This window comes from Xenopus laevis, chromosome 7L (genome assembly GCF_017654675.1).
Source record: "Xenopus laevis strain J_2021 chromosome 7L, Xenopus_laevis_v10.1, whole genome shotgun sequence".
NCBI lineage: Eukaryota > Metazoa > Chordata > Amphibia > Anura > Pipidae > Xenopus > Xenopus laevis.
The window spans coordinates 133,919,369-133,991,457 of NC_054383.1; the positions used below are offsets into that span (position 1 = coordinate 133,919,369).

The 72,089-nt window shown below is 39.3% G+C and overlaps 2 protein-coding genes across 5 annotated transcripts in view; both read right to left on the minus strand.

Moving 5' to 3' along the window:
• Positions 1-14,003: 14,003 nt before the first annotated feature.
• On the minus strand, positions 14,004-49,824 carry LOC108696906. 3 transcript variants are annotated; one of them, XM_041569809.1, is made up of 17 exons: positions 49,433-49,754; positions 47,481-47,546; positions 44,634-44,699; positions 43,510-43,575; positions 41,443-41,499; positions 40,279-40,395; positions 37,969-38,034; positions 35,040-35,105; positions 34,475-34,540; positions 31,891-31,953; positions 31,736-31,780; positions 27,680-27,745; positions 27,276-27,341; positions 25,103-25,201; positions 24,422-24,481; positions 22,746-22,811; positions 14,004-15,019 (listed from the first exon to the last, which is right to left on the minus strand). In XM_041569809.1, exons 2-16 carry the CDS (start codon positions 47,527-47,529, stop codon positions 22,777-22,779), a joined length of 987 nt encoding a protein of 328 aa, XP_041425743.1. In that variant the 5' UTR covers positions 47,530-47,546; positions 49,433-49,754; the 3' UTR covers positions 14,004-15,019; positions 22,746-22,776. The 3 variants fall into 3 exon arrangements, with proteins under 3 accessions (XP_041425743.1, XP_041425742.1, XP_041425744.1); XM_041569808.1 differs by having other exon boundaries at positions 31,736-31,783; positions 49,433-49,750; XM_041569810.1 differs by lacking the exons at positions 14,004-15,019; positions 22,746-22,811; positions 24,422-24,481 and having other exon boundaries at positions 25,109-25,201; positions 27,337-27,341; positions 31,736-31,783; positions 49,433-49,824.
• Positions 49,825-65,407: 15,583 nt separating this feature from the next.
• LOC108696892 overlaps positions 65,408-72,089 on the minus strand; it is a 14,440-nt gene continuing 7,758 nt past the window's right edge. For both annotated transcript variants that reach the window (XM_018226587.2, XM_018226586.2), the window contains 6 exons: positions 71,703-72,089; positions 71,407-71,457; positions 69,848-70,120; positions 67,893-68,088; positions 67,742-67,798; positions 65,408-66,797 (listed from right to left, as the gene is read on the minus strand). The exon at positions 71,703-72,089 is cut by the window's right edge and continues 1,076 nt beyond it. In XM_018226587.2, coding sequence (XP_018082076.1) covers positions 66,605-66,797; positions 67,742-67,798; positions 67,893-68,088; positions 69,848-70,120; positions 71,407-71,457; positions 71,703-72,089 — 1,157 coding nt within the window. In that variant the 3' untranslated portion in view covers positions 65,408-66,604. The remainder of the gene's footprint in view (positions 66,798-67,741; positions 67,799-67,892; positions 68,089-69,847; positions 70,121-71,406; positions 71,458-71,702) is intronic.

Here is a 72,089-nt window from a genome sequence, read left to right on the forward strand (position 1 = left end):
CCCAGCACAAGGGCATTAAGTTTGGGGAAACGCTAAATCCTAGAGAGTAAGCAACTGACCCAATAATGGTCCCCATTGTTGCCAGGGATATTTAAAAGTCTTCTGGATCCAGACAACATTTCTAATGTTGGGCAGGAAAGCTCTCCTCCAGCTGCTGATTAGGGGGCCAAGAAAGGCTCAGGAGAAAATGGATGTTTCAGGGGGTGACGCTACTCACACCTGGAAGAGTTGAAATTGCCAATCCGTGCCTGCGTGGTTTTCCCTGGGTACCCAGGTTCCCCCCCACAATCCAAATACATACAGGCAGGTGAAAGAATATGACAGGTGAAGTTCCCCTTTATTATATTCCCACTTCAAGTTTTTTTTGACGTGCTTCAAATTTAAATTCAAATTTACCATTTGAACTTTAGTAAATCTGTCCCTAAATGATTAAAAAAACGATGAAAAAGAAAATTGAGACCAATGGGAAGGTTCCACAGAAAAGGCCAGACTATGCGGCAGATTTATTAAGGCTCAATTTGTTTTTCCCATAAAAATTCAAGTTGTATTTTTTAATCAAAACTCACATTTTCGGGTTACAAAAAAGAATCTATTGAGTTTTCTTTAAAAAAAAAAAACTTGAATATTTTGAGATTTATTATACCCCGACCCTGGAAATAGCTCGAATTTGAAAATACACCACCTAAAACCTGTCGAGGTTCTCTAGAAGTCAATGACAGACATCCCTGGAACCACATGAAGAGGTTAACAGCCTGATTGATGTTTGTCATTTTTTCGGAGGGTTTTGGCCAAAAACTGAAATCAAGAACTTGATTTGATCAATTTTAGGTTAAGACACAAAAAATAAAACTCCGACATGCAAAAGTTTGCAAGGTCATGTAATAGTTAATGGGAGCTGTTCAAACCAAAATGTAAACTATTCTTTTGACTCAAGTTTTTTGAGGTTTTTTTTGAGCTTGTGATAAATATATTTCTCATGATTAATAGCATACATGAGTTGAACAACTTCCTGTTGAGCCCACGTAGTATTTCTCACATGAATATATCAGGTTAGATTTCGACAAACCATCAAATGTTTAGGTTTTTTAATATACCAACATGTACCTATTTCTGGGAAAAAAAAGAATCTATTGAGTTTTCTTTAAAAAAAACTTGAATATTTTGAGATTTATTATACAGCTCCAATTTGACAATACACCACCTAAAACCTGTCGAGGTTCTCTAGAAGTCAATGACAGAAGTCTCTGGAATCCGTGTCAGCTTTATTTCTACTCTTATTCCATTAAGGTAATTTAAGGAGTTTATTTATTGAGGTTCAAGTTGTGTTTTCCACAAAAATTCAAGTTTTTGAGAAGTTTCAAAATTTACTCGAACAAACAAGTTTTTCCCAAGATTTTTCTGTAATAAGAAATCATTCAAGATCATTAGAGTTTATTCAAAATTAGTGATGGGCGAATTTATTCACCAGGTGCGAATTCGCGGAGAATTCCTGCGATTCCCGCTGGCGAATAAATTTGCGTTTTTTTGGACGCCGGCGCAATTTGGCCATAAATGGACGCCGGCATCCAAAAAATGGATGCTAGCATCCATTTTTTTGGATGCCGGCATCCGTTTTTTTTTTGGACGCAAAAAAACTGATGCTGGCATCGAAAAAGAGACACCGGCGCCATTTCGCAAATTTTTCGGCAAAGCAAAACGCCCCAAAAATCGCCCATCACTATTCAAAGTATATAAAACTCTAACATTCAACCTTTAATAAATAATCCCCTACGTATCTGTATTATTACTACATGTAAAAATGAATTATGAATTTCTGGCAATTTTCCTACATTTACAGAAAAGGTCTTAAAACTTACAACACAAATTTGTTTTCTGGTTAAAACTGGGGATAAAAACGGGAGAGATCCATTGTTCGTTATATAGATGATACTGTATGTAAATTAGACCTTATATAAATAAAAGACCAATAAAACAAAGATTCCTGTATATGAGTTTATTCTGAAAACATATAAAATGCCCCTCCCCACACACACACTTTAAAATAATATTGCGCATTTAATGGAGAAAAATTATATTACTTCAAATTTCCATGGAGAAGTCTGAGCAGTTAGTCAGTTTACACATACTCTGCAAACATTTGGGGATTAAGTTATCAAATATCCTAAGGATTCTATTGCCCTTTTCTTTACTCTTTACCCAGAATAACTATATTTTTGGGGAGTTGGTTGTGGGTCAGTTGCCATTGGAAACCCGAGGCTATGCATTATTATTATTATTATTATTATTTCAATATGATGAAGAGCATGATATTCTGAGACAATTTGCAATTGGTTTTCATTTATTATTATTTGTGATTTTTGAGTTATTTAGCATTTTATTCAGCAACTCTCCAGTTCAGCTATCTGGTTGCTAGGGTCCAAATTCCCCTAGCAACCATGTATTGATTTGAATAAGAGACTGGAATATGAATAGGCCTGAATAGAAAGATGAGGAATAAAAAGTAGCAATAAGAAAGTAATTCACTAAGAAGTTATGAGGCTTCAGATGCATAAAAAGTCATTAAAATAGAAGCTTTAACTCCACGGAGCTCATCAGTTCCAAAACACTGCCAATTATTCAGACATAACTCCTCGCTTCTAATTCCTCATCATAAAGAGAAATGTATTTCCTGACCTCAGAATCTCAGCCAGATGTCCTCCTGTGTCAGTGACCATTGATTGTATAATTAATCTGAATTTTATATGCCCTGAATTCCAGAAAGACTCTGCTGATAGAAGAAGTGCAGGAGAAAGTCAGTATAAAGTGTTTCAGTTACACTATTCCGGTTGACACTGGGCACATTTGCCCCAAGGTAGTTACCCATAGCAACCATATTTAATTTCCTTTATTACCCTACTACAGGGGACCGCTGAGAGTATATATCTGATTGCTGATTGGTTGCTATAACTACACTGAGGGTAAGTATCACACTGTTATTGACCCTAAAGGAAACATTGACCTTAATAAATGGGATCATCAGTTTAAGCAAAATGTAATACTTACATAATGTTCTGCCGACTAGAAGTGGTTTCTGAAGCTTTTCACTTAAAACTACTGCAAGAACAGGGTCGGACTGGCCTGCCAGGACCCCGGGAAAAAACCTGATGGGCCCCAGCCTTGGTGGGCCCCTAGGCCCTCCCTCTTATTAATTTGCCACCATCATGATAATAATAAATGTTCGGAACCGGGGGAGCCAGGGGGGCCTTGGTCACCCGATTCACTTTACTGAGCTCTTCCTGCTTTGCAACGTTAGTCGCATAGTTGTGATTGGTCAGTTTCGGGAGCAACATGAAGTACAGGTCTCTGAATAGACGGCACATTTACAATGTTATGGGGGGTTATCAGTGAGTTAACTCTGTGCATTCTGGGGGTATTTATACATGAAATTGGCTATGTGCCATGATGCTATTCTGGGGGTATTTATAAATTTATAAATTAAGTTGTCATTATGCCATTATGCTATGAATTCTGGGGGATTTATAAATTAAGTTGCCATTCCGCTATGAGGGGTCTAGGGGTCTTTATTCATACAATTTCATCCTGCTTTCTGGGGGGGGGGGATACAGAAAATACAGTTTTAAAGATCTTAGTACAAAGTTAATCCAGAAAATCTATAATCACACTTGTATTTGACTGCAATTTTATATTCATGTGTATGTAGATGGTAAGTCTTCCTATTATGTTTTCAGTGGGGATCACCTGCTACCCCCAGTATGGGTAGTTGATAGTGATGGGCGAATTTGCGCCGTTTCGCCAAAAAATTCGCAAATATCCAGCAAAACGGCCCAAAAATTCGCGGCTATGCCATAATTTGGAGCTTTCTGGATAATGGGTTTACTTATACAGGCATGGGAACCATTATCCAGAAACCTGTTATCCAGAAAGCTCTGAATTATGGAAAGACTATCTCCCATAGACTCCATTATATCCGCATTTTTAAAAATGATTTCCTTTTTCTGTGTAATAATAAAACAGTAGCTTGTACTTGATCCCAACTAAGATATAATTAATCCTTATTGGAAGCAAAACCAGCCTATTGGGTTTATTTCATGTTTATATGATTTTCTGGTAGACTTAAGGTCTATTTAAGATTCAAATCATGGAAAGATCCATTATCCAGAAAGCTCCAGGTCTGGGGCATTCTGAATAACAGGTCCCATACCTGTACCTGTATATAAATTACTGTAATGAAAGGCAGTGCACCTCACGGGGAAACCAGTTTCTAAATGCTTTGCTAACAGTAACAATAAAATGTGTCTCCTACCTCTGCAGGAACGTTCTAATACCAGTGAGGAGGCTCCGTGATGTCTCTCACTCCTACTCAGAACCGGGCAGAGCGTCTTAACGGCTTTGAGGTGGATCAGAATCTGAAATCAGGGTTCTAAGCAGCACCTGCAGTGTAAATGAATTCTTTTGCTTTCGTTTTACTCTCATGTGGGACATTATGATGAAAGGATGTCCTACATAATGTTTATTATCTGCGAACAATTCACTTTCCTTTTCCTTTAAATGGGCTGTTCACCTTTGAGTTAACTGTTAGTATAATGTAGAGAGGGATATTATGAGACAATATGCAATTGGTTTTCATTTTTTATTATTTGTAGTTTTATAGAAGGAATTTTTATGCACCTTCCTCACACCTGGCAAAGAGTCTACACTATGTGCCAATTTCAGGTCAATGTAAAATTACTTGTGAAAGCTCCAGCCAAGGGACTGTGAATGTTCTTCCCTGTCTAATGAAATACAATCATATTAGGGAGATGTAAGGGCCCTATAACATCTCATTCTTTTTCTAATGTGCTAACTTAGTCCACTGTGGAAAGTAATAGAGACCTTTGGTCTACACCATAGTTTTATCTAAACATTTGCACAATAGTCTGACCCCAGCACAAGGGCATTAAGTTTGGGGAAACGCTAAATCCTATACATTAAGCAACTGACCCAATAATGGTCCCTATTGTTGCCAGGGATATTAAAAAGAGTCTTCCGGATCCAGACAACTTTTCTAATGTTGGGCAGGAAAGCTCTCCTCCAACTGCTGATTAGGGGGCCAAGAAAGGCTCAGGAGAAAATGGATGTTTCAGGGGGTGACGCTACTCACACCTGGAAGAGTTGAAATTGCCAATCCGTGCCTGCGTGGGTTTCCCTGGGTACCCAAGTTTCCCCCCACAATCCAAATACATACAGGCAGGTGAAAGAATACGGTCAAGTTCCCCTTTAATATATTCGCGCTTCAAATTTTTTTTGAAGTGCGTCAAATTTAAATGAATATGAAAGAATACGGTCAAGTTCCCCTTTAATATATTCGCGCTTCAATTTTTTTTTGACGTGCTTCAAATTTAAATTCAAATTTACCATTTGAACTTTAGTAAATCTGTCCCTAAATGATTAAAAAAACGATGAAAAAGAAAATTGAGACCAATGGGAAGGTTCCACAGAAAAGGCTACACTATGCAGCAGATTTATTAAGGCTCAATTTGTTTTTCCCATAAAAATTCAAGTTGTATTTTTTAATCAAAACTCACATTTTCGGGTTACAAAAAAGAATCTATTGAGTTTTCTTTAAAAAAAAAAACTTGAATATTTTGAGATTTATTATACCCCGACCCTGGAAACAGCTCCAATTTGACAATACACCACCTAAAACCTGTCGAGGTTCTCTAGAAGTCAATGACAGACATCCCTGGAACCACATGAAGAGGTTAACAGCCTGCTTGATGTTTGTGTTTTTTTCGGAGGGTTTTGGCCAAAAACTGAAATCAAGAACTTGATTTGATCAATTTGAGGTTTTTTTCCACTGAAAAATCAATCCATTTTAGTTTTCGGGTTGCGGGACTCGAACTCGCACATTTGGGTTTTTGCCATTCAAGTTTTTTACCATTCGAATTTTGAGGTCATTTGAGTTCATTCAAGGTAAAAAAAAAAAAAAAACTCTAACACTCGACCTTTGATAAATAACCCCCTATAACATACTAACTCAGAGGTAAACTACCCCTTGCAATTATCAATATTCCAAATCTTATGAATTTTCAATATTTATTAAGCAAAAAAAGACACAAAAAATAAAACTTCGACATGCAAAAGTTTGCAAGGTCATGTAATAGTTAATGGGAGCTGTTCAAACCAAAATGTAAACTATTCTTTTGACTCAAGTTTTTTGAGGTTTTTTTTGAGCTTGTGATAAATATATTTCTCATGATTAATAGCATACATGAGTTGAACAACTTCCTGTTGAGCCCACGTAGTATTTCTCACATGAATATATCAGGTTAGATTTCGACAAACCATCAAATGTTTAGGTTTTTTAATATATCAACATGTACCTATTTCTGGGAATCCGTGTCAGCTTTATTTCTACTCTTATTCCATTAAGGTAATTTAAGGAGGTTATTTATTGAGGTTCAAGTTGTGTTTTCCACAAAAATTCAAGTTTTTGAGAAGTTTCAAAATTTACTTGAACAAACAAGTTTTTCCCAAGATTTTTCTGAAATAAGAAATCATTCAAGATCATTAGAGTTTATTCAAAATTAGTGATGGGCGAATTTATTCACCAGGTGCGAATTCGCGAAGATTTCCTGCGATTCCCGCTGGCGAATAAATTTGCGTTTTTTTGGACGCCGGCGCAATTTGGCCATAAATGGACGCCGGCATCCAAAAAAACGAATGCCAGCATCCGTTTTTTTGGACGCCGGCATCCGTTTTTTTTTTTGGACGCAAAAAAACGGATGCCGGCTTCAAAAACGGATGCTGGCGTCGAAAAAGAGACACCGGCACCATTTTGCAAATTTTTCGGCAAAGCAAAACGCCCCAAAAATCGACCATCACTATTCAAAGTATATAAAACTCTAAAATTCGACCTTTGATAAATAATCCCCTACGTATCTGTATTATTACTACATGTAAAAATGAATTATGAATTTCTGGCAATTTTCCTACATTTACAGAAAAGGTCTTACATTAGCAACACAACTTTGTTTGGTTAAAACTGGGAATAAAAACGGGAGAGATCCATTGTTCGTTATATAGATGATACTGTATGTAAATTAGACCTTATATAAATAAAAGACCAATAAAACAAAGATTCCTGTATATGAGTTTATTCTGAAAACATATAAAATGCCCCTCCCCACACACACACTTTAAAATAATATTGCGCATTTAATGGAGAAAAATTATATTACTTCAAATTTCCATGGAGATGTCTGAGCAGTTAGTCAGTTTACACATACTCTGCAAACATTTGGGGATTAAGTTATCAAATATCCTAAGGATTCTATTGCCCTTTTCTTTACTCTTTACCCAGAATAACTTTATTTTTGGGGAGTTACATATTGGTCTGGTTGGTTGTGGGTCAGTTGCCATTGGAAACCCGAGCCTATGCATTATTATTATTATTATTATTATTTCAATATGATGAAGAGCATGATATTCTGAGACAATTTGCAATTGGTTTTCATTTATTATTATTTGTGATTTTTGAGTTATTTAGCTTTTTATTCAGCAACTCTCCAATTTGCAAGTTCAGCTATCTGGTTGCTAGGGTCCAAATTACCCTATCAACCATGTATTGATTTGAATAAGAGACTGGAATATGAATAGGCCTGAATAGAAAGATGAGTAATAAAAAGTAGCAATAACAAAGTCATTCACTAAGAAGTTATGAGGCTCCAGATTCATAAAAAGTCATTAAAATAGAAGCTTTAACTCCACGGAGCTCATCAGTTCCAAAACACTGCCAATTATTCAGACATAACTCCTGGCTTCTAATTCCTCATCATAAAGAGAAATGTATTTCCTGACCTCAGAATCTCAGCCAGATGCCCTCCTGTGTCAGTGACCATTGATTGTATAATTAATCTGAATTATATATGCCTTGAATTCCAGAAAGACTCTGCTGATAGAAGAAGTGCAGGAGAAAGTCAGTATAAAGTGTTTCAGTTACACTATTCCGGTTGACACTGGGCACATTTGCCCCAAGGTAGTTACCCATAGCAACCATATTTAATTTCCTTTATTACCCTACTACAGGGGACCGCTGAGAGTAAATATCTGATTGCTGATTGGTTGCTATAACTACACTGAGGGTAAGTATCACACTGTTATTGACCCTAAAGGAAACATTGACCTTAATAAATGGGATTATCAGTTTTAGCGAAATGCAATACTTACATAATGTTCTGCCGACTAGAAGTGGTTTCTGAAGCTTTTCACTTAAAACTACTGCAAGAACAGGGTCGGACTGGCCTGCCAGGACCCCGGGAAAAAACCTGATGGGCCCCAGCCTTGGTGGGCCCCTAGGCCCTCGCTCTAATTAATTTGCCACCATCTTGATAATAATAAATGTTCGGAACCGGGGGGGCCAGGGGGGCCTTGGTCACCCGATTCACTTTACTGAGCTCTTCCTGCTTTGCAACGTTAGTCGCATAGTTGTGATTGGTCAGTTTCGGGAGCAACATGAAGTAAGTAAGGGTCTCTGAATGCATGATCGGCACATTTACAATGGTATGGGGGGTTATCAGTGAGTTAACTCTGTGCATTCTGGGGGTATTTATACATGAAATTGGCTATGTGCCATGATGCTATTCTGGGGGTATTTATAAATTTATAAATTAAGTTGTCATTATGCCATTATGCTACGAATTCTGGGGGATTTATAAATTAAGTTGCCATTCCGCTATGAGTTCTAGGGGTCTTTATTCATAGAATTTCATCCTGCTTTCTGGGGGGGATACAGAAAATACAGTTTTAAAGATCTTAGTACAAAGTTAATCCAGAAAATGCACAATCACACTTGTATTTGACTGCAATTTTATATTTATGTGTATGTAGATGGTAAGTCTTCCTATTATGTTTTCAGTGGGGATCACCTGCTACCCCCAGTATGGGTAGTTGATAGTGATGGGCGAATTTGCGCCATTGCACCAAAAAATGTGTGAATGTCCCGCGAAACGGCCCAAAAATTTGGGAAGCGGCGAAAAAAACGCGAAATGTGTCCATTTCTTTCATGCCGGACACTTCTTGCCAGCAAATTTTCACAGCAATTTTGCGAATTTATTAGCCGGTGGCAAATTGCGCAAATTTGCCACAAATTCGCGCCTGGCAAATAAATTCGCCCATCACTAGTAATTGAAGGAAGAGACATCTGGATGGTTGTTTGTGAGACCCTGGATTTAAAGAGATACTCACACCAGTAATTAAACCTTTTTGTTCATATCCATCATAATATTGTCTTCGCATACTATCTATAATTTTGTCATAAAAGTATTTACAGATGCTTTAACATTACCCATCTAATCCCCCATGTTTTTCTATGAGGGAGCTGCCATATTGGAGCTTCAGCAGTTTGTTACCATTAGAAACTCTAACTGACATGTTGGGGAAAGCCCGATCACCCGCACATCACTACTGTACTGCTAGAAATTTGAGCTCTTGCCTGCTAATGTTTGGGGCTGTGGGTAGGAGATCTTATTGTTGCTGGCTATGGTGGATTTACGTTACCAGGGGCAAGGTTAGGACTTTAGCAGTCATTTATTAAGAGATTAGGGCAAGAAAAAAAAATGGAAAGCTTTGCCAAAAGATTCAGACAGGACCTTCATTCTGAAGAGAAAGGGGTGCCAATTGGTACCTACAGTATTACTGCCTACTGGGTATCATGTATGGGGACTTACTGCAGTCATTTCTGGCATGTCTGGCATTATTGCTGATCATCTAGTTTCTATGGTGATTATTGGCATTTCTGGGGTTAATTACTTATCCATTTCTATAGTGACTGCTAGCATTTGATTTTATTATTTTTAATTTGATTTAATTAGATTTGTTGCCCAAATATGTGTTCATACCAAATTGTACCCTGAAATTCAAACTCAGGTGTATTTAGGAAAACATTCTCCCCAAATTTCACCTAAATGAGTCTGTGACCTGAGCCCCCACCACTGATTTAGCCCCCTCAGTTTTTTGTACTGTCTTACACGTATATACCTTTAAACAGGCTCTGAAGCCATAGGACTACAGCGTTATGATGTAGTTACATAGTAAATATTAGTAAAGACAGAAGTACATTGAGTTGAATCCATCCAAACCATTAGCCAAAGGGCATTTCAGTGATGCTTTCTGTGGAGAAACGCTGGGTGAATTTGCGGAATGAAGTTAACCTGCAAAAAGCAAGTAGCTTTTGATCAGATTCATGTAGATTAATCAAACCCTCATAAGAATTGGGTGTGATAACAACAGTGTGAGCAGCTTGGAGGGATTTTATTTTAGGTCTAATTCGGAGGACTGGGCATGTGCTCAAGCCTGATGGACTTTATGGTTTACGGTAAATCGAATGGTAATAATTCAAAGCATTTATTCTTGGATTTTTGGTCCAATTGCCAATGACAATTTTAATCTAAATTAAGAAAGACCTACTTTATCATTTATTCTATACTTTTGACAATTATTAGTTGTAGGGATGACCCAAGTTTACTTAGAGAAGACACATCCTTAAAAGGGTGGTTCACCTTTATTTTAACTTTTAGTATGTTATAGAGTAGTCAATTCTTAGTAAATGTTCAACTACGTGTAGTCTTCATTTTTTCTATTTAATAGTTTTTTAATGATTTACCTTCTTCCTTTAACTCTTTCCAACTTTCAAATGGAGGTCACTGACCCCATCTAAAACCAAATGCTCTGTAAGGTTACAAATGTATTGTTATTGCTTCTTTTTATTACACTCATCTTTCTATTCAGGCCTCTCCTATTCATATTCCAGTCTCTTATTAAAATCAATCCATGGTTGCTAGGGGAATTTGGATTTAGCAACTAGATTTCTAAAAAAAAAGTGCAAACTGGAGAGCTGCTGAATAAAAAACTAAATAACTCAAAAACCACAAATAATAAAAAATGAAAACCAACTGCAAATTGTCTCAGAATATCCCTCTCTACATCATACTAACAGTTAATTTAAAGGCGAACAAGTATGAAAGCAACGGGAAGCTAACACTCATTTCTATAATTAAATGCATATTTATACATTTTTATTGAGATTTATTTTTGTCTTATTGTTCATAGTATTGTACTTCTAATGAAATAGCATACTTTTACTTCATTTAATGTATGGGATCTGTTATCCGGAAACCTTAATATAGAAAACTCCAAATTAAGGAAAGGCCTTCTCCCATAGATTCCTTGAATGTGAGTGTTAGTAATTTGAATTTGATTGTAGAGGAGATTAGCAGCCAATGAAGGGACATATATATGGGAACAGCTGATGTTGAGCGGTGAGACAGAGTCTAGCAGCCACATTAAGAACAGATTGGAGTTGTGAAAGGCGACTTGTTGGAATATCTGCAAGGAGTAGGTTGCAGTAATCAAGGTGGGAGATGATGAGAGACCGAATAAGTGTTTTGGTTGATTCTGAACTGAGATAGGGTCGTATTCGGGCAATGTTGCACAGTTGAATACAACAAGAGTTTGAATGTTTGAATGTGTGGTGAAAAAGACAGATGTGAGTCTAGTATAACTCCTGTGTGCTTGTGTGGTGGAATGAAAGGTGGTGTTGTTTACAGTGAGTAATATCTGATGGACAGGGGAAGATCTTGGAGGAAATATAATGAGTTCTGTTTTAGAAAGGTTCAGTTTCAGGTGGCGCTGTGACATCCAGGAGGAGACAGCAGAGAGACAGTCTGTGACTTGGGAAAGGACAGAATTAGAAAGATCAGGAGTAGACAAGTAGAGTTGGGTGTCATCAGCATAAAGGTGATACTGAAGTCCAAACGACTGAATACGTTTTCCTAGTGAAGTTGTATAGAGCGAGAACAGCAGGGGGCCTTGAGGAACTCGGACAGAGAGAGGGAACGTAGTAGAAGTAGAGTCAGAGAAGGCAACATTAAAGGAACGGTCAGACAGATAAGATGTAAACCATGAAAGAGCAGTGTCCCGAATGCCAGATGAGTGTAGAATGTCAAGGAGGAGTGTGTGGTCAACTGTGTCCAAGGCTGCAGAGAGATCTATAAGGATGAGTATGGAGTAGTGACCTTTAGACTTTTTTAGACCTTTAGACTTTGCCAGTAGAAGATCATTGGTTACTTTGGTGAGTGCAGTTTCAGTCGAGTGTGTTGGGTGGAAGCCAGATTGCAAGGGGTCGAGAAGAGAGTTGTGAGTGAGATGCTGGATCAGACGTTTGTAAATAAGCCTTTCTAGTAATTTGGATGTGAACGGAAGAAGGGAAACTGGACGATAGTTAGCGGGAGAGCTGGGAACAAGGGATGTTTTTTTGAGGATAGGAGTGATTAATACTTGTTTGTATAAGGATGAAAACGTACCAGTAGTGAGTGAAAGGTTAAATAGGTGGGTAAGTGCAGGAGAGAGTGTATCAGAGATTGGATAGAGGAGGCGAGAGGGTATGGGGTCAAGGGAGCAGGTTGTGGGTTTTGAGCTGGCTAGAAGTTTGCTAACTTCATCTAGTGTTGTGGGAGTGAAGAAGTGCTAACTAGATGTGAGTGGACTGTACGTTAGTCTGAGATTGTTGTCAGATGATATGCTCAGCCTAGTGAGATAGATTTTTTCATTAAAGAAATGAGCAAGATCTTGGCCAGTTACATTAATGGGTGCAGGGGGTGGAGGGGGGCATAGGAGTGAGTTAAATGTGACAAACAGTCGCTGTGGTTTAGATGACAGAGTGGAGATTAAAGAAGAGAAGTTCTGTTCTTTAGCTATTGATAGAGCTTGATTGTAGCAGGAGAGCATGAATTTGAAGTGGATGAAGTCAGGATCAGTTTGTCGCTCAGCTGATCGACTACATCTGAGATACCGAGTTACACTAATGTACCAGGGTTGGGGTTTAGCTGGTCGGCTGTGATGGGTGGTAGAAGGTGCAAGGGAGTCAAGATACTATATGCGATTATTGTTAATATTTTGCAGGTGCAGTAAAATACTTATGAATACCTGTGTGTGTACAGTATGCACTTTCTATAGGAAATGTAATACTTACATAATGCTCTGCAGACTAGAAGTGGTTTTTGAAGCTTTCCACTCAAAACGACTGCAAGAACAAAGAGATGCTATATATCACAATTAAACATGATATAATGCGACTTTAGCAGCAGTTGTTAAACTTTTTTGGTTCCAGACCCTCCTTAGAGGTTTTGAGTGAATTATTTATTATACATGTTCTGGCACTTTAAACACATGGGGCAAATTCACTAAGATGCGAAGTTGCGCACAGGGGTAGGGTAAGGTTGCGAAGTTGCGCTAGCGTTGATTCGCTATATAAAGCGAAGTTACGCTAGCGAAGGCTAATTTGCATACGGCGCGAAATTCAAATTTCAATGGAGGAACACGTATCTGCACTACAAATGCCTAGAAAACCTTCAAATCTGCAAATAAAAATGTTATTTTGCCCTACACATGTTCCCACTGTCTAGGTAAGTTGCCATGAGTCAGGAAATGTAGGGGGGAGGAAGGGGAGCCCCAAAAAAAATTCGATCTTTTTCAGCCTATCAGCCATCATGTAGAAAACACGCCAGCGTTTTTTGGGACTTAGAAAAAAAAAAGACTTTTTTTGAAACAATCAGATCATGATTCAGAACAGCACAAAGCTCAAACACCACGAGGTAACAAAACCTATAACGGGCAGTGTGTAAAAAGTAAAAGTAAGTAAAAATGTGCCTTTAAATACTTTTAAATTTCGCGCCATTGCACGCTGGCGTTATCACGCCAGTGCGCCTTTAAATTACAAGGAGGCGCGCCGCGTGCACCCTAAGAACCAGCGCCTGCGGCGTAAGAAGAACCGGCACACTAATATGCCCATATTTTACAGCAGGGGGTACATTTTACTTTATATATCATAATAGATAAAGTCATGAGTCATGTAACAGAAATGACACCAATAAGCACCAATTATAGCTGATTACATCACTAATTTACAGAATAGTCTGTCTGTATTATAAACAATATTTACATCTTGTCAAAACATTTATCACAGGTTTATCTCATAATTGGCAAGTTTATTCAGCAAAGCTCAAAATGATCAAAGATAATGTAGCACTATGTAAATGGGGGGGGACAGATTTACTGAAGAAAAAATATAAAAAAACATAAAGTTCTCTTCAATTTTAGATGCACATTTATTCAGAAAAACATTTCTCACTATTTACCATGTGAAAACTTTATTGAAGTCTATGGGTAAAAAACTGGAACTGAATAAGGAGAAAATTTTTCTCCTCCAACTGAATCTCATTCATGAGTTTTCACGTGATAAACCATGAGATAACTTTTTCTCAATTAATTGCATCTGACCAAAAACTGTATTAAAATTTTTGGGGGGAAAATTGGAACTGAATTGGGAGAAACATTTTTTTTCTACACGAATTGAATCTCATCCATGAGTATAAAACGTGAAAGTTTTTCTCACTGAAAAGAATCTGGCCTTTCATGTGATAAACTTTGAGATAAGTTTCTCCGAATTAAATTGCAGCTCAAATTGAATGTCCGCCATGAATTTTCACGTAAACCTCAATGAATTGAATCTGAAAAACGTATCTCACTTTTTACCACGTAAAAACTCTACTGAAGTCTATCGGAATAAAACTGGAACTGAAGTTTTTCCTCTCTAATTGAATCTTGGCCGTGCATTTTCCTGTGATAAACCATGATGAGATAACTTTTTCTCAATGAATTGAATCTGGCGAAAGACTGTATTAAAATCAATGGGGAAAGAATTGGAACTGAATTAGGAGAAACATTTTTTTTCTACACAAATTGAATCTCATTGAATTTCACGTGAAAGTTTTTCTCACTGAACTGAATCTGGCCCTTTGCATGCAGCCTTGTGTTTGCCCCTATTCATTTCTATAGTATTATTGTTGTTATAAAATATAAAAAGTGATAAAATTACACAAATTACGCATTCCCTCAATAATGTTCTGAATGAAAATCAACTACATATACGGTATTTTTTGTATGATCCTTGTATTCCATCAGGATAGAAGCAGCACATCTCCTAAAAATATAACAAAGGCATTAGAACAAGTTTCAGCATTTAAGAGATAATAATATTTTTTAAATATTATTCTAGTCACATATTCCATAACCCTTTGAGGAAGATTTATCTTTTTCTCATATATAAGAGACCCTATAGTCCTAATCCCATCAGCAGCTCTTGATTTTTATGCTTATTATCAATGCATTTCACCAAGGTTTTTTTTATATATAAAAACATATCCATGAGACTTACACAGTATTTAAGCTTCAATTTTGCTACATTTTTGTGCAATGTTAAAAATTCCTTTTTCTAAAAAGGGTTTTAATAAGAATTTATCTCAATATGTCGAGCAGTACCACACAGTTGAATTGAATGGGTGGTGAAACTCCCAGAGGCCATTTATTAAAGGTCGAAATTTCAAATTCATGTGAATTTTTTTAAATTCAAATATACGCGAAATTCGAGGTTATTTGAGGTTATATGAGGTTATTTAATAAAAAATAGAATATGTAAAACTCGAAAGAATATTACTAACCTGAAAACTCGAATCGAATTCAAATCAATTTGACTTAAATTTTGACACTGACTGATACATGAACTCGGCAGGTTTTAGGTGGCGAATAGTCAAATTCGAATTATTCCCAGGGTAAATGTTTAATAAACCTTGAAATTCAAATTGAGTTAGAAAATTTCCCAATTCAAATTAGTGCGTTTTGAACAAAAAAAATCAAAAGTTCAAAATTCATATTCGAACCTTGATAAATCTGCCCCATAAAGTTTAGTTACTTAACTCTACTAGATACTCTATACTGGATCTACTCATCTCTAATGATCCAGAACATATACTAAGGGGCAAATTCACCAAGGGTCGAATATCGAGGGTTAATTAACCCTCGATATTCGACTGGGAATTAAAATCCTTCGAATATCGAAGTCGAAGGATTTTAGCGCAAATAGCTCAATCGAACGATCGAAGCAATAATCGTTCGATCTGAACGATTCGAAGGATTTTAATCCAACGATCGAAGGATTATCCTTCGACCAAAAAAATTTAGGCAAGCCTATGGGGACCTTCCCCATAGGCCAACATTGGGTTCGGTAGCTTTAAGGTGGCGAACTAGGGGGTCAAAGTTTTTTCTTAAAGAGACAGTACTTCGACTATCGAATGGTCAAATAGTCAAACGATTTCAAGTTCGAATCCTTCGATTCTAAGTCGTAGTCGAAGGTCGAAGTAGCCCATTCGATGGTCGAAGTAGCCCAAAAAACACTTCTAAAATCGAAGTTTTTTTACTTCGAATCCTTCACTCGAGCTTGGTGAATTGGCCCCTAAATGTGTAAGTAATTGAACCCCTGGGTAATAGTGACCATAATGTGATCTCATTTAGGTGGTTATTTATCAAAGGTTGAATTTCTAATCGAGTTTTCAGGCAAAACCCTCCAAAAAAAACTGGAACATCATGAAGGCTATTAACATCTTCAAATGGTTCAAGGGGCCTCTGCCATTGACTTCTACAAGACCTCAACAGGTTTTAGATGGTGAATTTTTGTAATCAAGCCATTTCCAGGGTCGGGGTATAATAAATCTCAAAAAATTCCAGGTTTTTTGAAAACTCGAGCTTTCATGGAAAACAAAACTCGAACCTTAATAAATCTGCCCATTAATGTTTTGAGCATAAAAAAAATATAGACTGGGGCAACAAAAACCCTGAATTTTAATAAGCAAATTTTGTCTCTATAAAGACTGCCATGCAGAACATAGATTGGGGCATTATGTTTTCAATTAAAAACATAGAACAGAAATGGTTCACATGATGATATTAAATGATATTAAATCATCACTGTTCTCAATTTATTACCCTAATATGTAAATGTAGAAGCTCTAAGAATCATCCTATGTGGCTTAATACAGAAGTAAAGAAGTTTATAGGAAAGAAGAGAAAGGCATTTACAAATGACCAGTCTGTGGGGACAGAAGCTGCATTTAAAGGAATAGTAACACCAAAAAATAAAAGTGTGGGAATATACAGTGATATCCTGTTTGTTCTGTACTGGTAAACTGGTGTGTTTGCTTCAGAAACACCACTGTAGTTTATATAAACAAGCTGCTGTGTAGCCATGGGGGCAGCCATTCAAGCACAGGATACACAGTAGATAACAGATAAGTACTACTATAGTTGATATAAAGAAGCTGCTGTGTAGCCATGGGGACAGCCATTCAGACACAGGATATACAGTAGATAACATAAGTACTACTATAATTTATATAAACAAGCTGCTGTGTAGCCATGGGGGCAGCCATTCAAGCACAGGATACACAGTAGATAACAGATAAGTACTACTATAGTTTATATAAACAAGCTGCTGTGTAGCCATGGGGGCAGCCATTCAAGCACAGGATACACAGTAGATAACAGATAAGTACTACTATAGTTTATATAAACACGCTGCTGTGTAGCCATGGGGGCAGCCATTCAAGCACAGGATACACAGTAGATAACAGATAAGTACTACTATAGTTTATATAAACACGCTGCTGTGTAGCCATGGGGGCAGCCATTCAAGCACAGGATACACAGTAGATAACAGATAAGTACTACTATAGTTTATATAAACACGCTGCTGTGTAGCCATGGGGGCAGCCATTCAAGCACAGGATACACAGTAGATAACAGATAAGTACTACTATAGTTTATATAAACAAGCTGCTGTGTAGCCATGGGGGCAGCCATTCAAGCACAGGATACACAGTAGATAACAGATAAGTACTCCTGTTATTACTACTATTGACAAGCTCAAACTTTAGCCTCGTGCAATAAGTTCTAAGTGCTCAGTGAATAGTGAATGAAGAACAGGTGGGTCTGCATTGATAATAGAAAACATAAATAAAATACTGCAAGCAATGAACATGATGGTTCAACCAGTGCAGCGTGAGATTTATATCTGCAGTCAAATTGTTCTAAATATATTGACCGAGTATCTAGATGAGATATTATAAAGACAGAGTGTCATCTATGAAGGGAGTAACTTCTTTCAGCCAAAAAAAGAAAAATGTATTTTTTTATGGCAGCCGTGAATATGGAAATGAGTTTAGAAAATGAATTGATTCTAGGAGCTGGCAGACCTTCCATTATAATGTCTTTAAAATCAAAATTCAGTGAGCAAAAGAGGGAGATAATTTGATTTTAATATTTCATTTTTGCCAGAGAAAGCCTGCTAAATTAGACCAAACCTTCTGGATTTTTTGGGAAAGTCCATAAATAATTAAATAACTTCAAGGGGCACATTTACCTAGGGTCGAATATCGAGGGTTAGTTAACCCTCGATATTCGACTGGCAAAGTAAAATCCTTCGACTTCGAATATCGAAGTTCAAGGATTTACCGCATTTCCTACAATCGCACGATCGAAGGAAAAATCGTTCGAATCGAACAATTCGAAGGATTTTAATCCATCGATCGAAGGATTTTCCTTTGACCTTCCCCACAGGCTAACATTGATGTTCGGTAGGTTTTAGGTGGCGAAGTGCTTGGTCGAAGTTTTTTTTAAAGAGACAGTACTTCGACTATCGAATGGTCAAATAGTCGAACGTTTTTTAGTTCGAATCGTTTGATTCGAAGTCGAAGTAGCCAATTCGATGTAGCCGAAAAAAACATTCGAAATTCGACGTTTTTTTTCTTCTATTCCTTCACTCGAGCTAAGTGAATGTGCCCCTAAATGTACTGCAGTAAATACGACCGTGAGCAATAACCCTTATAATTATTATATAATTCACCATAACCTAGATGTACCAGTTGTGTAGAGTGGAAATGTGTAAACAGGTGAGTTTTGACTTTAATTTCTTCCTAATAGGAGATGAGAGTTGCAAGGGAGACATTACTAAACATATCAAGGTTTCTCTGCTTAAATAATTTTGCTGTCTGGCCCTGGAATAGGGTTGCAATTAGTGATGGGTGAATTTATTCACCAGGAGCGAATTTGCGGCAAATTTGCGTGATTTGCCGCCGGCGAATAAATTCGCAAAACGGCAGTGAAAATTAGCTGGCGTCAAAAACGAGACATCGGTGCCGTTTTGCGAATTTTTCGGCTTAGCGAAACGCCCATCACTAGTTGCCATCTTTTCTGGGGCTAGAAAACGGGAAGGGGAGGTGACATCGGGGGAGGTGACATCGGGAGCAGGACTGATGACGTGGCGATCAGTGATTGGCTGATCACCATGTTTAAATTTTCAATGTTCTGTTCAGATTTCCTATAGTTTCAGCCGGACAGCACTTCCAACTACCAGGCTGTCCAGGTGGCAACCCTACCCTGTGTTCTGGAAGGAACAGGCAATCCATTCCAGTGGTCTAGTTCACATTTTGGAGATCACTTTCCCCAGGAAGGCTGTCCTGTGGAAAAGTATTGAATTGTAGTGAGAGCGTTAGGAAGGTGTCTCTGAGCAGGGCACATAGGTTACCTGTCTGTGTAAGGACCTCCCAGAGGGGCTGAGGGTGCTGCTTGGCCAGGAGCAGAGGGAGATGTGACCAAGAGAGTCTAGGAGGAAAGTCAATATGAGACAGGCCTGAGGCTACTGAGTTGGTATCCCAGGAGGGAAGTCCATAATGTGGAAGTCACCCTACATGGTGAGAAGCCCAGAGTGGGGAAAAGTCTTGAGCGTGTGCTGTCGAAACGCTAATGAACTGTGTTCCTGAGACTTTATATTGGGAAGAGTTTGCTGAATAAACCTGTGGTTTGACCTGAAGACGTGGTGTCCCTGTCTCTATGCTCCCAATCCTACTCTTACCTGCCTATCAGAGCTAATTTCCCCCAAAATTACATGTACAGGCAGCCAGCTCGAAAGGTTAAAATGTTGGACTCTCCAGCTTTCAGAATGGAACGTTTTATTGAAATGTTGGGTTGAATGTAGATGCTGAGAAGGGACTAGTTAGTAAAATAGCAGTGTATTCTCTACATGACACTTGTTTTGTTGCTTCATAATTATCGTAAAATCACTGCTAATGAGAATCTCTTATGTGTAAAACATGACATCACCACTGATGTTCCCTATAACAACCAATCAGATCTTTGCTTTTGTTTTATAACATGTAGGATTGTGGATGACTGTTGGAAATGAATTTAACCGTGGCAGAATAGTGAGGATACAAATATAATTGTAAGGAGTGTTCACGGGATTTGAAATGGACAGAGTCATGCAGTGGCGGAACTACCGGGGGAGCAGGGGGTGTGAGCGGGCCAGGGCCCGCACCCTCTCAGGGCCCCCCGGCAGTTCGTTTGCCCCTGTAAATGCCGGCAAATGTGGCCGTATGGAGGGGGGCGGGGCCCGGATGCGCGTCACGCACCAGGGCCCGCCCCCCTCTAGGATCGCCACTGGAGTCATGTGACTTAAAAGCACCGGAGAACTAAAGCTTTTGGGGAGATTTCAAATTTTAAAATCGTAATATGCTAATGAGGGTTTGGTTCAATTTGACCAACTGATTCCAAGGGGCCCATTCATTAAGTTCGAGTGAAGGAATAGAAGGAAAAAATACTTCGAATTTCGAAGTGTTTTTTTGGCTACTTCGACCATCAAATGGGCTACTTCGACCTTCGACTACGACTTCGAATCGAACGATTTGAACTAAAAATCGGTCGACTATTCGACCATTCTACAGTCGTACTGTCTCTTTAAGAAAAAACTTCTACCCCCTAGTTCGCCACCTAAAAGCTACCGAAGTCAATGTTAGCCTATGGGGAAGGTCCCCATAGGCATCGCAATCTTTTTTTGGTCGAAGGATTAAAATCCTTCGAATCGTTCGATTAAAAGGATTTAATCGTTTGATCGAACGATTATTCCTTCGATCGTTCGATCAAACGAATTGCGCAAAATCCTTCGACTTCGATATTCGAAGTCGAAGGATTTTAATTCGCCAGTCGAATATCGAGGGTTAATTAACCCTCGATATTCAACCCTTAATACATCTGCCCCCTAGTATAATGCAAAACTTTTACAGTTTAATTTCTACCTTTCTATAGCTGAAATGAGCCAACATTAAGGGGCAGATTTATCAAAGGTTGAGGTGAATTTTCGTATTCAAAAAACTTAAATTTCAAGCTATTTTCTGTGTACCGTATATACCCGTGTATAAGCCGAGTTTTTCAGCATCCAAAATGTGCTGAAAAAGTCTACCTCGGCTTATACTCGGGTCAGCGGTATCCGACCCGAGCAGCTGAGATTGCAGTCACTTTTAATCATTCCTATACCAACAGTACACTTGGGGAGAGACTGCAATATCCCACAATGCCCTCTGTTGGTTATATGAAAGAATAACAGTGCGCCATCTGTTGGTTATATGAAAGAATAACAGTGACTGCAATATCACAGCGCCCTCTGTTGGTTCTATGAAAGATTAACAGTGACTGCAATATCACAGTGCCATCTGTTGGTTATATGAAAGAATAACAGTGACTGCAATATCACAGCGCCCTCTGTTGGTTATATGAAAGAATAACAGTGACTGCAATATCACACAGCGCCCTCTGTTGGTTATATGAAAGAATAACAGTGACTGCAATATCACACAGCGCCATCTGTTGGTTATATGAAAGAATAACAGTGACTGCAATATCACACAGCGCCCTCTGTTGGTTATATGAAAGATTAACAGTGACTGCAATATCACACAGCGCCCTCTGTTGGTTATATGAAAGAATAACAGTGATGGCAATATCACACAGCGCCCTCTGTTGGTTATACAAAAAATTAACAGTGATGGCAATATCAAACAGCACCCTCTGCACATGGTAGTGTGACAGTGGGACAATGCACACAGTAATCCGTTTGGCAATTCTCTGTCACCATCAACTTTGCAAAGAAGTCCGGTTGATCGCTGGGGGGGTCGCTTTGGCAGAATGTGGGCTGCTGGGAGACAGGGCTGTAGTTGTGTCTAGGCTTATACTAGAGTCAATAAGTTTTCCCAGTTTTCGTAGGTAAAATTAGGTACCTCGGCTTATACTCGGGTCAGCTTATACTCGAGTATATACGGTACTTCGACTAGGGAATTCGATTAGAAAAATGTTAAAATTCGAATATCGAAATTTATCATATACGGTCTCTTTAAAAATTTGACTTTCTACCATCTACCATCTGGCGAATTGCTGTTTTAGCCTATGGGGGACCTCCTAGAACCTATTTGGAGTCAATTGGTGGACTTTCAAAAATCAAAGTTTTATTGGGTCAAATGCGCTATTACTTCGATTCGAATTCGGCTGGACCTATTCAATCGAAAACTGACCTATTTGGCCAAAAAAAAACAACAACTTAATTTCATTGGTCTTTTTGAATTCGAATTTCGAAGTTTTTCAAATTCTAAATTCGACCCTTGATAAATATGCCCCTTAAATTCAAGTTTTTACCACAACTGAAACTGGAATATGCAAAATGTATTAAGCACAAAAAACTCATATGCAAAAGTGCTGGCAAGTTACTGTTAAAGTCAACAAGAGGTGTACTTTCCAAATGAAAACTATTTTAAAATGAAATTTTTCCAAATCAAGTCCAAACAGCCCCATTGAAAATGAAGACTATAGTGCATTGTTATTGTAATCGGGTTTTACTTTTAATCTGATTTTCACTGATTGTGTCTTTAATATTCGCGTTTCTTTATAAATAAGTGCACGTTCAAGATTTTCAAGTTATTGGGGAAAACTCAAATAATTTAAATAGTTCTGCCCCCACGTACCCCTCTACTTTAGAGAAATGTTATACTTACATAATGCTGTGCCGCCAAGAAGGGCCAATGTTTAAGATAGAGTTAACAGCCTTGACATTAGATTGACTGCAAAAGAAAAGAAATATATTTATATATATATAATTAGAATGGAAAGTTCTGTTTTATTGACCTATGAACTTATTTATATAATTATACGGAGTCTTTGTAAATGTGAAATCCTTCAGCTTTAAAATACTGAGACAGATAAGATGATGAATTCCAGACTAGGGAATTATGGGTAAGTTTTGCCGTGGTTAGTGATGGACAAATTTATTCACCAGTCATGGATTTGCCGTGCATTTCGAATTTTTTTGCGGAACTTCTTCAAAAATTTGCTGCCAAAAAAAAACTTGCTGCGACAAAAAAGTTGCACATGTAAAAATTGCCGTGCATCAAAACAATCTTGATGCCCATTGGCTTTAATGCAATTGGACAAAAAAGTTGCGCATGACAAATCGTTTCGTGATTTTTTCGCTGCTTCGCTAATTTTTCAGTGAAGCAAAACAGGACAGATTCGCCCAACACTAGCCGTATTTATAAAGATTTCCTAAATTGAAGGAAGATTTTTTAAGATTTTCAATCATTTTAATGAACAGGGACATTATTCACAGTGTTTTTTTGAGTAATCTGAGTGATACATTCAGTCAAATTAAGTTTTTTACTGTCGGGTGTTTAAGCAACAGCATTGCTGAATTGTAATGAGAAACGCAGGGCGCTAAGTTAATTACAACACAGTGCTCATCTACGTCTCTCATGTTAATTAAATGTTTGCTTGTTTTAATTGTTGCTGGATGGAGACCTCTCTCCCTCCCTGTAGATATGAGGCAACACTCAGGGGCCCATTTACTTAGTTCGAGTGAAGGAATAGAATAAAAAAAACTTAGAATTTCGAATGTTTTTTTTGGCTACTTCGACCATCGAATTGGCTACTTCGACCTTCGAGTACGACTTCGAATCGAACGTTTCAAACTAAAAATCATTTCAATATTCGACCATTCGATAGTTGAAGTACTGTCTCTTTAAAAAAAACTTCAACCCCCTACTTCGCCACCTAAAACCTACCGAGGTCAATGTTAGCCTATGGGGAAGGTCCCCATAGGCTTTGGAACAATTTTTAGGTCGAAGAAAAATCGTTCAATTGATGGATTAAAATCCTTCGAATCGAACGAATTCGATATTCGAAGTCAAAGGATTTCAATTCGGCAGTCGAATATCGAGGGTTAATTAACCCTCGATGTTCGACCATAAGTAAATTTGCCCCTCATTGTAAAATTAAGGGGTAATTTATCAAAGTCCAAATTTATCTCAATATTTTCTACTACAAACTACGATCAAATCCGCTTGGGTTTTTATGCTTATTTATTATTACATTTTCCCGAAAATTTGCTTTGCGGGAAAAAATCAGGTTTTCACATTTTTTTGGAATTTTCACCCGAAAACTCTGAAAACTTCGGGGTATTGCACGAAACCCAGCGCACGTCAAAAACTCATTGGGACTTCTCCCATTGACTTATATGAACCTCGACAGGTCTGAGATGCCGGATATTCAGACTTTTCAATCCTCTGGGTTTAATAAATTCCGAAAAATTTCTGATTTTCTAAAAGTCCAATTTTATAAGAAAAATCACAGATTTTAGTAAATAACCCCCTTCGTTTCTGGGAAATCTTATACTTACATAATTCTACAACAATTAGAGCAGCCGATATCAACAATATTATCACACGCCTGTGAGGCACTGTAAAGAGATAATTGATATTAGAATGGGAATATTATTTCTCCATTATCAGGTTCATATAAATGAAGATAATAATCAAAGATAGTTTGACCTTTGTAAATGATAATATTGTAAAAAAAAAAACATTTTGTGCATACTATCCTATAATGAATTAGTAAATGTGCAATGCATCACTTCTTTATAGCTTCTTTTGTTAAAGTTTATATAAGAGATAAATAAAAGATATAAATAAGAGAACATTGGGATTTGTACAAAATACAGTCTATACATCCTCCTTTTGTCTATGGTCTTTTCCACATTTTGCAGTGTTACTAACTGGAATTCAAATAGATTTATTTTGTTGGGGTAAAAAATCATGAAAAATCGGATTTTCCCAATTTGTTCAAATTTTTTTATCCGAATTTTACAATTTTTTTGCATTTTTCACCCGAAGACTCAGAATTTTGCCCGAAAACTTCAGCGCACATCAAAAAAAATCATTGGGACTTCTCCCATTGACTTATACGGAACCTCAACAGGTCTGAGATGCCGGATTTTCATATTCGGACATTTCCCATCCTCGGGGGTTTAATAAATTCCGAAAAATTCATGATTTTTTTAAAAGTTTTTAAAAGCACTTACCTACGTTACTTAATTGTTTGATATATTCATAAGCCATTTTACATTTTTCAAACATGGTATGTTTTTCAAGCTGTTTAGTCAAATGTTCACGGTTTCCATCTGCAAGAACAAAAAGACTGTTTATTAGAATAGCATTGTACAATACAATGTTCCTATAACTTTATCCAAAATATAACCTGGGAACATATAGCATTTAAGACTCTACATAACTATAAATTGAAAATCTTTTTTTCATATAAAATGAAAAATATTTTCCCTTGGTAGAAAACAGGTCATTCAGACTTCCCTTTGTCTACTGCAGTTTTATTTTATGATTGTTATAGTTTGCTTTGCTCTTTCTTTATAAATTGTGTTTTCTTGTTGTGCACTATATTACTGCCTTTATTATAGGGTACAAGTGGTCTTTATTAGCTCTACCCTCTCAGCCCCCCATCCCATGTATTCCCCTGTGCTGTACGAATCCCTTTGTCATTCTATCCTCCTTGTTTGCCTCTATATCACTCATTTTTTCCCACTTTTTCTGCATCGTCCCCGTGTCTTCCCATGTACTACTGTCACAGCCTTCACTTAGGGGCAGATTTATCAAGGGTCAAATTTGAATATGAATTTTTGAAATGTTTTTATTGCAAATTTAACTAGGGAGTTATCCAAATTCAATTTGAGTTTTTTTTTAAAAAAATTCTAATTTGATTTTCGAGATTTATCATACTCTGGTCCTTTAAAAATTCAAATTAGACTTTTCACCACCTAAAACCTGACCAATGACTGTTTAAATCAGTGGGAGAGGTGGGGGGATCAATTTGGAGATGTTAGCAGCCTTCCTGACATTAGAGTTTTTTCTCCGAAAAGTTCAAGTTTGAGTGAATTTGATTCGAGTTTTTGGGTCGTTTAAATTAGTGCAAGTTTAAAATATTCGAATTTTGAATTCATGCAAATTTATGGGAGTTTGCAAAAACTTGCATAAACTCGAAATTCGACCCTTGATAAATGTGCCTCTACAGGCATTTTATGAACAGCGAATCTGTCCTCTAGTTCATTAAAATATTTAAAGGAGACATATAGGGTAAGTTAAAAAAAAACTAATTTTGAAGGCAATTATGAATAATATGTAGTGTTGGTTTCACATTGTGGTAGAAATTAATATCTTTACAAATGGCCCTTTTATTGGAGCTCCCTATAGATGTTCACTGGTCCCTGTATGTGTTTCAAATGAGGGGTGGGGGTGTCCTAACGGTCCCTGCAAGAAGCACAACAGGAGTGGGACAGCCAATCACAACCCTGCAGTCACACAAGCAAAGACAGGCTTCAGTTCCCTATCAGGTCAGCCTAGCTGCTGATTGGTTCCTGTCCTACAGTGCAATGTGCTGAGTGGGCTGAGGCTTCCTTGCGCAGCCAGATAATTCAGTGGACAGGAAGTGGAACAGATGGGCGGGACTAGTAGGGTTTTTGCAGGAATTTGCAGGAATTTTCAATTTTCAATAAAGTAACCAGAAACACAACTTTTTGAATTCCTTCTATATCTAAATGAGTAAAATGCACCTGTACATTTTGTTTTTTTTTACATAAAATGTCTCCTTTGCGATTTTCAGTTCAGCCTCCTTGAAAATAAGTAGATCAATGTGATAAACATTACCGTTTATGTACGACTTCTACTTGAAAATAAATAAAAATAAACAGAGCTGCATCAAAAAGTATCACGCTTTTTATGGTGGGGTTTTTTTTTCCTACAATCACAATTTTTTTCTCTCGAACTGGAAAATTAATTTTTTTCTCAACTGTTTAACCATTATAATCCCCACTTCGAAAGCTGAAAAGAGGCAGAAGATGGAGGCAAATCATTTAAAAAACTATAAAAAATAAAACTGAAGATCTATCGAAAAGTTGCTCAAAGTAGACCATGATATAACTTACTAAAAGTTGGGAAAATTTGGAAATGTATATCCTGGCCAAATTTATTTCAGACCCTGAATACCATGTGACTTCAGAATACCATGTGACTCCATTTGTGGGATTTTTTTTTTTTGGATGATGCAAATGTAGGGAGATTTGTAACATATAAACCCAAATACAAAAAAATGATTGGGCGATTTCAGTAAAGGGCCTGACCCTCTCTCTCCCTCTCTATAGATGAAATGAGCTGTACCCCTCAGATTTAGGGAAATATTATACTTACATAATTTTGCACAGCCCAGAAGGGCCACAATTATCAACCCTATGAGAAGATTTCTACTTACACCACCTGCAAGAGTAAAGAAACATTATTACAATGGGCAACTCTTAATTCACAGAGACTATATACAATTTTAGCAAGTGTAAATTAATAATTCAACTAAAATTAAAAGCATTACGTCTTTATTTAGTTTGTTTTATATTCATTTGTTTTATACTACTGAAAATACTTAATGTGCATAAGTGTGTATGTATATACAAAAATATTGTATTTAGTCTATGCAAAGAAAAATGTATAATATAATATATATAATATATAAATGAACCAGTGAAAGCCCTGGTTGACATGCTTTTATTGCCCCAGGGATTTTTCTACCCCTATATAATATAATGAAATGTTATACTCACATAATGCCGTGATGATCAGAAGAACCAACAGTAACAAAGCTAAAAGAAGATCTCCAATAAGAGCTACTGCAAGAACAAAAAGAATGGGGAATTCTGTTTTGCTGCACTATAGCATTAATTCATATAATTGTACAGAAAATGCTGTAACTCTACTAGTAACAACTGACATGGAACAATATATATATATAGAGAGAGAGAGAGAGAGAGAGAGAGAGAGAGAGAACATAGAGCAATGGATGCCGGCACTACTCGTATAGTAGGTATATTGTGCCTGTGTGCAATAGCCAGAAAATAAGATACTATGTAGACAGACGATCGCACTCACTGATCTGTTTTTTTAAATGCATTAAATAAAATTGAACTTTTTTAACTATTTGAAAAAGTTCCTGGTGTGCACCTCATTTTTTTGTTTCTATATATATATATATATATATATATACAGGTATAAGATCCCTTATCCGGTATCCAGAATGCTCTGAATTACGGAATGGCCGTCTCCCATAGACTCCATTTCATCCAAATAATCCAAATTTTTAAAAATGATTTCCTTTTTCTGTGTAATAATAAAACAGTAGCTTGTACTTGATCCCAACTAAGATATAATTAATCCTTATTGGAAGCAAAACCAGCGTATTGGGTTTATTTAATGTTTAAATGAATTTCTACATGAGCAAATTAGCCCAGTACATAGGGAATATCTTACTATGAGAATTTATTGATTCAGGGAATGGACTGGTTGTCATTATGGGGTCAGAAAAGACTGACTAAGTGCAAGTGCTAGAACACTAAGGAGCACAAGAAGCACTAGCACCCCAGGAAAATCTGGATCCCCCAGATCCCCCGGATAACGGATCTTTCCGTAATTTGGGTCATAATGCCTTAGCATTATGACCCAAATTACGGAAAGATCCGTTATCCGGAAAACCCCAGGTCCCGAGCATTCTGGATAACAGGTCCCATACCTGTATATGTATATATATATATATATATATATATATGTATATATATATATATATATATAATATCAGCCACTGGATAGGCTCAGAAGTCATATGACATGGTGGTATAACAAAATAGAATAGAAAGGTGCTTAATTATCAAAGTCCAAGCTGGGGGATCCAGATTTTCCTGGGGTGTTAGTGCTTCTTGTGCTCCTTAGTGTTCTAGCACTTGCACTTAGTCAGTCTTTTCTGACCCCATAATGACAACCAGTCCATTCCCTGAATCAATAAATTCTCATAGTAAGATATTCCCTATGTACTGGGCTAATTTGCTCAGAGCAAACAATAAGAAATTTGCTCTGATCAGTCTGCTTTATGAAGAATAATGAAACCAAATCACTGATTGGTGCTACAAATAGCTGTGCTGAAGAGAAACAACCAATGAGGCATTTTCTTTCATTGTTATGCTTGAATTATACAGAAATAATTGGTTGCTGCTGGCAACTGCCCTTGTGCAATCTGACACATAGCTAAAAAAAATGACAAACTATAGTTATGGAACTTGTTATTCAGAATGCTTAGAACCTACGGATAAGGGGTCATAACATAATTTGGATCTCCATACTACTAAGAAATCATATAAACATGAAATAAACCTAATAGTCTGGTTTTGCTTCCAATAAGGATTAATTATATCTTAGTTGGGATCAAGTACAAGTTACTGTTTTATTATTACACAGAAAAATAAATCCATTTGATTTGGATTATCTGGATAAAATGGAGTCTAAGGGGCTGATTCACTAAGGGTCGAATATCGAGGGTTAATTAACCCTCGATATTCGACTAGGAATTGAAATCCTTCGACAAATACTGCGATCGTACGATCGAAGGATTATTCCTTCGATCGAACGATTAAATCCTTCGAATCGAACGATTCGAAGGATTTAAATCCAACGATCGAAGCAATATCCTTCGATCAAAAAAAGTTAGGCAAGCCTATGGGGACCTTCCCCATATTGGGTTCGGTAGCTTTAAGATGGCGAACTAGGGGGGTCGAAGTTTTTTTTAAAGAGACAGTACTTCGACTATCGAATAGTCGAACAATTTTAAGTTCGAATCCTTCGATTCGAAGTCGTAGTCGAAGGTCGAAGTAGCCCATTCGATGGTCGAAGTAGCCCAAAAAATACTTCGAAATTCGAAGTTTTTTTACTTTGAATCCTTCACTCGAATTTAGTGAATCTGCCCCTAAGGGAGACGGCCTTCCCATAATTCTGAAATTTCTGGATAATGGATCCCATACCTGTATATGGCAAAAGTAGGTTATTGCTCCTTCTTATGAGTGGAATTTGTCATATAATGACAATTGTGGGGTCCCTAATTTATGAGCACTTTTGGGAAATGCCCCCATGGACAGAGCCAGTTCCATCTAGAATGGGTTTGCTGAGATGGTAAGGAACCTGACTGCACAGACCCCTCAACCCAACTGTGTCCCTCACTGTGACCCAGACCTGATCCCCAATATCAGTGCCCAACCCCACTAATGCTTTTGTTCCTGAATGGAGACAACTCCCAAAAACAATGTCCCAACATCTAGTGGAACCTTCCCAGAAGAGTAGGGACTGTTAAGGCGGCAAAAAGGAAACAACGACTTTAATAGAGTTAAATCCATACTTTCTCTGTACATATGAAATGATTCAGTTATTATATCTAATATTATCCATGCATTGTTTCTTTAGTAATGGGTGGTATTCATTTATTCTATAAATGATGTATTGTATATAATAAATTGATGTAACTAATTCAGGATTCAGTGTTATCCTGAACATGTCGCAGTATTCCAATTTGATTGAATTCTGACTCAAACCAAATTAGAAACCGGGGAGACACATTTATCAAAGGTCAAATTTCAAAAACTCCAATAACCTCCCGTGAATTCGAAATGTGGCTAGTCGAAATGTATTAATAAAATCAAATTAATAAAACTTGAACAAGTTTAAATGACCCGAAAACTTGAATCAAATTTGAATCGAATTTGGTCAAACTTAATTCAAGTTTTTCTCTAATAGTCGATTTAGAATTCTTAAAGGGCTAGAATTTCCAAGTGTTTTTTGGGCTACTTCGACCATCGAATGGGCTACTACGACCTTCGACTACGACTACGACTTCGAATCGAAGGATTCAAATTAAAAATCGTTCGACCATTCGATAGTCGAAGTACTGTCTCTTTAAGAAAAAAATTCGACCCCCTAGGTCGCCATCTAAAAGCTACCGAACTCAATGTTAGCCTATGGGGAAGGTCCCCATTGGCTTGGCTAACTTTTTTTGATCGAAGGATATTCCTTCAATCGGATTTAAATCCTTCGAATCGTTCGATTCGAAGGATTTTATCATTCGATCGAAGGAATAATCCTTCGATCGTACAATCGCACTATTTGCGCTAAAATCCTTCGACTTCGATATTCGAAGTCGAAGGATTTTAATTCCCAGTCGAATATCGAGGGTTAATTAACCCTCGATATTCGACCCTTTGTAAATCGGCCCCCTAGTATGATGTAGAAAGTGATATTCTGAGACAATTTGCAATTGGTTTCCATTTTTAATTATTTGTGGTTTTTGAGTTATTTAGCTTTTTATTCAGCAGCTCTCCAGCAATTACTGTACTACTTACTACTGTAATTTCAGCCATCTGGTTGCTAGGGTTCAACGTACCCTAGCAACCATGCAGTGATTTGAATAAGAGACTGGAATATGAATAGGAGAGGGATGAGTAATAAAAAGTAGCAATAACAATATATGTGTAGCCGTACAGAGCATTTGTTTTTTAGATGGGGTCAGTGACCCTTATTTGAAAGCTGGAAACAGAAGACAAAGGCAAATAATAAAAAAAAACTATAAAAAATAAATAATACAGACCAATTGAAAAGTCGCTTTGAATTGACCATTCTTTAACATACTTACAGATGAACCACCCCATTACGTATGTATAGAAATACACAATTTATACAGTTCATTAGTGTCATTTATTAAGTGGCCTGTTGGACAGAGACTTCTCTAGAGATGAGATGAGCCAATGTTCAGGGTGACCCCTTTAGATTTAGGGAAATGTTATACTTACACAATAATGAGATGGCCAGCAATATTATCATATAAACAATTATGCCTGCTAACAAAGAGACACAGTATATTAGAATGGCAGAGTCAGTTTAATTGCACTATGAATAGAATAAAGGCATCCAACTGGGATTTGGTTTAGGGAAATGTTTTACTTACCTAATTCTACGAAGATCAGAAAGGGAATTGTGTACATTTCTAAAGCTTTTCCTACTGGACCTGCTGTAAGAGCAATGGCGTGTGGAGATTAGAATGAAAAACATTGTTTAATCGCATTATAGACAGATTCTCATCATGAAGAAGCTGCTAAGAAGCTGTTTTTTCCATTAAAGGGAAAATACACCTCCATTTTGACATAAACTCACTCAGTTGGAGTATAAAATATTATATGAACTTTGAAAAATAACTATAAATGTATACATATTTTGTTACCCGAATCCACATATTGAAAGCAACCCATGCTAGTCTGTCTGTGCCAGCAGTCACAGGTTCACCACTACCTTCCCAAACTCACAGAATGACCCAAGCCCTCAGCCACCTTGTTCCATTGTGAAGTGATAGTCATGCTCTGCTGGGGTTTGATCCTGGTACTTCCTGGCTGCTCTCCCAAACCACCGGCTCTCATTTGTGTTTCATCTGGGTCCCTGGTTTACCCCAATTAGGGCTGATTTTTCCCTATATAAGCCCAGCCCTCTTCATATCCTGTACTTGAGCACTAACTATGGTTAGAGCACTGCGGCCTATTTCCTAGCTCCTGTGCTCTCACCCCTCCTGCTCTTAGCACTGTCTGGTCTTGCTCCTCGTTTCAGCCCTTCTGCTCCAGTCCTTCTGCTTTAGTCTGTCTTGACAAACCGTATCTTGACCTGGTTCTACGTTCGCACTGTTGCATTCCAGAGTCTTCATTCTAGTCCTCCTGCTCCAGTCTTCCTGCTCACGCCTAATTCTGACCTGGTTCTACACCCCTACTCTCAGAGTCTTCATCCTCTCAGCCCCTTCTCATCATGTCACTGATCTTGCTCCATCCTGTTCTCATTTCTGTACCGGACTGGAGCCTTCAGGGGCACAGAGGCTCCTGGCAGTCCCCGGGGGACCCCTCCAATCTCCAATTCTGCGAGTGCAGTTCATTCCTTTATGGTAGAGGAGCCCCACCGGCCCAGTCCGACACTGATCGTTGTCACTAGTGATGGGCGAATTTGCGCTGTTTTGCTTCGCCGAAAAATTCGCGAATTTTGCGCGAAATTCGCGAAATGGCGAAAAATTCGCGAAACGGCACCGGCGTCTCGTTTTTGACGCCCGTTTTTTACGCCGGCGCCCATTTTTTCGACGCCGGCGCCCGTTTTTGACGCCGGCGAATTTTTACCGCGAATTTTCGCGGGCGTTTCGCAAATTTATTCGCTGGGCGCGAATCGCGCAAATTCGCCGCGAATTCGCGCCTGGCAAATAAATTCGCCCATCACTAGTTGTCACCCCTGTTCTGCAGCTGTTGACACTATTGGTGGTCCTTGGCTTATAAGGACTAACGCCTTTCCCACATTCTGCCCTTTAGCCTTAACTTTTCCTTACAGTGATGGATTTTGGGGCATGACGTCCCTCTGCTTTCCACAGAATCTGTGCACCACCCACTATGTTCAGTGAGAGGCCTACATCCCAGGCTCCTCAGTACCTCTCTATAAGTGAAATGAGGAAATGCTCACTGTACCATGAAAAAAGGCAGGCACTTTAAAGGATCAATCTTCCAGACAGATTTATAAAGTAGTAGGTAGTTTATTCTAGGTACATCAGGATACAGCCTTATGCGTTTCATATAATAAGACACTTACTGTAATCATAGATTCTATGATTAAGTGTCTTATGATACAAAATTTGTAAGGCTGTATCCTGATGTAACTTGAATAAAATACCTACTACTATATAAGTCTGTCTGGAAGATTGATCCTTTAAAGTGCCTGCCTTTTTCATGATAGGGTTATCCACTCCTCCAGCTGAAGGTTCAGGGCGGTGCACCTGGGCCTCTTCCCATATCTGGTGAGTGCTTTACAATTGGAGAAACTTCCAAACACACCAGTGATTCCCTTGTATAATAAAACAATTCTTATCCTTGTATTAACGCAGAGGTCTGACCTAGATTCATTCAGTAAAATTTTTATAGATAGAAAGAGAAAAAAAGTACCCCACTTAATCACTCAAATAACAGTAGTCACAAAATGGGCCAACTTGTGGCCTTATTCAATTACCTTAAAACTCAAGTATAAATATAAAGTGCAGTGCTATAGTTGTATTAAGTTCATTGGAAAACAATTATAAGAGTTGATCATTAATAATTTAAATAAAGTGCAGTGCAATATCAACCCTTTAGTGATTCAATTTTAAAGGTCAAAAAATTGATACTTATGCCCAGGCTTCAACAGTTTATAAGCCACCAATTACCCTTAGCTAAATTATTGTGAATATTATAAATAGCAACGTTGCTTGAGAATTCGATTCATCAATTATAAAGTGGTTGATAGTGCAGAATAATTAATTAGAAAGGTAATAAAATTGAATTAATTAGAGTGACTACAATTAATAGGATAAAAAACTTTTCCTTACAGTGATGGATTTTGGGGCATGAAGTCCCTATGCTTTCCACAGAATCTGTGCACCACTCACTATGTTCAGTGAGAGGCCTACATCACAGGCTCCTCAGTATCTACCCATAGGCAACACTCACTGTACCCTCAATTTAGTAGAATGTTATACTTACATAATGCTTTGTCCACCTTTTGGATTTGCTTTGAGAATTTGTTGTTAATTTTATCCCAAACATCAGCTGCAAAAGATAAAAGACACTGGACATCAGAATGGGAAAGTCTGTACTGTGAAACGATTCATATGATGAAAGATCTTATAAGCTTCTATGGGTTGTTGCAGCTTTTATAATGTATATGGCTTGAGCTTCATAGAAAAGATTATTGATCAAAAAATGTTTCCGGCACACAATACAATACCCAACAATATTTTTTGCAAAAATTTAATACACAACTTGCTGGATGAGGTAGTTAGAAGGGCCCAGGGCAGACGCCTTATCTGGGGAGTGAAAAGATTTAATCTGCTGCAACTTCAATATTCTGGCTATGAATCTGATAAGTCTTCCATTACCTGCTCAAGACACTTGGAGGAGAATTCTGCACATCAGATTGAGTTTTTTTCCATAAATAAGATAGCAATTGATATTTTCAGGTTTGTTCAAGGAATGCTTTAATCTGAATGTGATAAACCTCCACGACACACTCACTGTCCCCCTCAGTTTAGTGAAATTTTATACTTACACATCATTTTGCTAAATTGACTCTTACAATTTGACCATATGTTTTTCATTTTGTCCCATAGATTAGCTGCATGGGCAAAGAGACAGTGCATGTTAGAATGGGAAAATCTGTTTTACTAAACAATAGTCATACAGTAATGGGACCCATTATCAGGAAAGCTCCAAATTACGGCCTTTTCTGATAGACTCCATTTTATCCAAATAATCAAATTTTTAAAAATGATTTCCTTTTTCTGTATAATAATAAAACAGTCGCTTGTACTTGATCCCAACTAAGATATAATTAATCCTTATTGGAGGCAAAACCAGCCTATTGGGTTTATTTAATGTTTATATGATTTTCTAGTAGATTTAAGGTATGAAGGTCCAAATTACAGAAAGATCTGTTGTCTGGAAATCCCCAGGTCTTGAGCATTCTGGATAACAGGCCCCATATCTGTATAATTATACAGAGGTAAAAGATGGTTATATAATAAAAAGGGAATAATCTGCACATTTTATTGCTATATACTGTAGTTTGAGCTTTTATGATCATTAAATTAATGACATTTTTAAAAAAAAAAAGATTTAAAATTCAAAAATGTGCAAGCGAAAACGTCTGAGTTTTACTGAAATGTTATACTGTCTCCAGTGTGGCTGTGACTTGTCCTTGTGGACCAGAGGGTGTAATACAGCAATGGATGTCTCCCACAGAATTCCCCACCAATACTGGTGCAGGTAGCTGATCCATGACCCCCACCTTGTGATGAATAGTCCCATTTCCAACATCTAGATTGACTTGGGCCACTGGTATCTCTTTTCTGGTGCTACCAGCCAGAAAAATGCAAGCTGATTTTCCAGGTAAAATGTCTGCTGCTGTAAGAATGTGAGGCTCCAGCAAAGTGATATTGGCTCCAGAATCCAGGAAACCTTCAATGGATCTGCCATTACAACCAGTCGAATTGAGGAAGCTCCTGGAACTCTGTGGGCACTAGGCTTGTAAATGAGCATTGGAACCACAGCGGAAACAGGTTCTGCTAGTGTTTAAAAGTGCTCATGGGGCTGCCCAAGAGGATCCGACTTCTGGTTGGGGAGGGCAAACGCCATTACTTTGTTGGCCTCAACAAATTTTCGCACGATACTGGGTGTGTGTGTGGTGGAAGACGAGATGACCAATATCGGCAGAAGACTTGGATATCGGTCAACCTCGGAAACAGCCTGAAACACTACAATAATAAACAAGCTGCTTTGTAGCAATGGTGGGAATTGAAAAAAGGCTATATTGTACATGTTAAATAGTGGATAACAAATAACACCGTTATGTTCTACAGAGCTTATCTGTTATCTACTGTGTATCCTGTGCTTGAATGGCTGCCCCCATGGCTACACAGCAGCTTGTTTATATAAACTATAGTAGTACTTATCTGTTATCTACTGTGTATCCTGTGCTTGAATGGCTGCCCCCATGGCTACACAGCAGCTTGTTTATATAAACTATAGTAGTACTTATCTGTTATCTACTGTGTATCCTGTGCTTTAATGGCTGCCCCCATGGCTACACAGCAGCTTGTTTATATAAACTATAGTTGTACTTATCTGTTATCTACTGTGTATCCTGTGCTTGAATGGCTGCCCCCATGGCTACACAGCAGCTTGTTTATATAAACTATAGTAGTACTTATCTGTCATCTACTGTGTATCCTGTGCTTGAATGGCTGTCCCCATGGCTACACAGCAGCTTGTTTATATAAACTATAGTAGTACTTATCTGTTATCTACTTTGTATCCTGTGCTTGAATGGCTGCCCCCATGGCTACACAGCAGCTTGTTTATATAAACTATAGTAGTACTTATCTGTTATCTACTGTGTATCCTGTGCTAAATTGACTCTTACAATTTGACCATATGTTTTTCATTTTCTCCCATAGATCAGCTGCATGGGCAAAGAGACAGTGCATGTTAGAATGGGAAAATCTGTTTTACTAAACAATAGTCATACAGTAATGGGACCCATTATCAGGAAAGCTCCAAATTACGGTTGGCCTTCTCTGATAGACTCCATTTTATCCAAATAATCAAATTTTTAAAACTGATTTCCTTTTTCTGTGTAATAATAAAACAGTCGCTTGTACTTGATCCCAACTAAGATATAATTAATCCTTATTGGAGGCAAAACCAGCCTATTGGGTTTATTTAATGTTTATATGATTTTCTAATAGACTTAAGGTATGAAGATCCAAATTACAGAAAGATCTGTTGTCTGGAAAACCCCAGGTCTTGAGCATTCTGGATAACAGATCCCATATCTGTATAATTATACACAGGTAAAAGATGGTTATATAATAAAAAGGGAATAATCTGCACATTTTATTGCTATATACTGTAGTTTGAGCTTTTATGATTATTAAATTAAAGACATTTAAAAAAAAAAAAAAAAAGATTTAAAATTCAAAAATGTGCAAGCGAAAACGTCTGAGTTTTACTGAAATGTTATACTAACAGAATAGAAGCTGAAGGGCAGATAATAACGGTGTTAGAAGACCGACTGCAGGAGCAAAGATACTGTTTGTTAGGAAAGCCTCTGTTATTACAATAGGAAGAGATTCATACAATTATACAGAAAACAATGATATAAACCACTAAACGAAAGACTCCAGAAATACAACATAATACGTGAAATTGAGGCATATTTCCATGACATTCACCCCACAACAACACTCTGCACAGTCTTGCAGCCAATTGAATTCAGCTCTCCCATTTTGCCTGACAAGCTGAGGGCATTTGCCAGCTGAAAGTGGCGGTTACTAGTATTTGCTGTGTTGTTTATATTTTGCATTGGAGGGTTGTACCCGTTTCATAGAAACGCAATCGATTGCAGCTGTAGGGAGAGCAGCCAACTACAAATCAGCATGTGTGAAAATCTCTCGCTTTTATTGAATTGCTATACTCACACAATCCTGCACCGAGGAGAAATCCTGATGATAACAATGATGTCAGAAGGCTTCCAGTTAGAGCAACTGCAGGAGCAAAGAGATACTATATATTAGAATGGGACAGTCGTTCTTATTACAATAGGAAGAGATTCTGTATCCCAACTAGCAAAACCCAAGTGGATGAAGAACAATAATGTATAAACCACTGAACAAAAGCCCTATGACTCCGGGGTACAACACAGTAAGTGAAACTGAGGCATGGAATTCACCCCGTCTAAAACATTGGGCACATAATTCACGGGAAACCCCAAAAAAACTCCCAACAGGACCTCTGTCAGTTTATCCCAAAATAGCACCCAGATTCTTTGTGTATTAATGACTACTGAGGGTCCTGTAGCGGGTTGGGTACCCACTGGTTACCCTCTAAAAAAGTGGGTACACTGTGGGTTGCGGGTTGGATTTTCTTGTGTAGGTAGATGTGGGTCTCACCTATATTTCTTATCTTATGTTATATTATCTATATTTTAGTCCTTTTAAAACTTTTTTCTGTCCCCGCCAACTTCTTATGACATCACTTCCAGTTTACAGAAACAGTGTAAGAAACTTACCCTGGTGGTCTAGTGGGCAGCGGGGTCCACGCCGCGTCCTTGGCGTGGACGCCTGCTGCGCGGCTCCTATCCTGCCTTTGCCGGCGCCATCTTGGATTACTAGGGCGCGCAGGGCGCAAAACGTGTGCAATTTCGCGCCGTTGCGCGCTGGCGCAATCACGCCAGCGCGCAACGGCGCAAAATTGCGCACGTTTTGGCGCCAATTGGTTCCCTATTTAAGGCCCATTCAGACCTGTAGCTAGTGCCCGTTATAGGATCATATCCTGAGGTTTCCTGAGCTTTTTGCTACCTGTTCCTGTATTTGCTATCCTGACTGATTATCCGTGTTTGACCCTGCCTGTTCCTGACTACTCTGTATTCTGTATTCTGACCCTCGCCTGCCTACGACAACGATTCCTGCTTAACCCTTTGATTGACAACCTGGTTTGACCCTTGCCTGCCTGACGATTCTGATATCCGCCTGCCTCGACCCAGCCTGTCTGTCCATCCTTCTGCCTTATCCAGTCTGTCTGATTATCTGGTTTTGACCCCTTGCCTGCCGACTATTCTGTTATCCGCCTGTCCTGTTTCCGTTTCCACCTGACGCCTTGTCCTTGACCTTCTGCCCAAAGACTCTTGCTATCCGGTCGTGCCCCTTTGCCAGCCAGAACACCTCGCCTTGTACCCCTCGTTAAGTCCAGGTGGCACCCAATTAAGCTGAGGGCTCCTCCCGAAGCCCAACGGTGGTCACACTACTGGTGAAGCCGAGACTAGGGTCTTAAGCATTTGTTCTGGTATTGGGTGCCGGCCGTGACAAACAGCACTTCCTGTTTAATGGTGGTCAGCAGGTTGCAGATGGGGTTCCTGATAAGGCAGTTGCAGGTTTGGTTGCGTAGCGGATCCAATTGTGCACATATGCTATATAAATAGATGATGATGATGATGATATGCGGGCTGCAGTCTGGGTCGCAGATAAGGTAGTTGCAGGCCGGGTTGTCTAGCGGATCCAAGTGGCAATATATGTGGGTTGCAGTCTGGGTCGCAGATAAAGCAGTTGCAGGCCTGTTGGGTAGCGCATTTAAGCAAAAACAATATGCAGGTTGCAGTCTGGGTCGCAGATGAAGCAGTTGCAGGTTGAGTTGTGTAGCAGATCCAAGTGGGTAAATGTGTTGGTTGCAGTCTGGGTCTCTGATAAAGCAGCTCCAGGTTGGCTTGGGTAGCGGATCCAAACAGGTTAATATGCGGGTTGCAGTCTGGGTTGCAGACTGTGGATTGTGGGTCCAGGTCTCAAGAATTGATTTTGAGCAGAACTCTATTGAGTGTTTATTTCACTAGGAATGAGGTTTTTGAGGTATTCTTATTTTTTGCGCATCATTTTCCATTCATACTTTTTTTTATTCTCCTTTTTTAATGAATGTCATGGCATACGTAGTTTTAGAGTTTGTCAGTCTAGTTGTGGATTCTAGTGATGGGCGAATAAATTCGGCAGGTGCAAATTCGCAGTGAATGTCCGTGTTTTGCCGTCGGCGAATAAATGCGTGAAACTGCCGCACATAATTCACCGGCGTAAATTTTGCAGGAAATTCGTGCATTTTTCCACTAAACGAAACGGGACAAATTCGCCCATCACTAGTGGATTCAAAAACCTCTAAAACCACAAAAAAACCCACCATCTGACCTTTGATAAAAAGGCCTTCACCTGTACCCTTGACTTTTAGCGAATTGTCTATACTGTACTTACATAATCCTGCACCGAGCAGAGCTGCTAACAGTGGTATAAGAATCTTCCCACTTCCGCCTGCTGAAAACTCTTTGGAAGACCCCAGGTTTCGAACATTCTGGATAACGGGTCCCATACCTGTATATGATTTTCAAGGTCAGTTTGTCCCTTATATAAAGGATTATTGCAAATACATTTATTAAATCCACAATACAATACTTTCTTGGACTGTCATTTAAAAAAAAAAAAAAAAAAAATCATTAAAATTCTAGAATTATATATATGTTGTTTTTTTTAGATTATTTTTCCCATTTATTCTATAAAAGAGAACTTCCGTATACAAGGGTTAAATTTTGAATTCATGGGAGTTTTTTTAAACTCCCATCAATTTGAAATTCGACTAATCGAAATGTATTATTATAATCAAATTTTTTAATTTTTCATTTTAAACAACTGAAAAATTCTAATCGAATTCTCAGAAAAAACATGATTGTCAGGAAGTCTGTAAACATCTCCAAATTGATCCCTGGACATCTCCCGTTTTCCCAGGTTTTAGGTGGCGAATAGTCGAATTCTTAAAGGGCCAGAGTATGATAAATCTCAAAAATCAAATTTGAATTTTTTTTAAAAAAACTCGAATCAAATTTGGATAACTACATAGTTTAATTTTACTGTTTTGACCTTTAAAATTTTTTGAAAATTCGAATTTTCAATTCGACCCTTGATAAATAGAGAACTATATATATGCCCCATAGAGAACTATATGCTCCCACAACTTCGAAAATCTAATTAAAAAAGACGAATCAAGATTTATTTAAGAAATAAAAAAGCGCACTTGATTAAATTCAAAACAAAGTATTTGCCCCAAAAAACTTGGATTTTTCAAAGTCCTCCAAATTACTCCAAATGGGTTCTAGGAGGTCCCCATAGGCTAAAACAGCAATTCGGCAGGTTTTAGGTGGCGAATGGTTGAAGTCGAAGTTTTAAAGAGACAGTACATGATAAGTTTTGATATTGGAATAGTCTAATTTTTCTCAAATTCAAAAAGAATTTTGGCCTATTCAATAGTTGAATTACACAAAAATAGCTCGAAATTCTAAATTGTTTACTTCAAATTTTCACTTCCGACCCTTGATATATCTGCCCCTCACTGTACTTTCAGTTTTAGGAAAACATTATACTTACAACCCAGTTTTTCGACCTGAGTGGTTATTGCTTTTATTAAAGTGTCACGCTGACGATCTGCAAGAGCAAATAGACACTGTGTATTAGAATGGGAACTTCCATTGCACTTCCCTATGAACAGATTCGTAGATCCAATTAAACGTAACGTTCTGTAATAGTGATGGGCGAATTTGCTGTGAATTTCCTCGTTTCGCTGCTGGTGAATAAATCAGCCAAACTGCAGCGATGATTCGCCAGCGCCAAAAAGTTTTTTGAAGTTGACGACAATTAATAGACGCACATTGATTAATTTCGCCGTAAATTCTCAAATTTTCCGGCATAGCGAAACGGGAGAAATTCGCCCATCACTATCCTGTAAACCAATTAGTAAATGGCAAGTGGTTGGGGAAACAAGGGATATAACACAGTAATAAACTGAATGAGTTTTAAAACACAATTGCAAAACACTCAATAGTTTAATCCAGAACGTTAATGCTGGTGAGCCCCAATATTTCAATTGCTAAACCCAAAATGACAATGATTTTTCCCCCTTTATTAATGATGGATTGTAATAATCCAATGATCTAGCTGAAGGAGTGCACGAGAGCTCTGCCATTTAGCACCCTTCATGTCACTCACCAACCCAATGGATATTGCACCCAAGGGCCTCAAAGCAGGTGATTATTTTTGAATTTCAAGGCTTGGGGGCAAATTTTGGTTGAATAAAAACCAGATGTACTGCCAAACAAAACCTCCTGTAGCTGCCAGTCCACATAGGGGCTAAGAAATAGGCAATAACAGCCCTTATTTGTCACCCCAGGAACCTTTTAGGCTTCCATTGCTCCCCAACTCTTTTTCATTTTGAATGTGGCTCACGGGAAACAAAGGTTGGGGACCCCTGCTCTAAGTGACAATGGTTAGTGATGGGCGAATTTGGGGCGTTTTGCTTCGCTGAAAAATTTGCAAATTTCCTGGGAAATTCGCGACATGGCGAAAAATTCACCAGTTTTCGCGGTTTTATTTATTCGCCAGCGGCGAATCACGGGAATTCGTGCCTGCAGAATGAATTCGCCCAACACTAACAATGGTCCTAAAGGGTCTGTGATCCAGGCCTTCAAAGTTGCCTCCAGCAGCTCCCCATTTTGGATTTTAAGTGCCAGCAGCCATTGTTTGTGGGAAATGATTAAACCATGAGCAGTAAGTGAGGTTACATCTGTCATAGAAGATGATGCTACAGCACTTGCCATGTAATGTGAATCTGAATTACCAAATCAGACAACTTTTATATGCTCAGTAAATGGCAACAGCCCCAAGCATGTGCTGGCAATCCTTTTTTAAGTTAATTTGTTCAACTTCCTTCCAAGAAATACAGTTGTTTATGTTATTAATAAATTTTCTGAGGTATAATTTGATTTCAGGATTCGATTCAGGCAAATCATTTGTGGAAAATATGATATTTATCTAAAAACTGATCCAGTGCATACCTATTATTTTATAAAGCATACATAGAGAAATTTAAATTCATTTAAAGGAGAAACAAACCCTTAATAAATAAAAAACCTCTACCCCCCTATTCTACACAGACCCCTCCCTCCCCTCCCCCAGCCTAGCTGCCCCTGGGCAAATTCCACTAACTGTTTACTTACCCCTCCGTACAGATTATGTCCAGCGGAGTTCATAGCAGCCATCTTCTTCGATAATCTTCGGAATGAGTCCAGCAAAGCGGCGTTTCCGCAGTCAGAGTAATTTTCTGTTTTGCGACAACTGCGCATGCGCCAAAACTCACGAAGCTTGACGAAGCGCTGGTCTCATTCCGAATATTACCGAGGGGCTTAAAGATGGCACCCGTGAATTCTGCTGGACAGAATCTGCACCGAGGGGTAAGTAAAGAGTGAAGGGCATTTGCCTGGGGTAGACTGGGGGATAGGAGGGATGGGGGTCTATGTAGGGTAGGGGTTTTTTTTATTAAGGGTTTGTTTCTCCTTTAATACACTACAATGACAGGCTTCGTGGACAGTTTTTTATCGCACAGATGAAATGTGCCAACACTCATTGTACTCATGAGTATTAGGGAAATGTTATACTTACATAATTCTGAGCCGGCCAAAAGGGTCACTATTAACAATCCCAGTAGAATCTTTCCAGTTAGACCGTCTGCGAGATCAAAGAGACACCGTGTATTAGAATGGCAAAGATTTACTATCAACAGATTCTTATCAGATTCAGGGATCAGAAAAGTCAGTCTAAAAGTAGGTCTGGCAATGTCTGGCAAAAAAAAGAAAATCTGAAAAACTCAAAGGTTTTATCAAGGGTCAAATTTCGAGGGTTAAAAAACCTCGAATTCGACCCTCAAAGTAAAATCCTTCGAATTTGAAGGATTTTAGCTCAAAAGCTTCGATCGTACAATCACATAAAAATCGTTCGAACGATTTTAAGCAATCGATCAAAGGATTTTTATTCGACCAAAAAAAACTTTAAAGTGGCGAAGTATGAAGTCAAAGTTTTTTTTAAAGAGACAGTACTTTGATTATCGAATGGTCGAACGATTTTTACTTCGAATTCGATCGAATTTGACCAATTCGATGGTCGAAGTACCCAAAAAAATTACTTCGAAGTTCGAATATTTTTTCATTCACTGGAGCTTAGTAAATCTGCCCCTAAAAGTCTAAAAAAACAACTTCCAATTGGATCAGTGCAGCTCTCATTGACTTCTATGGAACCTCGACTTCTTTTACTTGATGAGGTTTTTATTAGAGTTCTTTGCGGTCAATAAATCTAAAGTTTTTTTAGTTTTTAGAGACATTTTCACAAAAACACATTTTTAGAGAAAAATATTTGATTTGTAACAAAAAAAAAAAAAAAAAAGAAATCCAAATGTTAGCAAATCGGCCCCTTAGATTCTTTATGACCACCAGGCTGTTACACCTTTGCTGAGAATCTATAATCTATACAGGTATGGGACCTGTTATCCAGAAGGGATCAAGTACAATATACTGTTTTATTATTACAGAGAAAAAGGAAGCCATTGAGTCTATGGGAGAAATAAAACCTCAGGGTTACCAAATTGGTGTGTATTCAGTATATATTGTATGTACAATACACATAGAGAATAATAAATATTCAATACCCTTCCATGACAGGTTTGTCTATTACTCTGTAATAATGAATTGAGGTAAGACTCACACTAACATTCAGGGAAATGTTATACTTACATAAGGCTGCGCCGACCAGAAGGGTCAATAATAACAATGGTAGTAGACGCTGTCCAATCCAAAGTACTGCAAAAAGTAAAAAGACACTGTATTTGGTTACATGGTTAGATAGTTGGTTTGGGTTGAAAAAAGCCAAACGTTCATAAGGTCTATCAAGTACAGCCTCTCCAAATCATGTGTGTGTTTATAAATCATTTTCTAAACCTTGACAGTCTACAATCATAACTAAAGTCTTTCCTCCCTCTAACGAGTTTAGTTGCCCATATCTGCACTCTCTCCAGCTCATGTATATCCTTCTTAAAGGGATCCTGTCATCGGAAAACATGTTTTTTTCAAAATGAATCAGTTAATAGTGCTGCTCCAGCAGAATTCTGCACTGAAATCCATTTCTCAAAAGAGCAAACAGATTTTTTAAAATTCAATTTTGAAATCTGACATGGGGCTAGACATTTTGTCAATTTCCCAGCTGCCCCTGGTCATGTGACTTGTGCCTGCACTTTAGGAGAGAAATGCTTTCTGGCAGGCTGCTGTTTTTCCTTCTCAGTATAACTGAATGTGTCTCAGTGGGACATGGGTTTTTACTATTGAGTGTTGTTCTTAGATCTACCAGGCAGCTGTTATCTTGTGTTAGGGAGCTGTTATCTGGTTACCTTCCCATTGTTCTTTTGTTTGGCTGCTGTGTGGGAAAGGGAGGGGGGTGATATCATTCCAACTTGCAGTACAGCAGTAAAGAGTGATTGAAGTTTATCAGAGCACAAGTCACATGACTGGGGGCAGCTGGGAAATTGACAAAATGTCTAGCCCCATGTCAGGCCCCATGTCAGATTTCAAAATTGAAAATAAAAAAATCGGTTTTTTGAAAAATGGATTTCAGTGCAGAATTCTGCTGGAACAGCACTATTAACTGATTCATTTTTTAAAAAAAATTTATCCCATAACAGTATCCCTTTAAGGACTGGAGGCCAAAACTGCCCCGATACATACCAGTGACCTGTAAAGAGGCAAAATTATGTTTCCATCCCTCAAGTTGTTGCTCTTTTTTTATGCAAGACAGAACTTTATTACTTATCTACTACCTAGAGATGCACAGATTATGTTATTTACAAAAAAATGATCATTTAGTGTATAACATGGATAAATGCTGTACCCAGGCACATAATCTTGCATTTATCAACACTGAACTTAATTTACAAAGTTTCTGCCACTGTCTTTACAAATACTATTGTTCTGGCTAATATTCCTTATTCAAGTCTAGGTAGATCCTATCCACTGCCACCCTAGTATCCAGGCCTCTGCTCCTAAAAGGCAATTAATTAATTCTAATTCTGGCAATATCTATTTGCAATGTATTCAAGTATTTTATCCCTTATTACTTCTTATAAAGCTTTTCTATAGCTGATGCTGAGATTAACGGAGGAACTCCATGGATGCGTTTGCTGCCTACACGTCGCCATGTGACAAACCGCATGCGAAGTGTCGGATGTTGCGCAGAAACAGGAAGTGAAGGAGAATCGCATGTAGGAGCTACATTTATCCAACTGCATTTTCATCCGACAGTCAGATAAATGTAGATCTTACATGCGATTCTCCTTCACTTTCTGTTTCTGCGCAACATCTGACATGTTGCATGTGTTTTGTCGCATGGTGACGTGTCGGCACCAAACGCATTGTGGAGTTCCTCCCTAACTTGTCCGATTAAAAAGCTTGACTTTATTGGATTGGTGAAAATCCGAATCGTGCATATTTTTTTCATTTTTGCTAGAAAAGCTCAATATAGTTGGATTTTCTCCCTAAATCCAGCACAGACCACAGGAACTTCCAAATAGGATAGGACCTCTGCCATTAACTTATATACAACCTTAGCAGGTCTGAGATGGCAGATTTTCAGATTCGGACTTTTTGCATCCTTGGGGTATGATAAATCTAGAAAAATTTGAGTTGTTTTTCCACTAAAAATCGAGATTTTATTGTAAATTTTTAAATTTTTCAAGTTTTTGGCATTTTGACTTTAATAAATAACTACCTATGGGGCAGATGTATCGAATTTCAAAGTAATAGGAACTCACATAACTTCAAAATTTGAATAAAAAAAAAAGACCCAATGAAATTTATCAAAAAATCTAAGTTTTTTTCTGGGTGAATAAGCTGTTTTTATTCAAATTCGAATCATACGAATCAAAGTAACAGCACATTTCCAAAAAAAAAAACTTATTTTTTTTTTTAAAGTGCACCAATTGACTCCAAATAGGTTCTAGGAGGTTCCCCATAGGCTAAAACAGCAATTCAGCAGGTTTTAGATGGCGAATGGGCAAAGTCGAATTTTTAAAGAGACAGTACATGATAAATTTCGATATTCAAATTTTCAAATTTTTTTTCAAATTCAAATTGAATTGAAGAACACAAAAATTAGTTTGAAATGCAAATTTTTTTAATTCGAATTTTCACTTCGACCCTTGACATATCTGTCCCTATGTGTCACAAGTGAGGTTGCTTACGCTATGCATAGTAGTGCCACCATTTATAAATAATTGCATTTAAATTAATGTTCAAATATTGTGTGACTGAAAGTTGCCCATGTGGTTTCTTTACAACCCTCTGTGTTATGGTTAGCCACATATTATAACAGTTTTCTTCTTTTCAGGGAGAGTGAGTTCAGCCTTTACACACTCCCCCAGGTTCAGCACTGTAAATATGACATTCGTCAGTTATAAAATGTAGTATTAGGTATTTGTTTGTTCATTAGAGTTGATATTCATTTTTTCTATAAATGAGAACTTTTATAGAATATAAAATATGAAAAATACTATTATGACAAATTGATGATACATATAGAAATGTTATACTTACATAATGCTGCACCGACCAGCAAGACCGATATTAGAAAAGAAAACAGCATGTTTCCAGTTAGGGTCCCTGCAAGAACACAGAGATACAGGTAAAGCATCTGTTTCTGTCAAGAAACCCATTATTCAGAAAGCTCTAAATTACCTAAATGCCATCTGATATAGACTCCATTTTATCCAAATAATCCAAATTTCTAGAAATAGTTACCCTTTTTCTCTGTAATAATAAAACAGTCCTAACTAATATATAATTAATCCTTATAGGAGGTAAAACCAGCCTATTGGGTTCTTTCAGGGGGTTATTTATTTAAGTCTTAATGCTAAAAACTTGAAGAATTTTAGGTTTTTTTTACTATAAAATCCAATTTTTTGGTGAAAAAAAAGCTCACAACTTTCTGGATTTATTATACTACGAGGATGGAAAAAGTCTGAATCAAAAAATCCAGCATCTCAGACCTTCCGAGGTTGTATATAAGTCAGTGCAAGAAGTCCCAAAAATATCCTGATCTGCACTGGGTTTCTTGCAAAAATCCGAAGATTTTGTGGTTTTCAGGCAAAAATAAAAAAAAATGCGATTTTTAGGGTGGAAAATCCAAAAAATTCAAATGATTCGAATTTTTGGCCGATTTTTCAGGAAAATGTATTCATAAATAATGGGAAATAACATGTGTGGATTATTTAGAAAATAATGGTATACATTATTTTTAGCCGTCTTAAGGTATTAGGGCTCTTACTCACGAGCGTTTTTCCCTGCGTTCAGTTTTTCTGCGTTCAGCCGCAGGGGAGCGCAGGAATAGACGCATTACATTTTTTCCAATGGGGCTGTACTCACACAGGTGCGTGTAGGCGCCAAACGCAGGTTGAGACGCAACATGCTGCATTTTTCCTGCGTTCGGCGCCTACATGCGCCTGTGTGAGAGATACTGTACATCAGAAAGCAAGATTTTTGTTACTCACCGTTAAATCTGTTTCTCTGTAGTCGAAAAGGGGACACAGGGAACGATGGGGTTAAGTCCTTCGGAGGCAGGACACTTGAATATAAGCCCTGTGTCCCCCTAAAATGACCGAAAACAAGATTTTTGGAAAGGGGGACACAGGTGTGTGGGGGGGTAACCCTGATGGCCACTTCCACTTAAATTAATATTCAAGTGTCCTGCCTCCGGAGGATGGAGCATAACCCCATTGTTCCCTGTGTCCCCCTAAGTGGTGTATGTATATTTTGTTAGAAAAGGTTGTATTTTCTAATATGGGGAACAAAAAAATAAGTGAAAAAACATAAGGGTGGGGTTCAGCCCAGAATGAAAGTGAAACTACAGGCATGGGACCTGTTATCTGGAATGCTTAAGTCTACTAAAAAAACATGTAAACATTAAATAATAAGGATTATAAGGATTAATTATATCTTAGTGGGGATCAAGTACAAGCTACTGTTTTATTATTACAGAGAAAAAGGAAATCGTTTTTGAAAAATTGAATTATTTGGATAAAATAGAGTCTATGGGAGACGGCCTTTTCGTAATTTAGATCTTTCTGGATATCGGGTTTCCGGATAACGGATCCCCTACCTGTACTAAGTATCAGGCTGAGAGGCTCCAGATAAACAGAGGCAGAGAAACAGTATTTGCTCTGATCCTGTAGTTGTTTAATGGCACCTTCGAGAAAACCGGACCAGTATAGCAATACATCACCCTCTCAGAATAAAACCTATATCTATTCATCATGAGAACATTTCTGTATATAATATAATATTATCTAATGATCTATATAAGTTATCAAGGAACAACATAGAACACTCACAAGGCACATGGGCTAAAATACAACAAACCTTTAGAATTTGTTTGTACCTAAATTGCCTCTAATTTCTGGTCATGGTAAGTTCTGTACCTCACAGGAGCCAATAAAAATGCTTCCCAAATAGAAATACTCATAAAATGTGTCCTCTAATGTATCTCCTACCTTTTTAATTTCAGCCAAGAGGTGCCTTCCAGCCCAAGCAGCTCAGTGTTTGCTCTCACTCCTTCTCAGAACCAGCCAGCACAGCGTTAAAATGGCCTCTGCAATATCTGCAGTGTAAATGTTTTGGTTTCACTTTCATTCTGGGGGGGATGTGTGACAGAATGATGTTAGAAAAAAAAAATTGGAAGCAATTTATTTTATGAAAGAGAACCCTTTAAAAATCAACCAAACTTTGAGGTGAGAAAGCTTTTATGTAATGAACCATGGAAAACTGGTACAGTGAACACAAACAATAACAATTAACGACACAAAGCCTATGGGATGTCACCCAGAGCAAATTGTCTCAATCAAATGCACAAAAACACACCTCCCAACATTTTGGAAATAAAAAGAGGGACAAAAAAGTTGCAAGGAGAACATTTTTGATCACGCCCCTAATTACCATGTTCGTTTTCCAAAATTTGGCAGGTTATGAAAGTTTGAACATATTTCTGTGGTTTTTTTTCCAGTTATTACAGTTTTGCTAGTGAAGGTTAATTGCCCTTTAAAGGGCACCTATCACAGCCAAAATCAAACACATATTAACAATCTGACCAGTACAAGCTAAACACATTTTAATCAAACTACATATATATTTTTTTGGAAAAAAAATCCCTTACTTTGTCAAATGGGTTCTTTCACTGAGGGAGGCCATACTGTGACTATAACAGAGACTCTAATATGCAAATTTCAGGAGCATGCTCAGATTGTAACACTGCTTTGAGTATTCTACCCAGAATGCCTTGTTTAAGTAAACTCCTCCACTAGAAGTATCAGGAGATTTCCCTATCTTGTCCCCTGCTGGTAAAGTCATTATGCAAATAAAGGGCACACAGTAACTTCCAGCAGGTGGCAGCACTACTGAACAGCAGCTAACACACAGGTTTGGCTGATTTGAAAATAGCTTAGAAGGGTTGATAAGCAACAAGGAATTTCAACTGAGCATGTGCGAGATTTCAGAGCTACAGTTGGCTGGGAAGATATAGGTAGGAGGAGCCAGTGAAATCCAAGATGGCTGCCTCAGCTAGAACTGCAGGGGAGATAGGGGAGATCTTGCAGAAGGAATAGTGAGCTGATCATTTACATTATACAAACAATTCTAACTGTTTTAAAAATCGGATTTCTTGAATTTTCACATAGTGTATTTACTTAGTAAATGATTTTGGTCATGATTGGTGCCCTTTAAGCTGTGAGTCTAACATTTCCCAAGAGACCTGTTATCTTATATTGTTACAATTACTTATTTGCTTATCTCGAAATTGATACAAAAGTATCTGTGGCTGTTCTGGGCTCTCTGCCAAACGCCAATTAAGTTAGAAACGTGTGTTTTTTTTTCTGGCTGTTCAGTGCAGAGAAAAACGGGACTTTCCAGAACAAACGAGGGACTGTGGGTTGAGCTGTCAAAAGAGGGACTGTCCATTCTAAAAACGGGACAGTTGGGAGGTATGACTACTGTTGCTTCTGGATCAAGTGAAATTGCCACATGGGTTGTATTGCTCTAAGCCCAAACCACAACAGTGAGCTTGACCCCCAGTTTTCAGGAAAATTCATCTCTGCTCTGCTATTAAATTCCAACATTTAAAAAGGCACCTGGCCCAGATGGGTGTTTAAAAAAAGCTTTTATAAAAAAAAAAAAGGTGTTTAAAGGGGTGCTTCACCTTTAAGTAAACTTGTGGAGACCCATTTATCAAAGTCCAAATTTATCTCATTATTTTCTGAAAAATACTCCGACCAAATCTGCATAGGTTTTTTATCAATACATTTTCCCAAATATTTCCTATGCGGGAAAAAATCGTAAACATTTTTTTTCCGGATTTTCCACCTGAAAACTAAATTATTGTGAAAAAAACACAAAATCTTTGGATTATTGCACAAAACCCAGTGCAGATATCTTTGAGACCTCTCCCATTAACTTATATACAACCTCGGCAGGTCTCAGATGCCAGATTTTTCAGATTCTGACTTTTTCCATCCTCGGGGTATAATAAATCCTGAAAAAAATCTAGTTTTTTTATAGTATGAAACACAATTTTTTGGGGTTTTTGGCATTCGGACTATGATACATAACCCCCTTAGTATGTTATAGAATGGCCAATTCTAAGCAACTTTTCCATTGGTTTTCATTATTTATTTTTTTATAGTTTTATAATTATTTGCCCTTTTCCCCTGACTCTTTCCAGCTTTCAAATAGGGGTCACTGACCCCATATAAAAAGCAAATGCTCTGTAAGTCTACAAATGTATTGTTATTGCTACTTTTTATTCCTCATCTTTCTATTCAGGCCTCTCCTATTCCTATTCCAGTCTCTTATACAAATCAATGCATGGTTGCTAGGGGAATTTTGGCCGTAGCAACCAGATGGCTGAAATTACAAACTGGAGAGCTGCTGAACAAAAAGCTAAATAACTCAAAAAACACAAATAATAAAAAATGAAAACCAATTGCAAATTGTCTCAGAATATCCCTCTCTACATTATACTAACAGTTAACAACCCCCTTTAACAAACCAGAGTCCTATTGTTCATTCACATTAGAAACAATGGAAGCAATTATGGGCACTTTCCTCACACCAGGCAAAGAGTCTACAGTATGTGCCAATTTCAGGTCAATGTCACTTCTTAGATGTAAAATTACTCATGAAAGCTCCAGCCAAGGGACTGTGAATGTTCCTCCCTGTCTAATTAAATACAATCAAATAGCTTCATTAGGGAGAGGTAAGGGCCCTATTGATTAAATTCATTTACACTGATTAATGTGCTAAATTGGTCGAATAATTGCTTTCGTTCTGCCCCTCCTTCTCCGTTGGGGCTACTTGTGAAAAGTAATGAGAACTTTTGGATTTTGTCAGCATTCTTATATTTAATTTCAGCATTCTTATACTTATATTTAATTAGTGCATTCTGAATTTAAATTCATACCCCATTCATTGTAGCCATCTTTTTGCATTTTCCTTCTAAATTATAAAGCAGCTTCCTTTGAAATATATCCACCTACAAACTTCACAGACGCAAGCTTTCTAAATACTTACTGCTTAGCTACAGGGTCACTATTAGAAGTACAGGCATGGGATCCATTATCCGAAAACCTGTTATCCAGATAGTTCTGAATTATGAGAAGGTCAGCTCTAGTGATGAGTAAATAAATTCCCAAGGCATGGATTCTCAGAGAATTTCTGTGTTTTGCTGCCGGCGAATGTTTTTGCGAATTATAATATAATTAGGACAACATTCCTAGTCCGGGTATTAAAAACCCGGACTAAAGAGCACTGAGAATGGAATTTGGGTTGGACCCTTCTGTGGCAGGACAATTGATAGCATAATTATTTCAAATATCTGTAACCTTATTACAAGCAAAAAGGGGCCGTGACTAATATATGAAAACAAAGAGAGGCCTAAGCTCAAAAAGGCTAAAATCCACTGGTTTAAACAAGCCCAAAACATAGAAAACCTTGATTTCATAGTTTTTGTGAAATGTAATAGAAGCTAATTCACACATGTGCTTGGGATAATGAGTTGGAACAAGTGCTCCGAAAATCAGATCACTTGCCAGTTGGCACTGAGTAACTCTCGGATAAAGAAAACCACTTGTAATAGTTCCCTGGCTGGAGCTGACTGTGCTATCATATCTCTATCATTACAACCTTCTTCTGGCCTGTCTTCAATTACAAGGATCTGTTACCCCAACATTCACTGACCTCCTATTGGTCTTAGTATATCAGAGGCTGACCCCATGCCTTATATGCACAATAGGCAGCCAACTGATCCTGTCTGAGGGGGGGAGAAATAGTCTTTATAGAGAACTTACCATAAACATAGATCTTATTTAAGAGCAATTAATTGAATTAAATATTGAACCATTTCCCATTGCACAAAAGTTAAAGTGTTTCTTCATGTGTCTTACATGGTACAACAAAAACACGCTGTAGGGCTTGTCGCCAAAATCACTCACATGGAGTGCCGCAGTCTGTGCCAAAAAATAGTGGAATTCCAGTTATTCAAAAATGTGTCACCCTTCAGTTTATGGGTGCTTGGTAATAGTTCCTACTGCGTGTATATGTATAGTACCCATAAACACGCAATATTCCAGCACTGGGGCAGTGCACCCTGGGAAAGACCAACACGTGTTTTTGTCGGCAGCAGAGATTTTCTATACTTACAGTATATGGGTAATTATATGTGTTATTTTATCCATTTCGCACGATGAAGAAAAATCTAATTCTAATCAACTTTCCAAGATATATTTAAGCATTTTCAATGGCTGATAAAGATGTCACAAATTTAGGCCGATTAATCACCATAAAACACCTTGGATGGACACATTTGGCCCTAGAACTCCTGTAGTACAGGGCAGCTCTACTCTTACAGTCAATATACAGGTACAGGACCTGTTATCCAGAACGCTCAGGACCTATGGTTTTCTGGATAACGGATCTTTCTGTAATTTGGATCTTCATACCCTAAGTCTACTGGGTTTCATATAAACAAAAACCCAATAGGCTGGTTTGGCCTCCAATAAGGATTAATTATATCTTATTTGGTATCAAGTACAAGCTACTGTTTTATTATTACAAAAAAAATGAAATAATTTTTAAAAATTTGGGTTATTTGGATAAAATGGAGTCTATAGGAAAAGGCGTTTCCGTTATTCAGAACTTTCTGGATAACTGGTTTACAGATAATAGATCCCATACCTGTATCGTTAGCAATATAAGCAAACTTAGGGCTCTTACAGACGAGCGTTTTTACCTGTGCTCCCCTGCGTTCTGTTTTTCTGGGTTCAGCCGCAGGGGAGCGCAGGAATAGACGCATTACATTTTTTCCAATGGGGCTGTACTCACACAGGCGCGTGTAGGCAGGGCCGCCATCAGAAATCATGGGGCCCCACACAACAAAATTTTCTGGGCCCCCCTTGCCGCCCCTCCCCTGGCCACGCCCCTTCCCTAACCACACCCTCCCACCAGTACAAAGGTCACACGGACAAGCAAAGAAACAGTAAAAATAATTTTGGCAAAAGGGTTATTAAGCCTGCCACCACATCAAGGTAGACTCTTTAAGCAGGTACCTGCTCTAAGATAAATTGTACTTACAATTCTACATATAAATTGTACAAATAAGAGCCATTTGGTTTAACCCCTTGGTCAAAAAATAACCGGTCCCCCATTAAGAACTTTGATTAGTATAAATAAAAGATATACAACTTATCAGGGGCCCTTCCTTGGGGGGGATCAGGGGCCCTGCATTGGGGGGATCAGGGGCCCTGCATGGAGGGGATCAGGGGCCCTACCTTGGGGCTTTAGGGCCAGCATGAGGCTTCAAGGGGCCCTTCCTTGGGGGGGATCAGGGGCCCTGCATGGGGGGGATCAGGGGCCCTGCATGGGGGGATCAGGGGCCAGCATTAGGCTTCAAGGGGCCCTTCCTTGGGGGGATCAGGGGCCCTTCCTTGGGGGGGATCAGGGGCCCTGCATGGGGGGATCAGGGGCCCATGGAGCTTTAGGGGCCAGCATGAGGCTTCAAGGGGCCCTTCCTTGGGGGGGAATCAGGGGCCCTTCCTTGGGGGGATCAGGGGCCCTTCCTTGGGGGGATCAGGGGCCAGCATGAGGCTTCAAGGGGCCCTTCCTTGGGGGGGGATCAGGGGCCCTTCCTTGGGGGGGGGATCAGGGGCCCCGCATTAGGGCTTCAAGGGGCCCGCATTAGGGCTTCAAGGGGCCCCGCATTAGGGCTTCAAGGGGCCCCGCATTAGGGCTTCAAGGGGCCCCGCATTAGGGCTTCAAGGGGCCCCGCATTAGGGCTTCAAGGGGCCCCGCATTAGGGCTTCAAGGGGCCCCGCATTAGGGCTTCAAGGGGCCCCGCATTAGGGCTTCAAGGGGCCCCGCATTAGGGCTTCAAGGGGCCCCGCATTAGGGCTTCAAGGGGCCCCGCATTAGGGCTTCAAGGGGCCCCGCATTAGGGCTTCAAGGGGCCCCGCATTAGGGCTTCAAGGGGCCCCGCATTAGGGCTTCAAGGGGCCTGGGGGCTTAAGGGGCCCGCACGGCGGTTTAGGGGCTCTCATTGGTGGTCAGTGGCTCATTGGTGGTCAGTGGCGGGATCAGGGGCTCACATTGGTGGTAAGTGGCACTTACCTGCAACTCCAGTGGCGACTTCTTCTCCTGTGCGGTCTTCTTATTCCTCCAGCGGTGTCTTCAGCGTCTTCGGCGTATCCAGGAAGCCGTTGCGTATCCAGGAAGCCGTTGCGTATCCAGGAAGCCGTTGCGTATCCAGGAAGCCGTTCCATCTCCAGGAAGACGATCCTTCTCCAGACGCGTCTTCTATCTTCTGTGTGCAGGCGGCAGGCTGCGGCGGTTTAAATAGAGTTGGTTTAAATAGAGTTGCGCCCGTGCGTACTGACGTCACGCGTACGCACGGGACGCAACCAGTGTAAATTTCGCCGGCTAAATGAATTCAGTGCGGCGCGGCCGGGCCCCCCTCAAAGTTAAAAATCCTGCGGGCCCGGGAGGACTGTACCCCCTGTGACCCCCTGATGGCGGCCCTGCGTGTAGGAGCCGAACACAGGAAAAATGCAGCATTTTGCGTCTCAACCTGCGTTCGGCGCCTACACGCGCCTGTGTGAGTACAGCCCCATTGGAAAAAATGTAATGCGTCTATTACTGCGCTCCCCTGCGGCTGAACGCAGAAAAACGGAACGCAGGGGAGCGCAGGTAAAAACGCTCGTCTGTAAGAGCCCTTAAGGGGAACTCAACCAACAATTAAATAAAATTGAATACATGTGAATACATGCATGAAACATTTTAATTTTGCTTTTAAGTTATTTGTAAATATAATTGTCTTTGCATACTAATACAAAAGCTGTACAGGTTTGGAACCTGTAATCCAGAATGCTCAGGACCTGGAATTTTCCAAATAATGGATCTTTCCATAATTTGGATCTTCATAACATAAGTCTCCTAGAAAATCATGTAAGCATTAAATAAACCCAATAGGCTGGTTTTGCTTCCAATAAGGATTAATTATATCTTAGTTGGGATCAAGTACAAACTACTGTTTTATTATTACAGAGAAAAATTGTGGATTATTTGGATAAAATGTAATCTATGGGAGACTGCCTTTCGGTATTTCTGATGTTTTCGGTTTCATAGTTGTTATTCTGCATACCTGTTAGTCAGTGCATTTCCACCATTGATGTCATTAAACAGGTTGGGTGGATGCCTTGGTGCCGGATGTTAGTCCTTTGAACTTGAACTGGTTATTGTAAACAAGTCTTCTGAATTTCACACTGTTTTGACAGTAAATTAATCATTTCCCATACATAAGTGGGTAAGTAGTTGTGACAGTGATGGATTTATTTGCTCAACAAGTGAACGCTGGAGGCCTTAGAGGCACAGGTTGAGCTGAAAGCTTCTAAATAAGCAACCAAGATGAATCACTTGAACAAATAGTAATTAAACTAATTAAATTTGCCACTGACAACTGGGAGAGCAACTTGTGATAACTGCACATTGCACAACAGTGAAGGTGTTTATTATATGGGCAGGGCCGCCATCAGGGGGCACAGGGGCTACATTTGTACTGGGCCAGGGCCAAAAGGTGGGCCCCACTTCGCAGCGGTGAACCTCTGAAGGTCCGAAGCACTGAGGTCCGAAGAGTCACAGTCAGGGTCGGACTGGGGGGCCCGGGGCCCACCGGGACTGCTGTCCAGGGGCCCCCGCCCCCTAGTAAAATGCGTCGGAGTGAGCCTTTGGCGCATGCGCAACATCGCCGCTCGGGCGCATGCGCAACATCGCTGCTCGGGCGCATGCGCAACATTGCCGCTCGGGCGCATGCGCAACATCGCTGCTCGGCACGCATGCGCAGACGGCGCTGCGCAGCGCCGGAGAAAACATTTTATCCCCACAATTCTAAATATCTGGAGAAGTGTTCTGGCCCGGCGGGGGCCCACGAGGGTCAGGGCCCACCGGGTTTTTTCCCGGTGTCCCGCCGGGCCAGTCCGACACTGGTCACAGTCCTAAAGAGCCGAAGTCCCAAAGAGCCAAAGATATGAAGTCCCGAAGACCGGAAGCTGTGAACGGAGCTGAGTCTGCGAAAAGACCTGAAGCGCAGAAGAACCAAAGCCGTCAATGTCGTGAATGGAGCTGAAGCAGCGAAAAGACCAAAAGCACAGAACACCCAAAACTGTGAATGGATCTCAAGCCACGAAAAGACCTGAAGCACAGAACACCCGAAGGCGTGAATGGAGCCGAAGCTACAAAAAGACCCAAAGTCACGAAAGGAGCCAAAGCTGAAGCCGCGAAAAAACCCAAAGCTTGGGGGCTGGGCTGGGGCAGGGGGGAACCAGAAAATTTTGGTGTACGGGGCCCCGTGATTTCTGATGGCGGCGCTGTATATGGGCACAAGTAGTGAAACTGGGATCTTCACTGTAGGGCTCAATGACAGCAGGATCAGTCAAGGGTGTGACACTGCTTTTGTGTTTATTGTGGGCTGAATATGCTGGTTATATCTAATTTATAATTCAATATTATAGATATGATCGTACAATGTAAATACATTAATATGTGACTGTTTATGGGTTTCACATTTCCCACTTACGAATATTGTAAATACAGGACTGAGGGCTGCATTGGTTGCTCTCAGCTAGAGAGGAAGTAGACAACAGGAACAGGAAGTGGTATCATAATACAGACAAATGGCAAGAAGAAATGCCCTTAACCAAAATGTCCACAGTAGGGACAATAAAGAAGAAGAACAAAACCCAACCTGCCAGCTAATATCTGTCCTACTCTGGCTGACAAGTGTGTTCCATATAGGAAACCTATGTAGATATTTGGCAAATGAATCTTCTGTAGAAATGTGAAAATACATTGAAAGGGGGAGTGGCAAAAGGTTTCCTAAGAAAAATATGGACTTTGATACATTTGCTGTGTTGTGATACAGACAGTAATACAAGTCTACCATAGTGTTGCCACCTGTTTAGATTTGACCTGAACAGTTCGGTTTTTCTAAGGGCTCTTACACACGGCCGTTCCGACCTGCGCTCCCCTGCGTTCCGTTTTTTGGCGTTCAGCCGCAGGGGAGCGCAGGAATAGACGCAAGTAATGATTTGAAATGGGGCTGTACTCACGAAGGCGCGTGTAGGCGCCGAACGCAGGAAAAATGCAGCATGTTGCGTCTCAACCTGCGTTCGGCGCCTACACGCGCCTTCGTGAGTACAGCCCCATTTCAAATCATTACTTGCGTCTATTCCTGCGCTCCCCTGCGGCTGAACGCCAAAAAACGGAACGCAGGGGAGCGCAGGTCGGAACAGCCGTGTGTAAGAGCCCTTAGGGTCTCAACTTTCTGTTTTGTTTTCAACCTTGTTCCAATTAATTAAAACCAATTAAATACCAAGATACTCACATTGACATGGCTTAGTTATCATGAAGTGCAGTTTATTTCTTGCTATAACAGAAACAGAAATAAGCAAATCAATCAAAAATTTTAAATCATTTTTCTAAATGAGCATTGCTGTATTTCAGAGCTTACTGGAGAACTGGTTTCTGTATAATAGATCCCATACCTGTAGTTAAAGGATTGGGCTTTCTCATCGGGCAGAATAGATAGAGGTAGAGTTTCCAGTTGTGTGGGTTTCAACTGGACATCTCAAAGGGCTGTCCATTCAAAACTTTCTGTCCCATTTAAAACATTGGGAAAACTGGACAGAAATCCAGCCAGTTGCATATAAGTGATGCAATAACCCTGACACGGCATCATAACTCCACGACATCATTGTGTCTGCCTCTGATGTCATCATGCCCACCCCAACATCACTGCTTCACCCTCTTTGTTCAGATTTAACCACTGGCAAAGGTGGCAACCCTAGTCTAGGATGTTCCCCAATATGAGGAAAGATTAGACCAATCACCCCTGTCTCTCCCAGTAGGGACAGCCTGAAGGACTTGATGGGTTTCACCTCTGAATACAGCAAGGGGTTTATTTAAAACAGTGTGAATAGTCAGGGTTGGAGTAGATACTGGGAAATAACCAGCACCGGCATGTGCAGGGGACCCAGGACTGAGGCAGGAGCCCAGGGATATGTGGGGGTCCCTGTGGTGGCAGCCCCATTGGGTACGGGCCCCTATCTGACACTGTGCAAAGTGCAAACTTCAACACCAGCTGTGTTTTTCCCATAATCCTCTGATCACTTTTGTTTCCAAAATATATACCTGGTGCAAAGTGCCAGGGTTTTTAGAAGTTCTCTTGGATCACTGTTCTGTAGGGACTAGGGATGCACCGAATCCAGGATTCGGTTCGGGATTCGGCCAGGATTCGGCCTTTTTCAGCAGGATTCGGATTCGGCCGAATCCTTCTGCCCAGCCGAACCGAATCCGAATCCTAATTTGCATATGCAAATTAGGGGCGGGAGGGAAATTGCATGACTTTTTGTCAGAAAACAAGGAAGTAAAAAATGTTTTCCCCTTACCACCCCTAATTTGCATATGCAAATTAGGGTTCGGATTCGGTTCGGTATTCGGCCGAATCTTTCACAAAGGATTCGGGGGTTCGGCCGAATCCAAAAAAGTGGATTTGGTGCATCCCTAGTAGGGACAGATTTTATTTGGTGCAGGTACAAAGGGTTATTAGTTATTCAGTCATTGTCTCAAGAGCATCTAGGAGAGAAAATACATATTAGCCCTCATCCAAAGCCTCAAATCCCTATCTAGGGGGTCCAGGCCTAGAGTTTGGGAACCACTGCCTTAGACAGGGTCGCACTGCGGGGCCCACTGGGGCTGCTGTTTGAGTGCCCCCCTCCATCCTCCCTTGTAGAGCCGGCACAATGAGCCGCTGGTGTGCAGATGCGCGAAATGTTTTTACGGAGACCACCCAACAAAGGGAGGTTGCGGTAGGAAGAAGGTGCGGATCTGGGCCAGTGGGGCCCACAAGAGTCCGGGGCCCACAGGGTTTTTTCCCAGTGTCCCATCAGCTCAGTCCGACAGTGGCCTTAGAGTACAAATTAATTTGTGTCCAGATATATATATAGATGAACATACAACATGGATGCATACTACATGTGTTTCATGCTACAGAAATGTTTCTTGTTTATATACAGGTATGGGATCCGTTGTCCAGAAACTCATTATCCAGAAAGCTGAGCATTTTATCCAAATAATCCAGATTTTTAAAAACGATTTCCCTTTTCCCTGTGATAATAAAACAGTAGCTTGTACTTGATCCCAACTAAGATATAATTAATCCTTATTGGAGGCCTAACCAGTTTTTGAGTTTATTTAATGTTTATATGATTTTCTAGTAGACTAATAATAATTATTATTAACTACATGTAAGTACAGATGAAGCCAATTGTGTGTTAAATGCATCATGACTCGGGATTAATTGAAGAAACTGTGTTATCTAAAATCATCTTAACCCATTTAATGCATTTAACCTTTTCATTAGCAGACCAAAGCACCATTGTTCACAATGGGGAATGCTTTAATTAGATGGGATGCTGTGACGCAATTTTCTGTGTTAAATGGGATTAACTGATTCAGTGTTGGCTGCACAAATATGTTTCTCATTTATTCAGACACTTTGAAACTAATTTTAGATGAATCCTAAAACATCGAAGACTCAAAGGGCGGAGAGATCCTGTACATTCCTACAATTCTGGAAATCCCCAACAATTGCTGAAAAACATTTACTGAAAATCATATGCATTATCTTACAGTCACCATGGAAACACAATAACAAAACCAAAACATTCCCTCAGTGCAAGGAAAACTATTATTTAATCACTGGACTGATTTATACCCTGATGCTGTCTCAGCAGATTCTCTCCCTTTGTTAGAATGTTAATGGGCTTTTCCATTTAGCTTCTGTTTTTACAGGGAGACTCTCATTAGACATAATTAGTTCATATATTGTAAGGGCTCTTACAGACGAGCGTTTGAAGCTGCGCTCCCCTGCGTTCCGTTTTCATGCGTTCAGCCGTAGGGGAGCGCAGGAGTAGACGCATTCAATTTTTTTCAATGGGACTGTACTCACACAGGCGCATGTAGGCGCCGAACACCGGAAAAATGCAGCATGTTGCGTCTCATCCTCCGTTCGGAGCCTACATGCGCCTGTGTGAGTACAGTCCCATTGAAAAAAACTGAATGCGTCTACTCCTGTGCACCCCTGCGGCTGAACGCATAAAAACAGAACGCAGGGGAGCGCAGCTTCAAACGCTCGTCTGTAAGAGCCCTTACACAAAAACAATCCGTTTCTTCATTAGCAGTATCAGAATCAGATGTATAACTTATTTAGGGCTCTTACACATGAGTGTTTTTACCTGCGCTCCCCTGTGTTCCGTTTTTCGGCGTTCAGCCGCAGGGGAGCGCAGGAATAGACGCTTTAAATTATTTCAAATGGGGCTGTACTCACACAGGCGCATGTAGGCACCGAACGCAGGAAAAATGCAGCATGTTGCGTCTCAACCTGCGTTCGGCGCCTACACGCACCTGTGTGAGTACAGCCCCATTTGAAATAATTAAATGCGTCTATTCCTGCGCTCTCCGGCGGCTGAATGCCGAAAAACGGAACGCAGGGGAGCGCAGGTAAAAACGCTCATGTGTAAGAGCCCTTAACCTTATAATACAGGTATCTGACCTGCTTGAGACTTGGAGTTTTTCTGGATATGGGGGTCTTACCTGAATTTGGATCTCCATACTTTTCCTACTATAAAAATCATTTGAAAATTAAATAAACCTAATAGGCTGATTTTGATTCCAATAAGGATTAATTATATCTTAGTTGGGATCAAGTACAAGCGACTGTTTTATTGTTATAGAGAAAAAGGAAATAATTTTTTAAAATTTAGATTATTTGGATAAAATGGAGTCTATGGGAGACTTTCTGGATAACAGGTTTCCGGATAACGGATCTTTCTGTAATTTGGATCTCCATACCTTAAGTCTACTAGAAAATCATATAAACATTAAATAAACCCAATAGTCTGGTTTTGCTTCCAATAAGGATTAATTATATCTTAGTTGGGATCAAGTACAAGCGACTGTTTTATTATTACACAGAAAAAGGAAATCATTTTTAAAAATTGGAAGTGTTTGACTAAAATGGAGTCTATGGGAGATGGCCTTTCTGTAATTCGGAGCTTTTTGGATAATGGGTTTCAAGATAAGTGATTCCATACCTGTGTATTCGTATTATGTCACCATATTATCTTGCAGCAGGACCCAGCCTCTACTCCATTCCATTAAAGTGGTGGTTCACCTTTAAGGTAACTTTTATTATGTTATAGAACGACAAATTCTAAGCAACTTTTCCATTGTTTTTCATTATTTATTTTTTATAGTTTTATAGTTATTTTCCTTTCACTATATTTTACAGATTTGAAATGGGCGTCGCTGACTCCCTTCTAAAAATCAAATGCTCTGTAAGGCTACAAATGTATTGTTATTGTTACTTTTTATCACTCATCCTTCTATTCAGGCCTCTCCTATCTATATTCCAGTCTCTTATTCAAATCAATGCATGGTTGCTAGGGGAATTTGGATCCTAGCTACCAGATTGGTTAAGATGCAAATTGAAGAGATGCTGAATAAAAAGCTAAATAACTCAAAAACCTTTAATAATAAAAAATAAAAACAAATTAAAATTGTCTTAGAATACCACTCTCTACATCACACTAACAGTTATCTCAGCCCTTTAAATGACAGATTGGAACATGATTGGAACATGAAGAGGATTACACTCCCCAATGAAAAGTAAGACCAAGCTAAATGAGTCAATGAGTAAATTAAGTTGACATCTGGGGGACATTCCTGACAAATTTTGCGGCCACACATAATGTGCCGCCTGTTCCCACAACAGATTTTTTTGATTGATGTCTCCAAATAAGGGCATGGGCTTACAGGCATTCTCAATATTGTCCCCACAGTCATAAGTAGTTCCATGAGTGGGTGTCAAAATAGTTGGGATCATTCCCAATCCAACTGTCAATCACCTACAATCTTGGCTGTACTCACATGAGAGGTGACTGGTACTTGGAAATGATAAAGAATTATTATGTGTGCCAGTGCCCTGTGTGTGTTTCATCAGGCTGCCCACCTTTTGGCGCGTTGAGACGTGCTACGCAAAAACGTAGGTGTCAAGTTGGATGCGACGGAAATAAGGTAAGAGATGGGAATGTTGGATGAAGTCGTAGCGTTCATCCGACGCAATACGACTGTCGGATGCAGACACAGCGTCTTCATCCGACAGTCATGTCGAATCGGACAAACGATGCGACGCCATCCGACGTTCCTCTTGCTTATCTTATTTCCATTGCATCCAACTTGACGCCTGCGTTTTTGTGCAGCGCGTCTGATCGCGCGGAAATCGCCGTGGAGTTCCTCCCTATATAAGAGAGGAGCCAAGCAAGAGTTCTGGACGGATTTTGGAAGGAAGGACCCACAACAACTCGGGAGAAACCAAACGGAATAGCGTCAGACAGGCAGGGTCGGTACAGGCAGAGTTCAGAATAATTAGGCAGGCAAGGATCAGGATTTGAGAGTTTGGAATAGTCAGGCAGGCTAAGGTCAGAATTGCAGAGTTCAGCCAGTTCAGCCAGGAACAAAACAACTTAGACCTAACAATGGGCAATGAGTTTTTATTCAAAGCCCCTTCAAATACCTTTAAATTTCTCGCCAAATGCGCAATGACATCAGGTAAAACCTGGAAGTGCCATAGGAGAGACCGGCACCAGAGGAGGAACAACCACGAGGCGGGCGTCCCCACCAGCCACTAGACCACCAGGATAAGTTACCATTACACATGTCCATATTGTATTTATTGCATATTAAGCGTTGCAAGCAGTCTGTATATGTAGATGTATTCTATTGGCACATTCATGCGGGACTTGTAATGAGTTATGAGCTCCACTGCATTGCCATTGACTAGAGACTGCCATTTCACCTCCACGGTGGGGCGCAGGGCTGCTTATCACTCTAGTCCTGACTATTCTGCTGGGAGCGTAACCCCTACTTGAAATTTTAGGTTTAGATAATGTCCCCAAACAGAGACCACCCATCACCCATGGGAACCCATTCATTGGTAGCCTCATTCCCATTCCCTGCCTCTGCCATTGTCTCCTGCTGACTGGCTGAAGCCTCCCATAGCCTTCCTATTATGCTGCAATCCATTTACATGAATATGAAATTATACAGGAACATCATGAGCAGTAACTGGATAACTACAGTATAATATCACTCCCCCCAAGTACAACTGTACAGCATTGCTTTTAGGCCAATGAAGTTTCTCAGTTTCACACACCGACTGGTACTGTATTCTGTATTTCTCTGGCTAAAAATGAAAATAAAAATGAACCTGAAAATCTTCCCTCTCGTTTCCATATTGTATTTAATGCATATTAAAGTTTTGCAAGCAGTTTGTATATGTAGATAGGCAATAACTGACAAAGCTGGAAGCAGAAAAGCAAATATCCAATATTACAATGTGTGAGACAAGGTCAGAATAATCGATTGAACCTCACGATTTCTTGGTCTCCCCCATCCCCAAAGCACTAAAAAATGGAACCACAAAATTCTTTAAAAGATTTTCCTACTAGAGAAATTGGTTCATCTTTAAGTTAACTTTTAGCATGTTGTAAAATGACCAGTCCTAAGCATCTTTTCAACTGATGTTCATTAATTAATTTTTTACAGTTTTTTAATGCTATTGATTCTTCCCAGCTTTCAAATGGGGGTCACTGACCCCATCGAAAACACTAATGCTCTCTAAGGCTACAAATGTGTAGTTATTGCTACTTTTTATTACTCACCCTTCTATTCAGGTCTCTCCTATTCATATTCCAGTCAATGCATGGTTGCTGGGGTAACGTGGACCCTAGCAACCAGATGGCTCAAATTGTAAGCTGAAGAACTGCTGAATAAAAAGCTAAATAACTCGAATAAACCACAAATGATAAAAAATGAACAAGGTGAACAGTCCCTTTAAAGCATGACACGGTGATAGCATGTTTGCTCCAATTGCTTGTTCACAATAATATATCAAATATAAATAAGTCAATTATTAATGCTAGTTTTCCGCTCATACCCATGTGACAGCATAAAGCTTATTTATTAAACATTACACAGCCTCTGGCTGTCAGTAAATGAGCTGATTTGTTTGGTGAACATAATGGTGAGCCGTGCTTAATCATTTGTTTGTAAGGCTCTAGGGTGTAGATATGTACAGACTGCAGTGATACTAGACTGAAGCTGCCAATACACCTAAACATGTGACTATTTGTTGAGGTTGCCAAATATTCAGGAAATATCTGGCTAAATGATTGTTTGGCCCATGGACCAATGACCGGGAGATCACGGCATCAACACACCAATGTGATCCTCACCCCCACTTAGGGTTGCCACCTTTTAGTTCTGGCCCTGCTGGCCAGTGATGGCCCGGAGAGGGGCGGGGTTATGCCATTTCGGGGGCGGAGTTGTGATGTTTCGGGGGGGGGGTCACAAAGTTTCAAATCTGGTTTGGCCAGGAAGGAACTGCAGCTCTTGGATTAGGTGAGTAGGAGAGCTGAGAGGGGCAGATCTGAGGCCGCAGGGGGCGGAACAATAGGGATTACCGATTTACCAGCTAATACATTGCCAGTAAATTTGTAGGGATAGGGAAACTTTTTTGTCACATTCATGCGGGACTTGTAATGAGCTCCACTGCATTGTCATTGACTAGAGACTGCCATTTCACCTCCACGGTGGGGCACAGGGCTGCTTATCACTCTAGTCCTGACTATTCTGCTGGGGGCGTAACCTCTGCTTGAAGTTTTAGGTTTAGATAATGTCCACCACACATCTCCCATGGGAACCCATTCATTGGTAGCCTCATTCCCATTCCCTGCCTCTGCCATTGTCTCCTGCTGACTGTCTGAAGCCTCCCATAGCCTTCCCATTGTGCTGCAATCCCTTTACATGAATATGAAATTATACAGGAACATCATGAGCAGTAACAGGATAACTACAGTATAATATCACTCCCCCCAAGTACAACTGTACAGCATTGCTTTTAGGCCAATGAAGTTTCTCAGCACTTGTCCCTGTTCAAATAAGGATAATCTGGACAAAATCCATGAGGTTCCAAGTGAAGGACAGAAACCTGTGCCATGTGAGAACTTCAATTAGATTCCTGCTGAGGGCTGGTGGCTCAACTGGTGGGACTCCCCAGTGTCCACATGAGATTCTTGTACTTTTCCATTCATCACAAGTTCTTGTTTCTCCTGGACTTGTTTAGAGACATTCCCAGTGGTGCCATTAGATGTCTGCCTTCCTCTCTCATCTTCATCACTGACATCTTTATCATTCAGCGTTATGCTAAAGATTAAATGGGAAGTTTAGTTTCATGCGGGTGAATACATATTTGGGTCACTCATGGCATCTCATATATAAGGATATTAGAAGTCACTGAGGGGTTGTTCTTTGACCATATAAAGACACAAGGCTGCAGGCTGAGTTAAATAGGGAACTCTGAGTATCACTCATGTATTATAAGGGATAATGTACCCCCTACTGTAAATGATAAGGATATTAGAAGTCACTGAGGGGTTGTTCTGTGACCATATAAAGGCACAAGGCTGCAGGCTCAGTTATACAGGGAACTCTGAGTATCACTCATGTATTATAAGGGATAATGTACCCCCTACTGTAAATGATAAGGATATCAGAAGTCACTGAGGGGTTGTTCTGTGACCATATAAAGGCACAAGGCTGCAGGCTGAGTTATACAGGGAACTCTGAGTATCACTCGTATTATAAGGGATAATGTACCCCCTACTGTAAATGATAAGGATATTAGAAGTCACTGAGGGGTTGTTCTGTTACCATATAAAGGCACAAGGCTGCAGGCTGAGTTATACAGGGAACTCTGAGTGTCACTCATGTATTATAAGGGATACTGTACCCCCTACTGTAAATGATAAGGATATTAGAAGTCACTGAGGGGTTGTTCTGTGACCATATAAAGGCACAAGGCTGCAGGCTGAGTTATACAGGGAACTCTGAGTATCACTCATGTATTATAAGGGATAATGTACCCCCTACTGTAAATGATAAGGATATTAGAAGTCACTGAGGGGTTGTTCTGTGACCATATAAAGGCACAAGGCTGCAGGCTGAGTTATACAGGGAACTCTGAGTATCACTCATGTATTATAAGAGATAATGTACCCCCTACTGTAAATGATAAGGAGCAATGTATCACTGAATGATCTTGTGAATATAAAGAGTTGAATACAATTACAGATTATAATAAACTTTACCTTTCTTGAGGTGTTCCAGACACATTGCCATCTCTGGGTCGTGCTCTGACACAGAATCTAAACAAAAGATGAATAAAGTAATAATAAAACTGTGACCTAAAAGACCTATTATACAAGCTTTATTTTATCAAACTAGAAGAGAAAGTGGTACCTTCGTGTGACGACATAACAGGACACAGCCAATATAACCATTAGTCCCAATCCAACCAGTAAACCCACACAGACATGATTACAAGAGCCGGGAGCTGGAGCGGTGTCAGTGGAGTTCAGCAGGAGAGACGCTGGAGCAAATTCCTTTGTATAATCCCTTAACGTTTTCATTACAGATTCCATATCATGAAATCGATCTGAAATGAAAATATCATGACTATCAACTAAAGCAGCTGAAAAAATAAGATTCAAGCTCAAGTATGAGGTTTAGTTTTATCAACTGAAATATAAAAAGTCAAAGGTAATGGTGGTGGGTGCTGATTATTTGCCCCGGTAATGTTACGTTCGCTGCTACCTCCCCGCAGGCTTGCACTCTATTAGTTTCTACTATTGGCCAGAAATAGTGATGGGGGAATTTGCAACGAATTCCTACATTTCGCCACCGGTGAATAAATTCACGAAACTTCCCTTTGAAGATAATTCCGATTCACCAAAAAAATTGCGGTAAAAAATGTGCGCAAAATTTGTGAAACTCGGAAATTGGAACCCGGCAGCCTGAACCTGGAGAAATTTCTCTTGGTAAATTGGAGAAGAGTTGTGAATTTAAGCCAAAGCAAAGAAAATTTTCACTACTGCGAAATTAATAATCCAAATTTTGTAGTATTCTCCTTTTAGTTAATTGGCTATGTTAAGGGGAATCTTCACTTTTGGTGAAACTCTTCCAAACTTTCCGTTTAGTAAATAGGCCTCATTGAGTTTCAATATAGGCAGTTTTTATAATGGATACGACAGTTGCTGACATACCACAGATGCTGCGGAAAAATTTGTTAAAAACAAAGTCGACCTTACTCCCATTCATGAATTGAACTCGTTATCAAATAATCAACTTGAAAAAGTCGGTGTGGGAAAAGTATCTATACAATCATACGAAAATTTGGATTTTGAATTTGACACCTCGATTGTACAATTTTTTCAAGTTGTCATCTGAAAACCCAGACTTTTTCACATTTTCCAGTGCATGTCAAGAAACATCTTCAAACTGGCAAAGGGACATCTGCCATTGGCTGGTACATGACCTTGACAGGTTTGAGTATTTTTGGATTTGGAATTTTTAAATCTCTAAGGGGCACATTTACAAAGCTCGAGTGAAGGATTCGAATTAAAAAAACTTCGAATTTCGAAGTGTTTTTTGGGCTACTTCGACCATCGAATGGGCTAGTTCGACCTTCGACTACGACTTCGACTACGAATCGAACGATTCGAACTAAAAATCGTTTGACTATTCGACCATTCGATAGTCGAAGTACTGTCTCTTTAAGAAAAATTCGACCCCCTAGTTCGGCAACTAAAAGCTACCGAACTCAATGTTAGCCTATGGGGAAGGTCCCCATAGGCTTGCCTGTGTTTTTTTGATCAAAGGATATTCCTTCGATCGTTGGATTAAAATCCTTCGAAACGCTCAAAAATAAAACATGGTAAGTTATTGAAAAAAATGCTGGTGAACAATCGAAAAAGTGTTGGGAATGTGAAAAACCCCTTTAATAGGACTATGAAGATTTTCATTCACCCAGGTCATGGTTTATCTATAGTATAGAGAAGTCTAAATCAACTGGACGTGCTGAGTAATCATTGAAGACGTTTCACTACTCATCCGAGCAGCTTCTTCAGTTCGAACCTAATCCGAATCCAAAAAAATCCCTTGGTTTTTCATCACACAAACAAGGAAGTCAAAAAAATATTTAACCTCACACTGAGCCCGGTTCTCGCTCCCCCTCATTTCCCTAATTTACATAAACAGATTAGGATTCGGTTTCGGTATTCGGCCAAATCTTTGGCAAAGGATTCGGCTGTATCTTAAAACAGAGGATTTGGTGTATCCCTACCTGTAAGCAAACATCTACTCTACAATAATTCATTAGAATTTAGCTACCAAAGGTCAATGAAAATGGTCAGTACCTCCAGCAATGAAGAGTTCACTCAGCCCCAGACATTCTCTACAAGATCCGTGTTCCAGGTACCATGATGTCTCTGGTGGTTCCCTGACTACAAGCAGCAGAATTGTGTTGCTTAATAAAACAGCAAGGGATGAATCAGAACAGTTCTTGATTTGCGGGGTGTTGTTGAATGTCAGACTGCAGGAAGCGTCCCAGTTGTGAATCTTCAGGTTCTGAGCCAACAGATTGGTGCCATTGGCCCAGTACTCTCGCCAAACGGAATTTATAGGGAAGCCTGTTGGGTAGGGAGAGAGAAATTAATTGCAAACTCTCTTAGAATCCCCACTGTATATACCATACTTAAAGGACAACTAAATCCTAAAAATGAATGTGACTAAAAATGGCATTTTTTATATAGTGCACTTATTGCTCGAGGCTAAAGTTTGAGCTTGTCAATAGCAGCAATGATCCAGGACTTCAAACTTGTCACAGGGGGTCACCATCTTGGAAAGTGTCTGTGACACTCACATGCTCAGTGGGCTCTGATTGGCTGTTGAGAAGCTAAGCTTAGGGCTCGTCACTAATTATCCAGCAGAAAATGAGCTTCCCTGGCTGTAATATAAGCTGATGCTACAGGTTTGCTGATTATTAAATTCTGATGCTAATTGCACTGGTTTTTGTGCAGCCATGTAGTAATTATGTGTATTAATTACTAATCAGCCTTATATTGTGACATTTCTATTCTATGTGTACTGTATATTGTGAGTGGGTCCCTAAGCTCAGTAAGTGACAGCAGCACAGAGCATGTGCAGTGAATCAGCAGAAAAGAAGATGGGGAGCTACTGGGGCATCTTTGGAGACACAGATCTTTACTGCTAAAGGGCTGTGGTTGCCTTGGGCTGGTACAGAAGCACAAAACATCATGTACAACATTTCTACCTACTTCTTTAGTTAGGCTTTAGTTCTCCTTTAAAGTTCATTCATTTATTTACAAGTATCTTTTCAAATACAAGGAAAACCTTTATTCACTGGGGGGGGGTGCCAAAAGGTAGGCACATCTAAGTACTAGCAATCAGTTGTATCTATTTTGGTTCATTTTCGGCAGTTACAACTCTGAGCGCAGCTGCAGTTACTCTGGAATTATGGGGGAAACATTGCATTATGGGCAAAAAACATGGTGATTTGCTTTGTGTTTGTAAAAACCCCTAGGCAAAGGATACCCAACATATTGGCACCCAGTGAATAGGGGTTTCCTTCTCCTTTAATGGAGCACTGTAAACATTTATTTACTAATGAATGAAGCTCTACTTGGTTTGTTTTAGTTTAAATACATTTTAAACCTATTTTAAATATATCTTAGACCTTTGTATGGTGAGATCTATTTATGTCCATAGGTGGCTGAGCATCACCATAATGAAAGTAGACCTTTTCCCTGGAATGCCATGGACGCTGCTGCTGTTTCAAGAAAGGGGGTTAAGCCACAATTAAACCACAATAAGGCTGTAGGTTGAAATAAAGAAGCTTTTGTCCAGCCAGACATAGACATTTCCTGAGGTTACAGGGCTAAATGTGAGAACTTACCATCTGAACACATGAAAGGGCTCTGATAACAAAAGTACAGAAGAACAATCCCTGTAGGAACAAAACAAATATCAGATAAATACACAGAAACCAAACTTTAAATTGTAAGCTCTTTTGAGAAGAACACTCTACCTCTGATTATTGCTTGTTTTCATGTATGTCTACTGTATATACCCTTTACTGAACAAAGCTGTGAAATTTGTTGTAAATGTCATCACTAAATCTAATCAAAATCACTATAGAACTGTAAAAACAATACATTATTAAGGAAACACAAGTAGATAAGTAGGACTTACATGAAACATTCTTCAGAAATATCAGCTGACGAATTGCATTTAGTACAAAGGTTGGATATTTTGGGTTCATGGCAGGCGAAGACAACAGTTTTTCCAAATTAGAGTGAGTTTCATTGCCTTTATAATCTGATTCTTGGTGTTTTGTGGCTTTAGATGGTTTGTACAACAACTTTTCTAGATCATTATTCTCTTCATTCTTCTTGTTTGCTGCAATAATTGGATTGTCTTCAGGACTTCCACCTTCTTCAGTAACTAGATGGGACAGGTTCTCGCAGAATGTGCATGAAAGCTTTTCTGAATACATTTTCTCTTCGTAGCTTAAACCTATTGCTTGCTGTTTTATGCCCTCTCCTGGTGTGACCACAATCTTCTCTGAATCAGAGTTTC

Coding starts and splice junctions, on each gene's coding strand:
- LOC108696906 (XM_041569808.1), bottom strand. CDS start 47,529: ATGCTGTTTTCTTTTCTAATATCGGTCTTGCTGGTCGGTGCAGCATTA. Junction 43,576..44,633: donor TCTGGTCGGCGCAGCCTTAT/GTAAGTATAACA, acceptor TTGATCTCGCAG/ACGGTCTAACTGGAAAGATT. Junction 35,106..37,968: donor TCTCCTCGGTGCAGGATTGT/GTGAGTATAGCA, acceptor TTGCCCATGCAG/CTAATCTATGGGACAAAATG.